At 39.9% G+C, this 72,089-nt stretch overlaps 3 protein-coding genes across 5 annotated transcripts in view; 1 reads left to right on the top strand and 2 right to left on the bottom strand.

The window, feature by feature from the left end:
- Nucleotides 1-36,049: 36,049 nt before the first annotated feature.
- LOC311066530 (uncharacterized protein) lies at nucleotides 36,050-38,950 on the top strand. The gene is made up of 3 exons (XM_084087755.1): nucleotides 36,050-36,368; nucleotides 36,491-36,635; nucleotides 37,036-38,950. The coding sequence occupies exons 1-3, from the start codon at nucleotides 36,194-36,196 to the stop codon at nucleotides 37,790-37,792; spliced, it is 1,077 nt and encodes a 358-aa protein (XP_083943881.1). The 5' UTR covers nucleotides 36,050-36,193; the 3' UTR covers nucleotides 37,793-38,950.
- Nucleotides 37,822-55,244, bottom strand: LOC311066531 (G2/M phase-specific E3 ubiquitin-protein ligase-like). The gene is made up of 8 exons (XM_084087756.1): nucleotides 55,189-55,244; nucleotides 53,206-53,291; nucleotides 42,756-42,905; nucleotides 42,562-42,612; nucleotides 39,789-40,056; nucleotides 39,554-39,708; nucleotides 39,185-39,423; nucleotides 37,822-38,665 (listed from the first exon to the last, which is right to left on the bottom strand). The coding sequence occupies exons 4-8, from the start codon at nucleotides 42,576-42,578 to the stop codon at nucleotides 38,415-38,417; spliced, it is 930 nt and encodes a 309-aa protein (XP_083943882.1). The 5' UTR covers nucleotides 42,579-42,612; nucleotides 42,756-42,905; nucleotides 53,206-53,291; nucleotides 55,189-55,244; the 3' UTR covers nucleotides 37,822-38,414.
- Nucleotides 55,245-64,096: 8,852 nt separating this feature from the next.
- pi4kab (phosphatidylinositol 4-kinase, catalytic, alpha b) overlaps nucleotides 64,097-72,089 on the bottom strand; it is a 66,352-nt gene continuing 58,359 nt past the window's right edge. For all 3 annotated transcript variants that reach the window (XM_084086655.1, XM_084086656.1, XM_084086657.1), the window contains 7 exons: nucleotides 71,988-72,089; nucleotides 70,951-71,076; nucleotides 68,840-68,960; nucleotides 68,587-68,746; nucleotides 68,416-68,505; nucleotides 68,197-68,280; nucleotides 64,097-65,047 (listed from right to left, as the gene is read on the bottom strand). The exon at nucleotides 71,988-72,089 is cut by the window's right edge and continues 3 nt beyond it. In XM_084086655.1, coding sequence (XP_083942781.1) covers nucleotides 64,996-65,047; nucleotides 68,197-68,280; nucleotides 68,416-68,505; nucleotides 68,587-68,746; nucleotides 68,840-68,960; nucleotides 70,951-71,076; nucleotides 71,988-72,089 — 735 coding nt within the window. In that variant the 3' untranslated portion in view covers nucleotides 64,097-64,995. The remainder of the gene's footprint in view (nucleotides 65,048-68,196; nucleotides 68,281-68,415; nucleotides 68,506-68,586; nucleotides 68,747-68,839; nucleotides 68,961-70,950; nucleotides 71,077-71,987) is intronic.

Raw genomic sequence — 72,089 nt, 5'->3', positions numbered from 1 at the left:
CCACAGAATAACAGTAAAGCAAATATCATTGATTTAATTTAGTTACGGATTGATGATCTCCTTCCTGTTTAATGCTCTTCAAGACGTCCTGGTCGTTGTCCATCACAGAAACTTCTAGCGATCCTAGTGTACGTCACTGAAGCAGAAACAAGACACACACATTTCATTTATACATGCTGAGAAACACATTATGTGCACAATATTCATTAAAGTCAACAAAATACTGTTGAAGAAATCAAACAGTGATACTTCCCTGTGATAGTGAAGCACATCTCGGTTTGGTCTGTACTTTCTGTCCCATCAGGATCAGAAATCACCATAAAAGTGAATCATTAATTTTTACAAACCTGTTGAAAGGTGAAGAGTGTTTACAGTAGGTTTACATTGCATTGTGACGGTGTTTAAGTTCTTGGCTTACTTTTGTTGGTTCAGTCTGCCTGCAAGATATAAAAATATACATTATTTTGATCAAGACAAAAATGTAAATCTGTCATCATTTACTTGCCGTCATGTCTTTCCAAATCCCTTCAACTTTTCTGTGCAACCCAAAAGAAGTCCTTTAGATGAATGACAGCCTCAGTCACCATTCACCTTCACTGTGTGGAAAATTATGCAAAGAACGTGAACGATGACTTTTGTGTTCTACAGAAAAAAGTTAAATGGGATTGAAACAAAGTCCTTCCTATGTTCCAGTTTGGAAAATGTTTTGGTTAAACTCTCTCTTTAACCACACATTGCTGGGATTGTCCTTGTAATACTTATTTTGGATAAAACATCTTACCTTCTTCATATATGCTCCTGAAATAACCTCCCTGAGTGTATTCCTTTTTAACTTCTACGAAGCTTTCCATAAACACTCAAGACTTGACACTGGATTAATCACAAAAGAAATGAAGGAGATTTTTCCATCCGAAGTGGATTTAACAACTCAATCTCAAGAGATTTCACACAATAGAACCTTCTGGAAATCCAACTGTAAAACAATCCCATCACGCTCCTCATAGTGTTCGCTCTTGAAGATGATAAACACGGACTATGAAAGAAGACCTTGAATGTTCTTAGAATAAAGATTCTGCTGAACTTCAGTGATATTTAAGTTTGTTCAAACAACGGTAGTTTCTGATGCCAGTTTCCACGAGTCCCATCAGAGTCGCCACTCAAGGGTACGACATACAAACGATTACTTTGGCCCCATTTACACTGCATGGTTCAAGTGACCCAATTCCGATTTTTTCCTCTCATGTGGCACAGATCGGATATGACCGGTGAACGTGTAAGCAGGAAAAAAACACATGGATTCCGATTTTCTCAGATCGGATTCAGGCCTCATTCATATGTGGTAATAAATCGGATATGAATCGGATAAGTGCATTTGCGTGTGCCATGTAAGCAGACAAATCGGATATTCCCCAGTAAATGCGAGTCGTACGTCATTAAAAAAGTGACGTCAACTCAGGTGGACGCCACCAACTGAGAACACATGACTTATTATAGGCGCGATGGAGGTCGAAGGCTCAACACAGTGCAGTAATTTTTTCTACACCTTACAAGAGCAATGTTTTGCTGACCTTTGAAAATAGTTCATTGCATTCATTGCATATCGAGCTGTTTTACTTCATTTTCCGGGCCAGAACGTGTACATTTGGTTGTTTTGGCAATGTATAGTGTAAATGCAAATATCGGATACGGGTCACTTTTAAAAGATGATGTAAGCTGGTCGTCCAAAAAATCCGATATAGTCAGCAAATCGGAATTGGTCATCAAGATCTGCAGTGTAAATGCAGCCTTTTAGACGGACCGAGTCTCATAGAGTCAATACAAACACCCACCATTGTCACCAAACCCTTCAATGTTTATTTTTAGATTTAAAAGCATTACATAAATCATTGTAATACAATGATACCATTGCAGCCGAGTGTGAAGCGGCTGGGATGAGAATCAGCACCTCCAAATCCGAGGCCATGGTTCTCAGTCGGAAAAGGGTGGTTTGCCCACTTCATGTTGGTGGAGAGTTCCTGCCTCAAGTGGAGGAGTTCAAGTATCTCGGGGTCTTGTTCATGAGTGAGGGAAGGATGGAACGGGAGTTTGACAGACGGATCGGTGCAGCTTCTGCAGTAATGCGGTCGCTGTACCGGTCTGTCGTGGTGAAGAAGGAACTGAGCCGTAAGGCGAAGCCGGCATGGCAGATGACTTGGCCGAAGGCGGCAGTGCGAAGCGCTTGGGCGAAGCCGGCATGGCAGATGACTTGGGCGAAGGCGGCAGTGCGAGACGCTTGGGCGAAGCCGGCATGGCAGATGACTTGGGCGAAGGCGGCAGTGCGAGGCGCTTGGGCGAAGCCGGCATGGCAGATGACTTGGGCGAAGGCGGCAGTGCGAGGCGCTTGGGCGAAGCCGACATGGCAGATGACTTGGGCGAAGGCGGCAGTGCGAGACGCTTGGGCGAAGCCGGCATGGCAGATGATTTGGGTGAAGGCGGCAGTGCGAGGCGCCTTTTGGCGAAGCCGGCATGGCAGATGATTTGGGCGAAGGCGGCAGTGCGAGACGCTTGGGCGAAGCCGGCATGGCAGATGATTTGGGCGAAGGCGGCAGTGCGAAGCGCTTGGGCAAAGCCGGCATGGCAGATGACTTGGCCGAAGGCGGCAGTGCGAGACGCTTGGGCGAAGCCGGCATGGCAGATGACTTGGGCGAAGGCGGCAGTGCGAGGCGCTTGGGCGAAGCCGACATGGCAGATGACTTGGGCGAAGGCGGCAGTGCGAGACGCTTGGGCGAAGCCGGCATGGCAGATGATTTGGGTGAAGGCGGCAGTGCGAGGCGCCTTTTGGCGAAGCCGGCATGGCAGATGATTTGGGCGAAGGCGGCAGTGCGAGACGCTTGGGCGAAGCCGGCATGGCAGATGATTTGGGCGAAGGCGGCAGTGCGAAGCGCTTGGGCAAAGCCGGCATGGCAGATGACTTGGCCGAAGGCGGCAGGGCGCACCGCTTGGGTGGAGCCGACAGGGCGAGTCGTTTCCACACTTCTTTTTCCTTGTGCGATTGATCCGAAATTTTAAATGATTGTTTCAACATACATCTTTTTCCTCGTACGATTGACCCACATCTTTTTGATTTTTTTCCTGTCGATTCAGCTAATTAAGCAGAGCATGTGTGCTACACATGTGTTATATCATTGACTCCATGGGTTGTTGAGCGATGGTTTGATTTCATCCAATATCCGTGGAACTTCTCAGCCAAGCTGAATATTTTTGAAACAAAACGATACGCTGTTGACCCCAGTTTTGGCCAGCTAAACTCTGATGAGAACAGTTGAACCAATTCGAATGCACCCGAACCAATTTGATAAGTAACTGAAATAAAATTCCATACTGCTAAAACTCGTTTAAGCCATAGCTTGGTGGTTGATTCAGGTGTTGTGCCAAGAGGTGGCATCCTGACCACGGTGGATTCAGTTACTGCATGATACATGCTTAAATTATTAAAATTAAGCGTACGCTTCTAGAAAAGATAATAAGAGAGCAGATGATCCAACTCCTGTCTTCTTTATTGATGTCCGTCCGAAATAACAGAGCAGATGAAATGAGACTTCAATATATAGGGCCGTAGGGCGGTCGATGGAGGTTGGAACTAAATTCCAGCGGGGAAATATCAAAAGAAAAGGACTTTGGTTTATTGGTGTTGGGTGGGTGTGACCACTGCCTGATAAAGTGTCAAACATTATTGTTGTAAGGGTACAAAATCAAATCAAGTAACGTGGTACATTGAACTTGAAAGTTGTACCAAGAATTCACATGCTTTGAGCAACAATAGACAGATTAAAGTCAATTGATTACAAGCCAAATAAAGTGATCATAAAAAGATGAATTGCAACCATTGAACTGATATTTTAAAAAGCCTCAATCCAATGTGTTCACACTGACAGTGATTATACAGTGTTTCTCGTGCAGCTCAACTGGTGGAGTAAAGCCAACAACACCAAGGCAGTGGGTTTGATTCACTGGGAGCAAATGGATTGACAAAATGTAGACCTAGAAGGCATGTACAAAAGCTTCTGCCAATTCATACATTAAAATGTAAATGTCAGGTGTCCATCTCTAGGAGGTGTTTGTAGATCTGACTGAACTCCCATTGGTAACAACTTCTTATCACTTTATCCCTTCAAACCACTGTCAGCGAGCAGACCTTTAGAAGACACAGATATCAAGTGTAGCGTTAGTTCTGGCAGGTCATGTTAGTCAATCTCACATCAGTGACTCTCAGCTGATCCAGGTCTACCTATACCAATACCTTCAGTATTACCAGTAGCCATCATTTTTCTTAGGAGCTCTTTACCCTCCATCCCCAGCTCCTTTTCTCGTCAGTCATGATTTGGAATTCTGATTCCCCTTTGTTTCAGACTAAATTCTCAAATTATGTTGTACATTAAAATATTAACATTAATGATATCTGCAATACATTAATGTTGGTTATGTTCTGTTTACCCCAAGGTGGTTATTGCTGCTCTACCTGCTCTTATCCATTCTAAGCTGCCCAGAACAGAACCAGACCACCAATCCAAACTGTTTGTCGTATTTGACGATAGTGGTCCTGACAAAAATGGACCCCCCTCCCTGTAAAAGCCAAACCTTATTAGACCGAGGGGGACCCCCCTCCCAGGAAAAATGGGGGACCCCACTCCCCGGAAAAACAAAACCATATTCAACCGAGGGGGACCCCCCTTCCCTGAAAAACAAAAGCTTATTCGACCGAGGGGGACCCCCCCTCCCCGGTAAAACTAAACTTTTTTCGACCAAAGGGGACACCCCCCCCCCCTCAAAAAAATTTGACCAAGATTAAAAATGACCATGCTTTGTTGTGTTTTTATTTACTCAAATGAATGTGTGACACTTCTCTGGTGCAGTACAGTTGACACTGATCGTTCTCTATGTCGTATCACAGAGGATACATGTTTTTAAACAGGCATCAGAAATGGCAGCCGTTTAAACAATTTTCAATATGTCTGAAGAAAAACAGAAGAGAGAAAGTCATTCCGACCGCTGGGGTTCAACAGAAGAACAGAGAGAGTAAAGTTCCAGACAAAAGTGAATCCCTTCTTGAAGGGATCTTCATCTGATCCTTTAGCGAAGAGAACATGCAATGGTCAATTCAAGGAACTATTTTTAATAATTTATGGTCATATATGGGGATGCTGACTTCTCATTGGACTTTGCCCTCTTTGATATTCTGGTTCATCTAACAAGTGTCAGATTTTGATTGGCCAGAAGACATCCAATGAAAAGTCATCAATGATATCATGTGATCTAATGGCAGAAGATGGAAAGTTCCAGTAGGGGGACTCCGACAACACAATTATTTTCACTGAAGAGAGAACATTGACAGGAAACATGTTTCACTCTATTCTTTGTTATTTTTATCAAATATGCAGAATGTTTTATTCATTGCCTTGTCATTTACTTGAACCTTTTACACAAAAAACGTTAAACAAAAATTTAAGTGTAAACCTTTAACACTTAAAAAAACACCCTTAAAAAATACTCAACAATTAGGTCAAATTAATTAACATTAATGCATTAACTTGCATTAAATAACAACAGCAATATATTTGTTACAGTATTTTAATCTGTTAATGTTAAACTGTTCTTAGTTCATGGTCGCTCAGTTCCATATAGCAGATAATTTTAGATTTTTGAATAATAGAAATAGTAAAACTAACTTAGATTAATAAATGTTTTAGAATATTTTTTATTGTTAGTTCGTGTTAACTAATATTGTTAACCAATGAAACCTAATTGTAAAGTATGCCAAAAACAATCTTTTCCTAATGAATATCCTACACGACGATGTTGTTTATTTGTCTTTGTTAATTATTGATCTTATATGATATAAATCCATAGGCCTATGATCAAGATACAAATGTGGTTTAACAAAAGAATGGGGAAGGGCAAAAAGGCAGGATCTGTTATCGGCCTGTGTTCATAACATGACTCATTACAGTATTTTTCCACGTCACCGTCCCACAGGGAGGACGTTTCCCATTATATATTTAAAACAAAAATATCTTTAGGTAAAAAGTAATATTGACAAACTATATATCATTTGAAAGCTTACAATGTCTGTTTTCATTTTTTAATAAATTACAGAGGAGCAGTAATTTATCAATTTGCAACAAGAACATTTCATATTCATTAGGCGTGTTTAGGCCTTTATTTTGAAATAGCAATAAACTTCAAAAATCATGAAAGATTGGAAGAAATCTCAGTTTGTTTTCATGCCACGAGTTCAAAAGATAACACCAATTCAAACCATGAAAAACTAATTTAGCAAAACATGTCAAAGCTACCCAACCCAACTAACATACTGGAAGGGTTTTGAGAGGCTTGTACACATAAATGACACTATTCACGATTAGATTAATTCTATGATTTTCACCCCCGGTTTCACAGACTAAAATGCATGTTTTAACTGAAAGGTATATCTTAAAATATGTCAGTGCCATTGTTTAGTCTCAAGATGCACACCAGTAATGTCTTTTTCCAAGGCATGTTTATAAAAGCTTCTTAAATGTCCTAATTGAACTAAGATCTGATCCTGGCTTAATCTAAACCCTGTCTGTGAAACCAGGCCTCAGATTATTGTGATGATGTGGTGGGAATGATTCACGGTTGGGTGGTTTAAGATGGTTTTAGCTGGTTTAAACTGGTTGGTGGATAATCTTAGATCGGCCTGACTATATGAAGAAGGGCCTAAACTCCTCTGAAACCATAGTCTGCTAAACTAACTGTGATCAGGCTGGAAGACCAGCTCAGATTTGTCTAGTTTTAGCCGTTTTGTTTTCAACAGGAATACATTTTACTGGATGTCTACAACTACTAACCAGAGAACAGGACAGTAAACATGAATGACAGGATTGAAAGGGAGGCTTTGAGCGACTGAACTACAGTGTGGATGTAGTGGATTGTACTGTACAACATGCCAATAGTTTATCTGACAAAAAACTTAAATGTAGACAAAAAATTCATGAAAAAAGTTTTGAAAGTTGTAAAACTGACATGTAATATAGGACCTTTTATTGTATATTGTGTGTCATTGTAAAGACTGTAGGTCTATCCCTCATAGCCTCATTTTCATCTGCATAAAAAATGGAATGGAATGGAAGAAGAAAAAGAAGAGGGCCAGCAATGATCTGAGGGAAACAGGAGAGGCTCGTAGAACACCAGCTACATGAAACAAAAGTTGTGTTTGTCTACTGATGGATTTTGCATATGGAAATAAGCAGGCCTGTATTACAGGTTCTCATAATGAGACACACCATATATTGGGCGTGTCATGGCATTTTGTGCTTGTTACTACTGAAGTGTGTTTTGTAACAATCTTTCTCAGAGGATTGTATCTGTAATATCAGATTCTGTTAGTGGTCTGAATCTTACTGAGGACAGTGAAAAGGGGGAGTAAATGAGGGACTGAAAAGGATGATGGGATACATGAGGGTGGTCTGAGCTGGTTTGTGCACTTGTGCTTTTCTAATATAATGGCAGAGATATTGGTGAGTCAAACTCGTTGTTGGTCGTTGTCCATCACAGAAGCTTCTAGTGTTCCTGATGTACGTCACTGAAACAGAAACAAGACACACACACCTCACTCATAAATGCTGAGATACACATTATGTACCAAATGTTCAATAAAGTCTGATATACTGAAATACTGTTAAAGAAATGAAACGGTTACTTCCCTGTGATATCAAGGGAGACTTGGCAGAAGTTTTTAGCCTCAGGAGTAGAAACCAACAGAACCAGTGAATCTTTCATCTTCACACACCTGTTGAATAGAATCAGAAAACAAGAGCGTTATATTGAGAGTGAGATTGAGAGTGATATTCTAAAGTCATATCAATTTTCATATGTTCAAAACATAAGAGGATCTTTTGCTGAACGAGTCTCAGTCACCATTCACCTTCATTGTGTGGAAAATGATGCAATGAACGTGAATGGTGACTTGTGTTCTACTGAAAAATAAACGCTGTAGTTTCTGATGCCTGCTTCCATGAGTCCCTTCAGAGTCTCCACTGAAGTTTACAACATTCAAATATTTGAGTAAATTAAAACATTCAACTAAAAAAACATATTTTATTTTTGTATAATGCCATTAAATTACAGAAACTGACCGGATTCTGTTGTTTCTAAAACGGTGACCGGTTCTTCAATCAAATGCTCTAGAAGCTCCTCAATGTCAGCTAGAAAACACACACACAAATCTCACAGAGTAAACCAAATATCACTGATTAGCTTTCTCAGGGGTTTAGTTCCCGTCTCTGCCGATCTTCTTCCAGCTTAAAGCTCTTCAAGCTGTTTTGTGACGCGTCTGTCGATGGCTCACAGAAGCTTCCGGAAGTTTCCCATCTTTAATGTGCGTCACTGAAACAGAAACAAGACACACATACCTCACTCATAAATGCTGAGAAACACATAATGTGCCACATATTCATTAAAGTAAACTAAATACCTACCTTTTTGCCTTTTACAAAGTTTTCCATAAATATTCAGACTTAACACTGGATTTATCACAGAAGAAACTGCAGACTGACTGAACGTATCGTTAAGAAGGTAGTCTCAATACGAGACAAGATGTCAGAATAAGAGCCATTGTGAGAGAAGGAAATATTTGCAGTGAAACGCAGTTTCTTTTCCCTTTTACGTCAATCTGAACTGAATTAAATTTCATTCATTTGTGTGTGTGTGAATATCAAAGGGGCAATCCAGATGTTGCTTGGCATCCCTTTAGTAACCATAGATGCTCAAATTTATTAATTTGATGTATAAATTTATTAATTTGCCATCTGATTAGCACATTTTCATTTTCAGACTTGAATTAGGCCCACTGGCCAAACATAATATACAAATAAATATTATTCTTGAGCAATTTCACCTTCTTAGGTCTTGTAAAGACAGCATAAAAACTTCTATAAAATTATTATATTATTATATTAATTCCATCAAAATCTGAGGTTATACATTTTAACGTCTGTTTGAAGTAAATTATGTTACTGAATTATCTAGTAGTTTTTTAATTCATAGTTGAACATTACTATTAATTATTAGACTTTAAAAACAAAACTTTACATATTCTACATACTCTACATATCCCAATAACATTGACATGTCTGGTCCTCTTTCATACCTTGACTTGAGCTGGTCTTTTTGGTTTTTGCCTTCCTTTTGAAGGAAGGCCACTTTCTCTTTTTTGCCACTTTCTCTTTTTTGTGTAAATTCTCCACACAGTCACAAACATTTACACATTTAACACAAGAAAAATTTGAACCCATATTCAAATGCTAAATAACGACGCTTCAAGAAATGCCAGTAGAAAACTGTCAGCAAAGTAATGAATAGAATGTGATATTGACCTGTAAGCGATTGTGACGTCACATTCTATGACGCATTACAATTAGATTAATGCAGGCTTACTGGTGGTCAGCGGGGCTTCAGCGTAGGCGATAGTAGTGGGAAGTTCGATGTTCTGTCGATTTGTCCTACTCTACCTTGTCAGATTTTCCTACCGTGGCGCAAAATTAAAGCCAGATCTATACTCACTCTCCTGACGCAGCGAGCGACTCACTTTCTTTAAACAGCGAGAGACTCATTCATTTACATTTACCTAATATTATAATAAAATTACTACCCTTTAAAAATTCTGTGATGGTGTAATTATGTAACTTTTGAGCTTCCAGCCGTTAAAAAATAAAACTGCACGCGTCTTGCGGAAGAACATTGTGTTGGTTGTGCGTCGGCTCTGCTCCTCTGCGCGGGTGGATCGATTTCTCATTCAAAGAAACTTTTAGTTTCATGCTATCCACAGCCAGAGCTACTTCTTATTCATGTTTATTTTTATTGTATATTATGTATTTATTTATGTTAATATCTGCGCAATTAATGTGTATTTAGCCTGCCTCTGCCATCCAGCACCCCCCATAACCTCAGATATCTTTCTATAAATTACAGGAACGTCTGTGTGTGTGTGTGTCTGTCTGTATGTGTGTCTGTTAACCGCATATCTCTCGAACCGTTAGTCCGATGGATTTCAAACTCGACAGGTGTCTCGCTATTTGCACTGCAGTGCCAAGTTTGACGTTGTTTGGATGAGAAATGCAAAAGATATTGTTAAATAAAAAAGCACTTACAAGGTTGTGGTTTAAAAATCAACATTCTGACATTAGAGGGTTGTATCGGTCAAAGAAGCCCCAAGAAGGTTATGGTTTAAAAATAAACATTATGACAAAAAACACTCTGTCAGCTACACTGTTTACTTCTTAATATTATAGTTTGGTTCCAAAACGTGATAAATCCATTTTGATTCATTAGAGTAAAAATGTGTTTTCTTTACCAAGAAACCAACAATTACTAAAAACACACAAAAACTGATTTTGCACGGGCACTATTGCACTGCTCCCTGAATCGACACGCTTATTTGTGGATGTTAACTGAATCTATAAGTCAGCTATGCTGTTTACTTCTGCATATTATATTTCGTTCTGGTGCGCTTAACGTTATCAATACTGTTTAATAGTAGCCATTCACCAACTAAACATATCCTATTCAATGCGTTCACAGTCTCTTTCACGGGCATCATTTGTAGTTGCCTATTCACAAACTGTTTGCTCAAGCATAGCGTTTTCTCGGAGTTCACTTTGTGCCAAAGTGATTTTGCACTGGCATTTTGCAATGAGGCCAAGTGTGTTCCTGGAGCTCATGTTTCTAGTGACATCAGGGTTTGATTCCCTACAAGGACGAAACCAAAACTTCAAAAGTGTCGGGACAAAAGTTTATGATTTTGGGTGTATAGTGTGGATTAATATTTTGTGATTCTTATGCTTTACAACAAGGATGTGTACATTACCAGTTGTTCATGTAACACGTATTAAACTTTAAAAAGTTATCATGAATTAATATATTTTAAAGATTTAGATTTTGGTTATTATTCATTTCTAAATTACCTTTCTATTTTTTTTATTTACTGCATAAGTAAGTCCTTTTTCTTTTATCTTGACACACTGTATATAATTAGAAATGTAAATTTCTGGCCTCAGTTTAGTTATATCTTTTTGTGACTTATTTCTGCAAAATCAGAGCTCCCAGTGAATGAATGGACTGATCAAATGTAGAGCTAAAAGGCATGTACACTGTCAATGTTTGTTAAATGTCAGATGCTTTTACAATGTTGCAGTTTTATTGGTTTCCAGAAGGTGTTTTCATTGGTAATCTCACATCATACTGTACAGTAAATGAACATAACTTCAAATCACTGTCAGTGAACAACCCCTTGAAAACACAGATACTGACTGTACATTTGAATAATTTTGTACACTAAATAAATAAAAACACTTGCTCCGCTTCATTTGACATCTGGGATTATCACACGCACAGTAAAGAAGCTTTACAAATGCGTACAAGCAATTACTGTAGACATTTATTAAATATCACAGACAATAAATAATCCAAAAGGAATGAGAATATAAAGAGAGGAGAGAGAGAATTATTGCTACCGTACAAACGAGCATACAAAGATTAGTCACTGCACAATCGACTGATCAATAAACAGTCACGTACTGCAAAACAAGCAGTGATTGGTCAGGTCATGTGACCCTAAAATCTGAAATATTAATACACAAATTCAGAGCTGCAAAGAAATAAAGTTTCACAGGATGGCAAACATTCAACTATAAATATAATCAATCAATATAATGTGCAAATCTAAAAACCTCTAAAATTTTACATTTGTCTGTAGTTCAGACTGTCCACATCCGTAAAAACATCTGCTGTTTAATAACGACATGATTTGTCTGGAAACTATTAAAGACCGTAAACAAAAATCACATCAAATAAAACAAAAAATGGCACAAAATTGACTTTAAAATCAAGTATAATTGAAATCATCATGCAGCAGAAAGTTCCTCGTGTGAAGAAGTCTCATAAGTGCTGATTTAAGTGTGTATCAATCCATGCAAACTCATCTCAGGTGTATGAAGTGCACAAACACACCAGACTGTTTCTCTGGCCTTCAGTACGGGATCTGGTTCTGATAGTACTGGATCATGTCATACGTTTTGCTCCTGGAACAAATGAAAACACATATTGGGCCCTATTTTAACGATCTGAAACGCAAGTGTCAAAGCGCAAAACGCAAGTAACTCTGTGGGCGGGTCTTGGCGCTGTTGCTATTTTCCCAGCGGGATAAATGACTCTTGCGCCAGGCGCAAATCTAAAATGGGTTGGTCTGAAGAGCTTCATTATTCATAGGTGTGGTTTGGGCGTAACGTGAAATAAACCAATCAGAGCGTCATCTCACATTCCCTTTAAGAGCAGACGCGCTTTGTTCTAAAGCGGATTCCTATCATAACGGCGGATTTGCCAGGCGCGCGCCAGGAGCGGTTCACAGCCAAGGAGAGCAACGCTCTCGTCAGGGACGTTGGGGATGGAGAAACACACCCAAATTAACTTCGATTAAAAAGGCGTATGATAATTTGGGTAAATGTGTAAGCTAGATATATGCTTTTATAATAAATTGTCTATCTATCTATCTATCTATCTATCTATCTATCTATCTATCTATCTATCTATCTATCTATCGTAATAATGTATGATTTGCAAAAATGAAAACTGCTGATTCTGTGTAGATGAGAGAATCAAAGTGCGCGTTGTGCACACGCTACATTGATTATGGCCAAGCATGCACCCTTAAAATAGCTTATGAATAACATGCGCAACGCGCCACTGACTTTAAACTATTTTTTCCTGGTTAGTGGCGCAATTGTTTTCTAAACCTGCAAAATAGCATGAAGGAACGTTTGCGCCGGAACACGCCTCCTTTTTTGCGCTGAACCGCCCAGGGAGCGCAAGTTCATTCCCTAGTTTAGCAACGTGCTTCTGTGGAGGGAAAAGCGTGCTTTGCGCGGGTGCAAAATAGGAATGATACATGCGTCGGTGTACAAAGTCAATTGCGCTGGGTGCAAGATAGGGCCCACTATGTATTTCATGCATTATCTATTAAAGAGGACTTTTCCATATTCATCTCTCTTTAGTGTGTAATGTTGCTGTTTGTCGCTCCAGTGGGAGTTCTTCTCTATATCAGTGTCTGTTTCTAAACTCCTGAAACGCCTCCATTGTATCTTAAGTTCTTAAGTTTCTTCCGGGAACGTATATATTTCATACTTATATTTCATATATTTTTGTTATATTTCAGAATATATTTCAATGTATTTTTTCTCTATGGGTCCCCAAAAGTGTCAAAAATATATGTGGCATATATTCCAAATACATTGAAATATATTCTGAAATATAACAAAAATATATGAAATATAAGTATGAAATATATTTATTGGGCCAATTTCAAATATTTGCATATATTCCAAAATATATCCTGAAAATATATTTCAAATATATTTCTTTTGTGTATGGGCTCCTATCAAAATAGGCCTATTCCTCGTTTAATGACTCATACTTTGGTGGACATCACCTTCTCATAGAATGCAGTGTGTGTTTGTTATATATAACAACATACCTGCTCGCAAATGAGTTCATCGATCCCAGTGTCCAAAAAGGAGGAGTACTGGGATATTCCGGCTGCCTGGAACATACAGCAGTGATTAGCTAGCTCATCAATGAAGCCAAGAGCAGTGTTGGGCAAGTTACTTAAAAAATGTAATTAGTTACAGTTACTAGTTACTTCTCACAAAAAGTAACTGAGTTAGTAACTGAGTTACATCATTACAAAAGTAACTAATTACCAGGAAAAGTAACTATTGCGTTACTTAAAAAAAAGTTAAATGAAAAATGGACACTAAATATAATAAATTATTATTATAAAATATTGTACACTAATTCACACTATTCTAATGTTAATTTGGTGTGGGACATTGTGAGAGACACCTATTACCTTAAATATTAAAATGTTATCTTTACTATAGAGGAACAACAAAACAATGGAAGGTTTAGAACTTTTAATATTTATTGCACAGTCAACAACTGGCCAAGAAATAAGTCTAAAAATAAATTATGCTTCTTAAGAAATGTACCAAAAATAAATAAACAGTAATAAAAAATATACATACACATACACTCTTTGTAGTGCAAATTAAAATGATAAAACTCACACACCTTTACAACTGTACAACATACTGTATAGCCTACTTGAAATATTGGGGGGGGGGGTATTTCTATAACCTACAGAGAACGTCACCATCAGAGGTTATTTAAGCCAAATTCTAGTCGTGTTTGCCGCACGTGTCGTGTTCACAACCGGTCAGATGTGTTCTGGGAACGTTCTTTGCAGGTTATTTTGGAGTTTTGTTTCATATGTAAACTAATTAAAACGTTGCAGATGATACCAATATGCTACAGATATTCAAATGCTGAAGTGTGTAATTTCTTTAGAAACAAACTATATTATGCTCGAACACATTCGGTCTCTCTCGTGCACTTCCGAGCGCGCTCTCCAACATACACACCGGTCTCTCTCGCGCACTTTCGAGCTCGCTCTCAGACACATCGGTCTCTCTCGCGCACTTCCGAGCGTGCTCTCCAACGGTCTCTCTCGCGCACTTTCGAGCTCGCTCACGGACACATCGGTCTCTCTCGCGCACTCTCCAACGGTCTCTCTCGCGCACTTTCAAGGGCGCTCGCGGCGTTTGACTCGCTTTTGTTCGCCTTGCTCTCGCCTTGACTCGCCATGACTGCCGCACATAATTCATTTTAAAGAGTAACGGACAACGCACCATATGGTAACGGTAACGGAGTTAATTTATTTAAAAAGTAATGCGTTACAGTATTAGTTACTGTCAAAAGTAACTGAGTTACAGTAACGCGTTATTAGTAACGCGTTACTGCCCAACACTGGCCAAGAGTAATAACAACACACTTTCTGTCATTTGGCTGGACCTCGCCAAAGCCTACCCAAGCGTCCCACACCAGCTGATCCGAAAGGTATTGGATCACTATCGAGTTCCACCAGAGGTAGTTGAGCTTGTAATGGCACACATGGATGTGCTGCAGATGAGGTTCGTGGGGAAGCGTCACCACCAAATGGCAAAGGCTCGAGAAGGGCATCATGGCAGGATGCGCGATTTCCGTGGCCTTGTTTATAGCGGCTATGAATCTGTTGTTAAAGGCAGGAGGAGGCCCGAAAGCAGACGACGGCACAAGACATCCCACTTGTCGAGCTTTCAAGGACGACGTGACAGTGATGACTCCATCTATTCAGGGGACACAGTGGATCTTGAGCGGACTGGAAAAGATGGCAACATGGGCACGCCTGCAGTTTAAATCGGAAAAGTCTTGGAGCCTCAGTATCTTGAAGGGGAAGCTAACAGGAAAACATCTTCAACATCCAGGGTTGTGAGATCCCAACAATCCAAGATCAAAGGATCCGTTGCCTCGGAAAGCAGTATGACAACTCCCTAAAGGACAGCGGCAATCTCACTAAAACAAAGGCCCAGCTGAACACCTGGCTTAAAGGGATAGTTCGCCCAAAAATGATATTTAACCCATGATTTACTCACCCTCAAGCCGTTCGAGATGCATATGTCAATCTTTTTTCAGACGAACACATTTTCAGTTATTTTAGAAAATGTCTTAGATCTTTCAGTGGTTATAATGTGAAACTACGGGGTCCACATCGTTCAAGTCCCAAAATGTGCATGCATCCTTCCCAAAAGTAATCCATCCGGCTCCAGGGGGATAAACGAAGGCCTTCTGAGGGTAATCCGTGCGGTTTTATCGTAAAAATATACATATTTAAAACTTTAGAAACGAAAATAACTGGCTTCCGGTGGCGGTTGACGCGCGTTCAATCTGCTAATTGTATGACACACAAAAAGAGCGTGTTTTTGCTCACACACAAATAGTGGGTAATTTGACAAGCTATAATAAATGATATGTGGGGTATTTTGAACTGAAATTTCACAGACATATTCTGGGGACACCTGAGACTTATTATTACATGTTGGGAAAAGGGGCATAATATGTCCCCTTCAAAGGATCTTTTGGGATGCAGGTCATGATCACACAACTGATGAAGCTGTTTTGGTAAGTGACGAAACACCTTTAAACAACGTGAGTCCAGGTGTAACAACATAAATCTCTTAATTCTTCAAAACATCTTTTGGGTCCACAGAATAAATTATACCGGATTGGAATGACATGAAGGTGGGAAAATAATGACATAATTTTCATATTTGGGCGAACTATCCCTATAAGGCAGCATTACTCTACTCTTTTTTTTTTTTTCTGCAATCAGAAAGTAAACTAGTCAAAAGTTCACAGATGATAAAGACAAGACTCCCTCAGAACTGCAGGGAAAGACTTCAAATGTAAATGATGAATGTTAGTCTGTAGATCCTCTGATATGAGACCCAGATCACAAATCTGATGACCAACTGTTTACAGTCTGATATAAAACACTGCAGGAGGAACATATCTTTAAATGCAGTAAATTCATCCAGCCTCAAGAGGGAGCCATCTCACTTCTAGTACTTGAAAAACTAATTTAGCAAAACATGTTACAGCTACCCAAACCAACTAACTTACTGGAAGGGTTTTAAGAACAAAGTATAAGGCTTGTACACAAATATGACACAAGTTTCACAGCCAAGACTCAAACCTAGTCCCAGACTAAAATGCATGCTTGAGTTGTTTTAACTGAAAGCTAAATTGTCAGTGCCATTGTTTAGTCTCAAGATGCACACCAGTAATGTATTTTTCTAAGGCACATTTATAAAAGCTTCTTAAATGTCCTAACCCTTAATCACTGTTTGGGGTCAGAATGGACTTTTCCTTCATTTTTTTAAAAGTGTTACCTTCATCTCAGGGGCATGGAACTCTGTGACTTTTCCTAAATAATCTATCTAAACATGCACAGAAAAAACTGGGCTTGATTTGGTTGTTCTAAAGGTGTGTACATTTTTTTTTACCATTTAAGGTGTTTGGGTTCAAAATGACCCCACATTGAAAATGAATGGGAAAATTAAAAAAATGACTTTTTTAATTTTGTTTGTCAAAAAAATAAAAGTAAATCCATTATAAATCTGAAAATTTTTACAAATAAACCAGGGTCTGGTCCTAGAGCATAAATAAAAAGTAGAACGAACTTTCTATCTCATACACACACACACACACACACACAAATGTATGTGACTGCAACAGAGAGCATTTTTACAGAAATTGGCAAATAAAATAAACAAAACTGGCATAAATCTAAAAAAAATTACATTTAAATCAAGGTCTGGTCCTAGAGCATAAACCCAAAGTGGAACGAACTTTCTATCTCACACACACACACACACACACACACACACACACACACACACACACGTATGTCACTGCAACAGAGAGCATTTTTATAGAAATTGGCAAATAAAATCAACTAAACTGGCATAAATCTGAAAAATGTCACATATGCAACATGGAACAAGCTAATTATAATTTCTAAAGTTTTTCCACAAACCAGCAGATGTCAGTATTCTATCCCTAACACATAGAGCAATGTCCAAAAACTATTTAGATTTAATTAAGATCATCATTTAAGTGATTTTTTTCTTTAAAAAATCTTTTTTCATGAGCCAATTTATGGCCTAGTTATGTAATTGTGCAGTAAATAGTTAAAAAACTGTATAGAAATGTATAGTTGAGAAGTAAATAAAAAAATGATATATAGTTTTCTATAATATTTATATATAGTCATTCTGACCCCAAACACCTTAAGTGTTATTCTTTTTTAACAGTGATTAAGGGCTAATTGAACAAAGGTCTGATCCTGGCTTAATCTAAACCGTGTCTGTGAAACCAGGCCTCAGATTATTGTGCTGATGTGGTGGGAATGACTCATGGTTGGCTGGTCTTAGCTGGTTTCTGCACTGATTTGAGTATTTCTGGTACTTTATAATGGCTGAGATATTGGTGAACTTGAAATCATGCTGGTAGAAATGTCACTCATCACTGAAGAAACAACACTCATCTCATTCATACATTCAAATCAGGGACTGCAGATGATATTTAGCTCTGTACACTGCAAAAAATGGTATTCTTACTTGGTATTTTTGTCTTGTTTCCAGTCAAAATATCAAAAAATTCTTAAATCAAGATGCATTTTCTATATAAGAAAAATGACAAGATATTTAGTCTTGATTCTTGGGAAAACCCATTTAGCCATTTGCAAGAAACTGCTAAAGACACATCTAAGACACCAACATTTGACTCAATACTAACACTTTCTATATATCTATTATAATTATAGGCTGTGCTGGATTTACTGGGATTGGTCACGACATTTGGATACTGTTGCCCTATGGTCGGTTTCACTGCTTCTATTGCTCTCTTCATTTGTAAGTCACTTTGGATGAAAGCGTCTGCTAATGATTAAATGTAAATTTTCTTGTCAACTAACAATATTAATCTTTTCATGAGGAAATATTTCTCATTTAGCCTACCTTTGTTATCATCTGCTTGACAAATGGTGGCGTAAACACAGATCCTGTCAAAACATGAAAACATGCCTCTGGTTCAGGACTCGTACAGTATTTTTCCATGGAATGTTTGTAAAGCCTAAAGCATAAGAACACTAGCAAGATTAAACTTGTGTTTTGTATGAAGTGCTTGTGTTAAAACAGACTGGATTGTCTGTTTACTGATATTAAACATTGGTTAGTGTGAATGGGCTGGAAAGAGGATATTTTTGTACTGGGATCTCAGGGGAGTTCATAAAGAGATCTGTAACGCAAGTTTGTCATAATGGGACACACCTGTGATGAATGAGTCAAATTTGAACTTTTTAATTTACGAATACGAATCACATAAACTAAACAATCCATTCCCTTGTTCCATTAAGATTTATACAAAATGTTGCATTAGCACTAGTTTTTTTATTTTTTTATTTTTTTTAACTCATTTAAATTCATAATATGAATAATATGTAAGGATTATTCAATTCAATTTGATGGAATTTTACAATTAAAATGATAATAAGGTCAATTGTGATTTCAGTGATGGCAGAATTGGAAGAGGTAAATTAATATAAAGAAAGAAGAGGCTAGCATGATCAAACTGCTGATTACAGGAAGTACTCATAAAATATTATCACATTACTTGAGTTTTGTATGAAGTGCTTGTGTTGAAACAGGAGAGAAGCTGTTTTCTGATGGATCAAATGATGGTTCGTGTGACTGGGCTTGAATGGGGATGTTTTTGTACTGATTTTAGGGGAATTCATTTTTTTTAACTCATTTAAAATTCTTAATTCATAATATGAATAATATGTAATTCAATTTGATGGAATTTTACACAGTTAAAATGATATTAGTCTAAGGTCAAATGTGATTTCAGTGATGGCAGAAATGGAAGAGGTAAATTAATATAAATGAAGACGAGGCCAGCAATGTACTAAATATTAGCACATTACTTGAGTTTTGTATGGAGTGCTTGTGTTGAAACAGGAGAGAAGCTGTTTTCTGATGGATCAAATGATGGTTCGCGTGACTGGGCTTGAATGTTTTTTGTACTGATTTTAGGGGAATTCATAAACAGATCTGCGTTACAGGTTCTCCGTGGGACACACCTGTTTGTCATCATGAGTCATGTAGTGCTTGTAGAACTGAACTGTGTTTTGTCACAGTCTTTATATTTGTTTTGTTGGATAATGGTTTGAATCTTATACTGTGGACAGTGAATAGAACTGATTATGAAAGGCATAATCCCATAATCTTATGGTGGTCTTTGTGCACTGATTTCAGTGTTTCAAGTGCTTTATAATGCTGAGATACTGGTGATGTTGAAGTCAAACTCGTGCTAGTAGAAATCTTCCGCTGGACCCGAGAGAGAACTGATGAACTCTTCAATCAAATGCTCCAGAAGCTCGTCAGTGTCAGCTAGAAAACACAGAAAACACACACAAATCCCACAGAGTAAACCAAATATCACTGATTAGCTTTCTCAGGGGTTTAGTTACGGTCTCTGCCGATCTCCTTCCAGCTTAAAGCTCTTCAAGATGTTTTGTGACGTGTCTGTCGATGGCTCACAGAAGCTTCTGGAAGTTTCCCGTCTATAATGTGCTGCGTCATTGAAGCAGAAACAAGACACACACACCTCGTTCATACATGCTGAGAAACACATTGGGCCAAATGTTCATTAAAGTTAATGAAATACTGTTGTTGAAATGAAACATTGTTACCTCTCCGTGATAGAGAGTGATGGATCTGGGTTTGCTGAATGGGGTCTTTTGTTCCACAGAAGAAAGTTGCAAATTGCTTTGGATAAAAGCATCTTACCTTCTTTTTCTACTTACCATCATATCATCTGTTCTCTGAATGCATTTAACCTACCTTTTTGCCTTTTACAAAGTTTTCCATAAATATTCAGACTTAACAATGGATTAATCACAGAAGAAACTGCAGACTGACTGAACGTATCGTATAGGGTTAGGGTATGGGTTAGTCTCAATACGGGATGCATAAGATCTCAAGATGTCAGCATAAGAGCCATTGTGAGGGAAGGAAATATTTGCAGTGAAATGTAGTTTCTTTTCCCTTTTACTTCAATCTGAACGGCCCAAGAAATGACAAGCAAGAGAACTTTCTGGAAAACAGTCCCATCACATTCATCATAGGCCTCGCTCTTGAAGATGATAGATGAAATAATATGTTGCAAACTGAAGGATCTTCTCTCTTTTGTTGAACTTCAGCGATACTGAAGTTTGTCCAAACGGCTGTAGTTTCTGATGCCAGTTTCCATATAGACATCCAGACGACCGCTGACAACTGGACCGCACCAGAGAACTGCCACGTACAGTCATTTGAGTAGCCTACATAAAAACAGTAAACACTAAATAAGTGTAAACAAATATTTTATTTCTTAGTAATTTTTCTTTTCATTCATTGATTATTAATTTTCCTCTTTCATCAGGATCCTCGACTGCCAGGATCTCACAGCATTATGTTGTCATCAACTTGTTGAGCTGCTTCGGTCAAGCGCTGATATTCGCTGATCTCCTGAATCAAAGATGTTACACCGGATCCAATCTGGTACACAGCTGAAGTCAGGTGTCTCAATCTAAACCCAGTTGAGAACATTTCAGCCAAGTCTAGTATACCTGAAGCAATCACGAACACTTTCAACAAAAGTTGTCCGTACAGCCATAGCTTTGGAGAAGACAAGGCTGGCCGGGTTAGTGTGGTGGTTGTAGTGCCTAGTAAAGGCATAGTGAGCTCAGTGTTATCACCGGACAGCCGCGGGGAGATCGCTGGATCAGATTGCGTGCAGTGCGCCGAGTGTCGGAGTGAGTCAAGTCCTCAGCTGAGCTGGTCGCGCTGAATCTGTTTCTTCTGCTACCGACGGTTTCGTCCACGGTGAAAAGGCTTTTCCTCTGAGAGAGTCGGCGAAGAGATGGAGATCGTTGCTGAAGTCGAACGATCTGATTTCCAATGGCAGAACGCCTGCTTAAATAGAGAGCTGGCCCTGCCCACTTCGGCGGGCTTTCATAGCGTTGCGCTGCGCATAAAATAGCTTTCCGAGTGTGTCCGACAGCGCGAGAGAGACCGAGTGCCAGTTTCCATATAGACATACAGACGACCGCTGTCAACTGGACCGCACCAGAGAACTGTCACATTCAGTCATTTGAATACATAAAACACCACACACTAAATAAGTGTAATTTCTGTTTATTTTATTTTTCTTAATAATTTTTCTTTTCATTCTTTATTGATTATTAATTTTCCTTTTTCATCAGGATCCTCGACTGCCAGGATCTCACACAGCATTATGTTGTCATCAACTTGTTGAGCTGCTTCGGTCAAGCGCTGATATTCGCTGATGATCTCCCGAATCAAAGATGTTACATCGGATCCAATCTGGTACACAGCTGAAGTCAGGTGTCTCAATCTAAACCCAGTTGAGAACATTTCAGCCAAGTCTAGTATACCTGAAGCAATCATGAACACTTTCAACAAAAGTTGTCCGTACAGCCATAGCTTTGGAGAAGACAAGGCTGGCCGGGTTAGTGTGGTGGTTGTAGTGCCTAGTAAAGGCATAGTGAGCTCAGTGTTTTCACCGGACAGCCGCGGGGAGATCGCTGGATCAGATTGCGTGCAGTGCGCCGAGTGTTCTCAGCTGAGCTGGTCGCGCTGAATCTGCTTCTTCCGCTGCGATGGTTATGACACACAGACACACTCGGTCTCTCTCTCGTACACTCTGTCTCTCTCGGGCTCTCGGACACACTCGGGCTCTCGGTCACACTCGCGCTCTCGGACACACTCGGTCTCTCTCGCGCGCAGACACACTCGGTCTCTCTCGCGCACTGTCGCTCGCTCGCGCAGACACACTCGGTCTCTCTCGCGCACTGTCGCTCGCTCGTGCAGACACACTCGGTCTCTCTCGCGCACTGTCGCTCGCTCGTGCAGACACACTCGGTCTCTCTCGCGCACTGTCGCTCGCTCGCGCAGGTCGTTTCGCTTTTGTTCAGTCTGGCGCCTCATAGGTTTCGTCCACGGTGAAAAGGCTTCTCGTTGAGGTCTCGGAGAGTCTTGGCGAAGAGATGGAGATCGTTGCTGAGAGCGAACGATCTGATTTACAATGGCAGAATGACCTGCTTATAAAGAGAGCTGGCCCTGCCCACTTGGGCGGGCTTTCAGCTTTGCACTGGTTAGACTTTGTTCCTCGCTGCGGGACGTCCGCTCGCATCAGGCGCCGGTGTTACGGATCAACTGGGGATCATGTTAACTGGGGACGCGCGCGTGCACGCAGATAGTTTTACCTGGATTTCCAGCAGATGTTGAACGGTGACAGATTCGTCACAGCGAATCTTTCACTGAGCAGATTTAAAAGCTTTCAACGTTATTGGTAAATGTTTGTATCATATTAGGACACTGTTGTTTACTCTGTCGCTGCTCCGCTGAATGTTTCAGACGCATTTAAGGGAAGTTTTAATGTGTTTTAATTTCACGACACAGACCACGCCCACATTATTTTGTTACATTCGTTTCAATGAAATTGAATATCTGATGACAACTGTAAGTAGATTAAATAAATTATGCTATAGACATTGTGTCTTTGCAGTGCATGTATATTCGCAGATTATTGTTATTAGCCTATGCCAATTTGTGGCTTAATTTAAATTGAGCAGCAGTACTGCTAAAAGGGATGTCAAGCATTTATTTATTATTTATTTTAATGTTACTGAGGAATGAGTTAAAACATAAAGCATACAGTAGGCTAGACTCCATAAATGTTCCTAAAGAGTGTTGAAAATTGAGAAGCCATAGTTTATGGATCCAGTGAATTACCCACAGCATTTTTTCAGGGGAATGTTCAACAAACATATTCATTAGCTGTATGAAAGTAACAATAAAAAAAGGAAGAAAAAAAAGAGGAAAAAATAATAGGCAAATGTGCATGCATGCAGGACAGCTGTATTTGCCAACAGTGGAAGATCTGACCACACAGTCCCACCTTCCACATTCTGAACATTCAATCTAAAGAAGGGAGAACAAACTATAGACTAAGTTACATGTTAATGAAGAACAGTTACTTGTTTTGCAATGCATATGTATACATTTTTCTTACCCATTGGCCAGTTTGGCCTTCATACCTATGCTGCTCTCCATCTAATGTAATCATGTTATATTAGTAAATAAATGTCACAGTTGTATTATCTTTTTAAGAACAATTTAACACACCATCACCCTTCATTGTGAAATTATTTTATGTAATCACGCTCCTTTCTTGAGCAGCGATCGGGATATTGGTTATCCTGCAAAGTTTTTGATTTGTCTAACTTTAATTGCATCCATTTGCTGTGGCAGTATATGGCCTAACAACAATGACACTTCATTTATAGACCTTTTAATCTGTTCCTAATGGTTAGCAGACAACAATAATGAAAGCACATGATGTGATGGATAACAAGTAAAGAGAATATGTTAATGAGATTCATGGTACCAGTCAAATGAAGAGAACTGGCATAATTTAAATTTATATTACATAAAAAGATTGTGTCATATTTCTTTTGTTAAAGAGGTCAGCAAAAAAGTAAACAATAAAGCATTTCCTATTGTTTTAGAGAGGGTCATGCTATGCATGTGAGGTGACAAATGATTAAGAGGTTAGTGACAGTAGGCCTATGAGAATATTAGCCATAGAGAATATCAGTATATATTTGTAATAATTCATTATATCATATATTTTGCTTATTTCAGTAATACAATTTGTGGTTGCCTTTCAGTGTTTTTCACAGGACTTTAATCACTAAAGACAAAGTGTTTTCTACATGTCCAATACAAGACATTAGATACACAACATTCAAGTTCATGCTCCTACTGAGCATAATGTACATTTACACATTTGGCAGACACTCCTATCCAAAGCGACTTACATTGCGTTTCAAAGTACACCTTTACATTTATCAGGTCTTAGTTTCCCTTGGAATCGAACTCATGAACTTGGTGTTGTAAGTACTAACGCTCTACTGTTTGAGCTACAGGAAAGCTCGACACTATGTACAATTCAATATTACTATATATTTGCTATATAGAATTGTTCTGAAAGAAGAAGAGTCAAAATTCGTTTTTTTTTTTTTTTTTTTTTTATAAATCTGTTGAAAATGTTACAAGTTCATGAGATAATTAACTTCATGACCCTACGTGTATAAGCATAGATGCTTTATGTCCAGGGAAAAGGATACAGAGGCGTCAGAGCTGGTTGTACAGAAAAGAGATCTTAATATAATCAGCAGAGTAAAATAAGCTGATAAGTGTTTTTATATAAAAAATAGTAGATCCATTATAAAATTAGGCTCTATGCAGATCAATAGACCCTTTTACAGTTGGTAAACATGGTGACGTATTTCTGTGGGCGGGGCTTAGCTGGAGGCAGAAAGATCCCTCTGGCCGCTTCACTAACGCTAGTTTGCAAGTTTTGTTAGCTTGTTTTTTTAACAATGACTGGAGAAAATCCGATTTTGTCTTAATGTGCAAGGTCACTCACTGTCCAGGACCGCGATTGTTATTTGCAAAAGTTAATTTTAACGGACGGAACCAGATGACCGTACACGCTCAGTCAATGGACGATCTGACAGGATTAACGTTAACGCTACCTCCGGTTGAGTGGCCTGACTTCTACACCTACCTGATAGAGAAACCGAGGGTAAAGAGAAACTGAGGGCATATACATATATTTAGATGCCTATAACTATGTGCTGAATGGTCATGTAAAGACTCGTGTGGTACGATCCGCAGTTCTGCCTAGCCAGCGCCAAGAAGACGACAATGTAAAGAGTGACACTACGGTGCAATTTTAATGATATGAATATTTTCTAGAAATAAAAATTCCAGATACAGCATACTCATTTTTCATCGATTCTTGCACCCAACAACACAACAAGATGACATTTAATAATAAAAATAATAATTTAAGCTCCTTATTATGTAGTCGAATCTGTGCTGGTTTGTATTGGCCGCCTCCAGTTTTCCGTTTGTTTTGCCTCCAGCTAGCGCCGTGACGTAACTGTGACGTCGGCGCAAAAGGGGTCTATAAATGCAACTTGAAAAAAATGTAAATGACTTTGCAATTTATGTTTCTTTTAGGTAGCCTAGCTATAATTTAATCTACATCTGTTGTTATTTGTGATTAGAACTCATGACAACACACTACAGAAAATATGATACACTGATGTTGAGAAGAAGATTCTTACACGTCTTCTGAAGTGCACTGACAAGTCTGTTCATCCAATGAAACCGAAATGCCCCATGTTAACATAGGCGTGGTTTCTGAGCTTGACACTTAAAGGCAGGGTAGGTAGGACTATATAAAAATAAAAGATCCACATTTGTTAAAACTTTCTATATATATCAATACATAATTAAAATGTAAGTACTCTGAAAAAAAGAGTATAAAAATCAAGTGACTCTAGACCGTTTAATCTGTATTAAACACAGCTCATTATTTCGATTCGGGACGAATCAAAGGATTGGCTTAGGCGACTGTCACTCTCTCTCGCAACCATGGCAACCACCCTTTTGCCACGGGATCTGCCCACTTGCGCGCGCACGTTTGATTTGAGGAATTCGAGAGGCACGGAACCTAGGAATAGCAAAACAATGGCAGAGAAAGAGCAATCAAAATTCACATTACCGGCATGCAGTTAGTGAAGGCAAACAAGGCAAAAAAAGAAGACAGTACAAGAAAAGGTAATGAACAAAAAGTCTTTGGATAAACAAAGAAATAAAACGCGTGTCAATATCGGCGTAGCTTTCCAGCGACCACCCCGTCCTCAGCCTCTACTTCCTCGGACCCTAGTTGCACGCCACGGCCTCTTGCACGACCTCCTCTGCTTCGCCCTAAAATTATTTTTATTTTACAAAAGGACATTTTACAAACCTACATTTTGCGCATGTGCTCCTGCACGCACTTTTCCAGTCACAACACAGCAATCAAAGGAGGACGCGCTGAAAACTGTAATGCTGTTCTCTTCCTTCATACTCGTACTGAGAATGTTTGCGTTGCAGAGGAATTTGTGACTGTTTCAGCTGTTCAACCACATCAAAGTTTCGTAATTAGTAAGTCCGTGCTTTTTCTCTTTTTGTTCTTATGTGCTGAAGGGCTGCTGTGCCTTGGTGAAACGGTGTTTGTACGTGAAGAGCTCTTTTCCAAAACGCCATAAACCTAAAAAGCTGCCTCAAAGAACCAGCAAAAGTAATGATTATGAATGTGTAAAATATTGCAATAAGACATTTTAATTGTTTATTAATTTCTGTGTCGGCTGCAAAGATGAAGTTGACGATATTTGACTCGCGATCTTCGCAGTAGGCTAGTGAACGCATGCACCGGAGAAATGCACATTTAGGCTACATAGTTTTATTTTGTTTTGGATGGTTTTGTTTAGAACCAGATTTCTGTAAATATATTCCACATTTTTTAGGCCTGTGAGGCGAGGCTACGGTTCGGTTCACGATGATATAATCTCCAGTTCAAGCACCTTATGTTGTGATTGATATCCTATATTTACTTTATGTATTTAATCCAGGAATGAAAATATTAATGAATTAATGAAAAAAAAAAATATTAAAATTAAGATACAATTAATACAAAACGAAATTCGTTTTAAAGAAAGGCTTTGTGCTTTCTGTTTTGAGGTCTCTGTTAAAGTTTGAAAGTCTTAGTGCAGCTTTCAGAGCGCTCGCGTCCATAATGGAGAAATGTCAAGTAATATTGTTTTTTCCTCATAAATGCAAACACGAAAAATAAAAGACAAAAACTTTTTTAAAAAGACAAACCATAAATTTAGAAAAAAAAAAGAAAAAAAAAAGGATTTATAGCGTTTTGGGGGAAAAATTAATGGATTTATACCGTTTTGAAAATGTTGATTGATCATCAACAATATTGTTGTTTGATTTAATAATCACTGTTGCAAGAAGTGCCTAGTTAAGTTTTTTTTTTTTTTTTTTTTTTTGTAAGTGGAAAAAGTAGGGGCTGCCACAGATTCTGTTTAGTTAGCTCCTTTATTGTTTTTTTCTATAGCCTAGAATAATACAGGTCAAATGCAGCAAGTCAAAAGACCAACTGGACCTTCTTTGCCAGTTTGCTCACATTTCTTTGAAGGATGGCAAAAATATCGCCTGAATATCGATATCTAGATATTGGAAAAAAATATCGAGATATTCATTTTTGTCAATATCTCCCACCCCTACATGCAGAACACCATATATGTTATGAATCTTACACGAAATTCATCTTCATCACAATATAACTGATGGTAATGTAAAAAAGTGTATCAATGCAACCTGTTTTTAGCTTATATAACTAGCTCGTTAGCGAATCAAAAAATATATATTTTAAATTTACCAATATCAATATGCTAGCTTGATAGTGAGTACTAAAATACATCTTATTTGTTTATTTTCATAAGCAATTAGCGTTAGATTTTTTTATTACATGTGATTCTGACATGATGTCACTACATGCACTGTGCTCCTTCCTCTCTGCTTGTCTCAGGTAAATAATGCGTCTTCAGCTCAGCGGTTGGAGTCGCGCGTTCATGTGTTTTGGGGGCGTGGCTTTGGAAGGAGCCCAGAAGGGAGGGGGTGGAGTGAATGGAAATAATGAACTGTCTTTAAAACAGTCCTGAGAGGTCTACAGACACTCGATTTTTATACTTTCTTTTTCAGAGTACTTACATTTTAATTATGTATTGATATGTACATAAAGTTTAAACAAATTTGAAAAAGAAGTTTTTTAGACCATTCCTACCTACCCTGCCTTTAAGTATGTTAAACTTATTTGAAATTGCGCCAAATACGCAGGAATACACACTTCAAAAACAAATCGCTTTATTATGCATACCAGTGTGTATACAAGTTACAAGTGGTGAAACATACGTTTTTAATCATGGATCCGTGAAAAATGGCTGCGACGAATCTGTAGCCGTCTAACATCTGCTGGAAATCCAGGTAAAACTATCTGCGTGCACGCGCGTTTCCCCAGTTAACATGATCCCCAGTTGATCCGTAACACCGGATTGGACTAAAAATGGCGTTATTTTCCTGTCAAATGTCGAGAGCGCATTATTGTAGCGCGAAAGTACATTAATATAATGCGCGAGCGCGAATCTCTCTACTCGCGCGCGGAATATAATGTGCCGAGCGCGAATCTCTCTGCCCGCGCGCTCTCTCTCGAACGCCGTGAGCGAGCGACAGTGCGCGATTGTGACCGAGTGTGTCGAGAACGCAAGTGTGAGAGACCGAGTGTGAGAGACCGAGTGTGTCCGAGAGCGCGAGTGTGTCCGAGAGCCCGAGAGAGACCGAGCGTGTCCGAGAGCGCGAGTGTGACCAAGAGCCCGAGTGTGTCCGAGAGCCCGAGAGAGACCGAGTGTGTCCGTGAGCGCGCGAGAGACCGAGTATGTCCGACAGCGCGAGAGAAACCGAGTGTGTCCGTGAGCGCAAGAGAGACCGAGTGTGTCAGAGAGGGAGAGAGACCGAGTGTGTCCGACAGTGTGTTAGAGAGGGAGAGAGAGACCGAGTGTGTCCGACAGTGTGTCCGAGAGCGCGCTCATCTCCAGTATCACCTCACTGCAGTACACGAGATCCGAGGGGCGGAGTTGGATCCAGATCCAGGGGGCGGAGCTGGATCTCCTCCCACTGCATTTTGATTCCCAACACGTCATACTTTTACTCGTGTTGTAGCTCTATCGTTTCCGCATTGAGTCTAACTAGAGTTAGTTATTATTTTGACGGAAAAAACAAACTTGCTGAAAACTATTTTTATTTAATAACGTTTTAAATAGTTACAGACACTGTAGTTTGTACATTGTGTTAATGTGCACCTTTAATTACGTATAGTGGTGGGCAATAGCCAAGTATTTTATTAAAAATGTTTCATTTGGAGAAACGTTTGATTTTACTCCAAAACATTATATATATACATACATACACACATACATTTCTTACGTTTCACCTTCCCTGAAAAGCCTGTGGTTCCTTGTTACATGCAAGAATAAATATCTCTTTAAAAAAAAGTGTATTCTTTGATTGGCTGATCCTTTACCCCTCTCAGTAGTCCACATGCACTTTGACTTAAAATACTGAAGTATATTAATAAGTAGGCAGTAGGCACTTCTACTCTACTTGTATTTGAGTAATACTAACAATATTAATCTTTTCATGAGGAAATATTTCTCATTTAGCCTACCTTTGTTATCATCTGCTTGACAAATGGTGGCGTTAACACAGATCCTGTCAAAACATGAAACATGCCTCTGGTTCAGGACTCATACAGTACTTTTCCATGGAATGTTTGTAAAGCCTAAAGCATAAGAACACTAGCAAGATTAAACTTGTGTTTCGTATGAAGTGATTGTGTTAAAACAGACTGGATTGTCTGTTTACTGATATTAAACATTGGGTAGTGTAACTGGGCTGGAAAGTGGATATTTTTGTACTGGGATCTCAGGGGAGTTCATAAAGAGATCTGTAACGCAAGTTTGTCATAATGGGACACACCTGTGATGAATGAGTCAAATTTGAACTTTTTAATTTACGAATACGAATCACATCAACTAAACAGTCCATTCCCTTGTTCCATTAAGATTTATACAAAATGTTGTATTAGCTCGAGTTTTTTTTAACTCATTTAAATTCATAATATGAATAATATGTAAGGACAAGATTCAATTCAATTTGATGGAATTTTACAGTTAAAATGATAATAGTCTAAGGTCAATTGTGATTTCAGTGATGGCAGAAATGGAAGAGGTAAATTTAAAGAAAGTCGAGGCTAGCATGATCAAACTGCTGATTACAGGAAGTACTCATAAAATATTATCACATTACTTGAGTTTTGTATGAAGTGCTTGTGTTGAAACAGGAGAGAAGCTGTTTTCTGATGGATCAAATGATGGTTCGCGTGACTGGGCTTGAATGGGGATGTTTTTGTACTGATTTTAGGGGAATTCATTTTTTTAACTCATTTAAAATTCTTAATTCATAATATGAATAATATGTAATTCAATTTGATGGAATTTTACACAGTTAAAATGATATTAGTCTAAGGTCAAATGTGATTTCAGTGATGGCAGAAATGGAAGAGGTAAATTAATATAAAGGAAGACGAGGCCAGCAATGTACTAAATATTAGCACATTACTTGAGTTTTGTATGGAGTGCTTGTGTTGAAACAGGAGAGAAGCTGTTTTCTGATGGATCAAATGATGGTTCGCGTGACTGGGCTTGAATGTTTTTTGTACTGATTTTAGGGGAATTCATAAACAGATCTGCGTTACAGGTTCTCCGTGGGACACACCTGTTTGTCATCATGAGTCATGTAGTGCTTGTAGAACTGAACTGTGTTTTGTCACAGTCTTTATATTTGTTTTGTTGGATAATGGTTTGAATCTTATACTGTGGACAGTGAATAGAACTGATTATGAAAGGCATAATCCCATAATCTTATGGTGGTCTTTGTGCATTGATTTCAGTGTTTCAGGAACTTTATAATGCTGAGATACTGGTGATGTTGAAGTCAAACTCGTGCTAGTAGAAATCTTTTGCTGGACCCGAGAGAGAACTGATGAACTCTTCAATCAAATGCTCCAGAAGCTCGTCAGTGTCAGCTAGAAAACACAGAAAACACACACAAATCCCACAGAGTAAAGCAAATATCACTGATTAGCTTTCTCAGGGGTTTAGTTACGGTCTCTGCCGATCTTCTTCCAGCTTAAAGCTCTTCAAGATGTTTTGTGACGTGTCTGTCGATGGCTCACAGAAGCTTCTGGAAGTTTCCCGTCTATAATGTGCTGCGTCACTGAAGCAGAAACAAGACACACACACCTCGTTCATAAATGCTGAGAAACACATTATGGGCCAAATGTTCATTAAAGTTAATGAAATACTGTTGTTGAAATGAAACATTGTTACTTCTCCGTGATAGAGAGTGATGGATCTGGGTTTGCTGAATGGGGTCTTTTGTTCCACAGAAGAAAGTTGCAAATTGCTTTGGATAAAAGCATCTTACCTTCTTATTCTACTTACCATCATATCATCTGTTCTCTGAATGCATTTAACCTACCTTTTTGCCTTTTACAAAGTTTTCCATAAATATTCAGACTTAACAATGGATTAATCACAGAAGAAACTGCAGACTGACTGAACGTATCGTATAGGGTTAGGGTATGGGTTAGTCTCAATACGGGATGCATAAGATCTCAAGATGTCAGCATAAGAGCCATTGTGAGGGAAGGAAATATTTGCAGTGAAATGTAGTTTCTTTTCCCTTTTACTTCAATCTGAACGGCCCAAGAAATGACAAGCAAGAGAACTTTCTGGAAAACAGTCCCATCACATTCATCATAGGCCTCGCTCTTGAAGATGATAGATGAAATAATATGTTGCAAACTGAAGGATCTTCTCTCTTCTGTTGAACTTCAGCGATACTGAAGTTTGTCCAAACGGCTGTAGTTTCTGATGCCAGTTTCCATATAGACATCCAGACGACCGCTGACAACTGGACCGCACCAGAGAACTGCCACGTACAGTCATTTGAGTAGCCTACATAAAAACAGTAAACACTAAATAAGTGTAAAAAAATATTTTATTTCTTAGTAATTTTTCTTTTCATTCATTGATTATTAATTTTCCTCTTTCATCAGGATCCTCGACTGCCAGGATCTCACAGCATTATGTTGTCATCAACTTGTTGATCTGCTTCGGTCAAGCGCTGATATTCGCTGATGATCTCCTGAATCAAAGATGTTACACCGGATCCAATCTGGTACACAGCTGAAGTCAGGTGTCTCAATCTAAACCCAGTTGAGAACATTTCAGCCAAGTCTAGTATACCTGAAGCAATCACGAACACTTTCAACAAAAGTTGTCCGTACAGCCATAGCTTTGGAGAAGACAAGGCTGGCCGGGTTAGTGTGGTGGTTGTAGTGCCTAGTAAAGGCATAGTGAGCTCAGTGTTTTCACCGGACAGCCGCGGGGAGATCGCTGGATCAGATTGCGTGCAGTGCGCCGAGTGTCGGAGTGAGTCAAGTCCTCAGCTGAGCTGGTCGCGCTGAATCTGTTTCTTCTGCTACCGACGGTTTCGTCCACGGTGAAAAGGCTTTTCCTCTGAGAGAGTCGGCGAAGAGATGGAGATCGTTGCTGAAGTCGAACGATCTGATTTCCAATGGCAGAACGCCTGCTTAAATAGAGAGCTGGCCCTGCCCACTTCGGCGGGCTTTCATAGCGTTGCGCTGCGCATAAAATAGCTTTCCGAGTGTGTCCGACAGCGCGAGAGAGACCGAGTGCCAGTTTCCATATAGACATACAGACGACCGCTGTCAACTGGACCGCACCAGAGAACTGTCACATTCAGTCATTTGAATACATAAAACACCACACACTAAATAAGTGTAATTTCTGTTTATTTTATTTTTCTTAATAATTTTTCTTTTCATTCTTTATTGATTATTAATTTTCCTTTTTCATCAGGATCCTCGACTGCCAGGATCTCACACAGCATTATGTTGTCATCAACTTGTTGAGCTGCTTCGGTCAAGCGCTGATATTCGCTGATGATCTCCCGAATCAAAGATGTTACATCGGATCCAATCTGGTACACAGCTGAAGTCAGGTGTCTCAATCTAAGCCCAGTTGAGAACATTTCAGCCAAGTCTAGTATACCTGAAGCAATCATGAACACTTTCAACAAAAGTTGTCCGTACAGCCATAGCTTTGGAGAAGACAAGGCTGGCCGGGTTAGTGTGGTGGTTGTAGTGCCTAGTAAAGGCATAGTGAGCTCAGTGTTATCACCGGACAGCCGCGGGGAGATCGCTGGATCAGCTTGCGTGCAGTGCGCCGAGTGTTCTCAGCTGAGCTGGTCGCGCTGAATCTGCTTCTTCCGCTGCGATGGTTATGACACACAGACACACTCGGTCTCTCTCTCGTACACTCTGTCTCTCTCGGGCTCTCGGACACACTCGGGCTCTCGGTCACACTGGCGCTCTCGGACACACTCGGTCTCTCTCGCGCGCAGACACACTCGGTCTCTCTCTCGTACACTCTGTCTCTCTCGGGCTCTCGGACACACTCGGGCTCTCGGTCACACTCGCGCTCTCGGACACACTCGGTCTCTCTCGCGCGCAGACACACTCGGTCTCTCTCGCGCACTGTCGCTCGCTCGTGCAGACACACTCGGTCTCTCTCGCGCACTGTCGCTCGCTCGCGCAGGTCGTTTCGCTTTTGTTCAGTCTGGCGCCTCATAGGTTTCGTCCACGGTGAAAAGGCTTCTCGTTGAGGTCTCGGAGAGTCTTGGCGAAGAGATGGAGATCGTTGCTGAGAGCGAACGATCTGATTTACAATGGCAGAATGACCTGCTTATAAAGAGAGCTGGCCCTGCCCACTTGGGCGGGCTTTCAGCTTTGCACTGGTTAGACTTTGTTCCTCGCTGCGGCCCAGCAAACACATTTACGTTGTGGCAACGTCTCTGGCACGTTGTATTTCTGCTATGGCAACGTCGCTGTCTACGTGCTCGCAACATTGTAACAACGTAGAATTGTAAGACGTGACAGGGCTGTAGCAACGTTGCTGCGCGACATTCAGCAACTGAGAGACGACATTCTGACAATATTTTTATATGGTGTATTTTGTTAGATAATTATACTTTTTATCGTTTATTGTTTATCTATATTATTATTTAATGGGGCTATCAACACCTGCAAGTGTAGCCTACACTTTGAAGAGTAAAAATGACAGAAGGTTTCGTTAATTCAACTTTATTAAAACTGCATATAATCAAATTGCACTTCCAAAAGTCATACATTTGTGAAAAAAAAATAAAAAAAAATAAAGGAATATACAAATTTATTTTAAGTATAATAAATAAAACATAAAAAGAAAAGGCAGATCAGAACATTTAAAGAACAAAACCGGGTCTGTATGGCGGACAGTAGCCGAAAGCAGGTGTCACCGGGGAAACATCCACAAATTCAGAGGAGCAAAGAAACGAATGAGACTAAATAGCGGAAAAATCAAACGAAAAACTAAACAGTGCGAGCGATGCTACATTAATCACATTATAATTAAAGTTGTAGGTTGTGTTTGATAGCTGAGGTAGGCTAAACGCAATACTCACGTATCCTTGCTCGATGATGAATGAGAACACAATGAGCCCAACAACAGGTGGTTGGAATTTAAAAGGCTGATTTTCGCGCTTCAGGGCAGTGACGAGTACATTATGTAGTCCAGTGGTTGTCAAGACAGCGTTGGTACAACCTTAAGCAATGGCCCTGAACGGTGGTTTAATACCAACATTGTGACAACGCTGTAACAACCTTCACCACACAACGTAGTTATAGCAACCTTTTGGCCATGTTGTTAAAACGTTGTTAGAAGGTTGGCTACGTTGTGCCAACGTTCTGTGTTTGCTGGGGGGACGTCCGCTCGCATCAGGCGCCGGATTGGACTAAAAATGGCGTTATTTTCCTGTCAAATGTCGAGAGCGCATTATTGTAGCGCGAAAGTACATTAATATAATGCGCGAGCGCGAATCTCTCTACTCGCGCGCGGAATATAATGTGCCGAGCGCGAATCTCTCTGCTTACAAAAAATTGGTTCTCTGCTGAAGTTTAGGAGTTTTTTTCCTACAGAAGAAAAAGAAGAAGAAAGACAAGATGAAATGGATACATTTCTTATGTTTATTATCTTTAATAGTGGTAAAGAGTAGTGTTGTGCGTCGATACTTTGAAGAACTGCACATATGTATAGAGGCTACGGAAAGAGCTGTACAAAGCAGAAACTTCAATGATTTTCAATATCGTAGTCGTTTTGAGGAGCACGCCAACCTTCTGGTAATTATATCGGACAGTTTACATGTTCAGGTAATGTATTTTATTATTGTAGTAAGTTTTGCATTCAGCCATCATCTTTTTATGTCTGAATTCCATAATTAAAACAATCATTTGTTAATTTTGAATAAAATGTTAAAACTAAAGATCGATTTTATGTTATTGATATTTTGTGATATTGATTTAAAGGGTGAATTCAGTGTGATTTGGACACTTTTTGCCATTGAAATTAACTGGAATAAGTGTCCCTCCCAATCAACCTGAATACACACACACACACACTATATATATATATATATATAATGTTTTAGAATGACCTTGACCTCATCACCACAATCAATGAACTTCAAGAGGCTATACAAGACTTATGTCTTCTGGTGGACCATATTTTTAACCCTCCTGTGAACGCCCCATTTTCACTACCAATTTTACATACCAGGGGACGGCCAAGGTAAGTTTGACACAGCAGTTTTGCAATTATTAATTTTTCAAGGCTTTTTCTTTAGGTTCATGTAAATCAAAATCTGCTGTGCAGTGACACAGGGGAATCTGTCAGTTGATGGGTCCCATTGACTTCCATATTTTTTTTTTTTTGGGAAGTCAATGGGATCCATCAATTTTTTAGTAACTGACATTCTTCTGTGAAATATCTTCTGGGTTCACTGTTCAGCAGAAAAAAATCATACAGGGTTGGAACAACTTAAGGGTGAGTAAATGATGACACAATTTTAATTTTTTTGGGTGAACTATAAAGGTAAAACAAATTTGTTATTGTCTTAAGAATAGTGAAATTTTAATTCTAACTTCCAGATATCACATCACAGCTGAACAACTTTTACAGTTGAGGACAACTGGTATGTCCTGGGTTTCCATAGCAAATGTCCTCGGCATTGGTTTGTCGACCCTTTCTCGAAGGCGAGCTGTCTTTGGACTACTCAACAATTATGATGCCATTCCAAACAGTCAGCTGGATGACATAATTCGAGACATCACTGCACACACTTCAAATGTTGGTGAAAGACTAGTACAAGGTAGGCTGCACATTATTTACTTATACTATTTTAAATAATCTGTTTTCAATATTTTTTTTATAAATTATATTTCAGAAATGTGTTTTATTTTTATGTTTTCATTTTCTTTGTTTAATTTCAAGGAAGCATTAGAGCAAGGGGGTTTAGAGTCCAAAGGCATCGGGTTAGAGAGAGGATCCGTCTTATGGACCCAGCAGGAACTTTGATTCGAAGAAGACGGCTCATAAGAAGAAGAGTGTACAATGTGAGAGGATCAAATCATTTATGGTATGTAAACTGGACAATGAATTATTGTACCACTGACAAATCAATATAAAGAATATATACCGGTATATATTTTTAAATTGTTCATATTGCGGCGTGTAGCCTACCAGTATTTGTCTCAATTTCATTTATAAACAACAATTTTTCAGGCAACTTTTATGATTAACAACCAATAATTGGTTGTTAATCATAAAAGTTGCCTGACAAATGATGCCGTTTACATGTAAGTATTAAGTTGAATTGCAGTTCTGGGCAGCCAAGAGCTTGATTATAAAATCATGTTTTTTATTCACTGTAAAAAGAGGTAACCTGCGATTATTACCTTAAAGAGTTATCTCTACACGGTACCTATGCTTCAATTTCTTCTACTGTCAAATTAATCCTCTTTTTATTTATTTTAAAGGCATATTGACTCTAACCACAAACTGATTTCATGGAGATTTGTTCTTCACGGCTGCATCGATGGATTCAGCAGAACGGTTATTTATTTGAGATGTGCCACAAACAATCGTGCCAACACAGTACTGTCATTTTTTCAACACGGTGTCTCACAGTTTGGTTTGCCTTTAAGAGTAAGGGGAGACAGAGGTATGGAAAATGTACATGTTGCACAGTACATGATAGAAAGAAGAGGCGCAGACCGAGGAAGTTTTATTGTGGGAAGAAGTGTGCACAACCAAAGAATTGAGCGTCTCTGGGGGGATGTAAACAGGGTTGTATCGGACTTTTATAGGCAGCTGTTTCAATACATGGAGCATGTGGACATTCTGCACCCAGAAAATGAGATGCACTTATGGATCTTGCACTATGTCTTCCTTGGGAGAATTCAGCGGTCCTGTGATGAGTTTGTCAGACAATGGAATTATTACAGTCTGAGAACGGAGGGTGCCATGAGTCCACTGGCATTGTGGAATTCTGGTATGATTATTGAGCCAAATCTTGTCCTTAATGCAGCTGACATAGAAGACTATGGCATTGACTTTGTAGGGGAATATGAGACTGACACACGGGCCATCACAGTTCCAGAAAGCACTTTAAGAGTTAGTGTTGCAGATACTGATAACCTTCAAACATTGCTGGATCCCTTATCAGATGATGGAAACTATGGAATACAGCACTACTTATTTGTATTTAACTATATATCATCACGCTACACATAATACAAATTTACACACATGACACAAGAATTCAGATACAAACTTTAATTTTATACTGTAATTTTCAAAATCCATTAGATACATTTTGAACCTTTTAGGTTAGTAAAATGAATCCATAAAACAGTCAATTTAGTCCAAGTATTTTATAGACAAATACAGTTGTGTTCTCAGTACGTCCTCTGTAAATTGTGTAACAAACTATTGAAATGTTTTTGTACTTTCAGGCAAATGTAGTCTTTTTATCAGAACAGTCACTACAACTCATTTTTAAAGTTAAAACTGAATTGAAAAATGTTAGAGGTGAACTATAGCCTTTGGACAAACATGTCTATATTTGTAAAGAATAGTTAACCCCAGAATGAAAATTATCCCATAATTTTCTCACCCTCAAGTCATCCTAGTTGTATAGGACTTTATTTTTATTAAGAATTTGATTTAATATTAATCGAATTGTGTTTGACTGAAAGAAGAAAGTCATATACAACTAGGATGACTTGAGGGTGAATAAATTATGGGATAATTTTCATTTTGAGGTCAACTATTACTATAATATATTGAACATTTGGAAAACCATGGCAGCACGATCAAGAACATGATCAAGAGCAAGATTCAGATTATACCAGATCTAAATTTTTCCAAACCCAACTGAGCCTTTTACTGCATCTATCAGCAGGTTTTCTAACTCTGATTCATCAAGTACCCCTCTTGGAAGGAAAAGCACCATTGAGCAAGTTGATGCATAAGGCAGTCTCCGACATCCATCTTCTTGAGTGTAAAAGTCAATTTCAGCTTTTTTGGGAAAGCCAAGAGGAGGGACAGCATCAGCACCGGTCATGAATGTCAGAAGATCCTCAAACATCAGAGAGGTCTCTTTTTCTGTTAATCACATGATAAAACATAAATTCCCAGTTTCATAGACAAGGTTTAAGCCTAGTCCTGGACTAAATGTTTGAGCGGTTTTAATTGAAAGCAACTCAAACTTACATCTTACGTGTCATTGTTTTGTCTGAAGATGCACAACAGTATTTTTTTTCTAAGGCACATTTATTAAATCTACTTAAAATGCCCTAAAGGAACAAAGGCCTAATCCTGGCTTTATCTAAACCAGGGGTGGGGAACGTTGATCCTGGAGGGCCGTTGTCCTGCAGAGTTTAGCTCCAACCCTAATTAAACACACCTGAAGCTAATCAAGGTCTTGAGGATTGCTAAAGTTACAGGCAGGTGAGTGTTTTTTTTTTCAGGGTTGGAGCTAAACTCTGCAGGACAATAACCATCAAGGATCAACGTTCCCCACCCCTGATCTGAACCCTGTTTATGTATCCAGGCCCAAGTGAAATAACCAAGCTCTTAAACCAACATTATAAATGAAAATACATGAATTATATTACAACCTACCCTGAATGCTGTTGAGTAAACATTCCCAAGCAAAGATGGTGTCCTCTTCAATCTGTCTGTGGTTGCTGCCTTCATCACTCCAATTCACAACAAGAAGGTCTTTGAACTCACTTCTCGTCAGTGGCTTCTGAGTGTTAGTGAACAGAGGCTTGAATGCCATCCAGTTGTTTTCCACTGTCTGCCAAATTGATCCACATGAATTCATTCCTGCCTTAAACTGTGAAATCATGCTAGCAGGCCTGGGGTAACAAACAGATAACAATCAAAATAAAGGTGTTTATGTTTTAACTGCACTGTTATAAAATAGTTTTAGGTTTGATTACTAAATTGCAGTTTGATAATGTCTTAAGATATGTTGGCTTCTTTTACCTAAGATAAATAAAGTGTTTAATGACCAGGCTGTAAACTCTGGGCATTTCAGGAAGGCCAGCATTGTAGATCAAGGGTACCCCACATTCTGCAATCCAGTCTCCAAGAGAGGCCTTCAGTGAAATTAGGTCTCCCACACTTTTGCACTGCTTGATCTAAAAAGACCAATTTTAGACAATATTAGATTACCATTTAATTGTTCATCAGGTTAAACATATAGGTGATAATAGGCTACCTGTTGCAACTTTAACTGCACTTCATCATCTGGCAAGCCATGAAAATCAAACCTATCCAACTGCCCTTCCTGCCCACACATCAACAAATACAAAGCCGGATGAAGGGCTTTAATGCCTGGGCCTCCATGAATCAGTGACCAAGCAATGAGTTTTCCACACGTGTAAAACCGGTTCTGTTCTAAGGCTGACTGGTTGTAGGCAAAAAAAACCTGGCCTTGCTTTCCTTCAAAAATTCCAAGTGCTGACTGTGCCTCGATCATTAAGAGCCTGATGGAAGGAAAATTATATTTGTTATAACATTATATACATCAACTCAAAGTAGTCTATTACTAGTTGTTTCAGTTTATTACTTCAAATAAAGTTACAATTAGTTTAAAATGTATATACCAAGTAAAAATGTTTGTGGACGAACTGTAGTACACAGAATAAGTACATTTATTTTAGTTTGAGCATTTCTGAATATTAGAAAGGAAATTCAATATTTCTGGATCTTTGAGATAAAAGTTAATTGTACTATAAAAATGTACTGTAACTTTCAGAACAGAAAACTTCCCCCCAAGCTGATTATCCCTAGTATCATACCTCACAATATCATGTATGACTTGTACCCATGAGTTTAGCCCAGTGGTTCCCAAACCTTTCCTGAAGGCACCCCAACACTGCACATTTTCTTTGTCTCCCTAATCAAACACACCTGATTCAACTCATCAGCTCATTAACCCATGTGATAATGAGCTGATGAGTTGAATCAGGTGTGTTTGATTAAGGAGACAAAGAAAATGTGCAGTGTTGGGGTCCCTTCAGGACAGGTTTGGGAACCACTGGTTAGCCCTTAATATTTTGTTTCAGTTTTTCAAGCTGCAACATTTGTACCCCCAGTCTAGCAGTACAAGTGTTTATACCAACCTAAAGAACTCTCTTTGTGGCCCACCATGATCTTCAGCAGACTCTCCAACAAACTCAATTCGTGGAGTTCTGTTCCAAGCAAAGTAGGACTTTGACAGAGCTTGACAGGCACTGCAGGGAACTACACTGCGACCAAAATGGTCGCATATGCGACCTTTTGAAATGCCATTGCGACCCTTATTTTTAATGGGTCGCAAATGTATCACTGATTATTTTTGTACCTATGTTTTAGGCAATATGCTATGATTTACTATGAGCATTTATTAAAACAGAAATGTGTATTTTAAGAATACGTTTTATAACGTGCTCCTCTGAGCATTCAACACATCAAGTGACCGCGACCGTTACTTAGATTAAAACGTACCATTGGTATCAGTGCTGCGCGAGCTCTCCCTCTCTCACACAAATACGGACGCGCGCACACAGAGAAGATAATTGTAAAATGAAAATTGACGGGCTATAGTTTAAATTTTGTTCTTGCTTGTTGTTGTTTTTCTGTCAAAATGTCAGAAAGCATTTTGTATGATCCATCCGTGTTTTTAAAATTTGTTAAATGACGGACGTTTTACAACACAGCCCTCGTTATATGTCGGATTCGTCTAACTTAGCCTACTTGATATTATTTTTAGAATAAGTGATTCGTTATGCTATTATTGGACTCCTGTCTATTCATTGTCAACTGTTTTCTATAAATATGTTTGTATTGGCTAACATTTAAAATGTGCAATGTTCAAACGCAAAGACAGCACGTCACAAATAAGCTCTTTTCCCTATGCTATTTAGTATCATATTTGGATATTGGAATAATAAATTAAGTAGCCTATCTTAATTGTACACCTGTTTTTTTTTTTTTGGGGGGGGGGGGGGGGGGGGGGGGTTACTGTTTTCTAGGGGTTTCTTAATTTTAGACAAGTTGACCAGAACACATTATATGCAATGCAATGCAATATAATGCATGTGTGTCCTATGTGTGAAATATTTTGCACACAGGTAAAGGTGCCCAACATAAGTCATTTCTAAAGTAAAAAAATAAAAGAAAAAAGTTTTTTGGAAAATATCTCTTTATTTGATTATCAGTAAATTTGTTTTCCATACAGAGATATCGGTATCGGTATCGGCCATAACAGCAATATTAATATCGGTTATTATCAGTATCGGCCACAATTTTCACATCGGTGCATCACTACTTAAGAGTTCAGGAGTCTGCCCATCTGTGCCAACCATAGCATGTTGAAATCCATTTTGCACTTTATTGTGTAGGCTACTGTATTTTCTATTGCAGTAAATCTATCCCAACCAATGTTAAAGAAAACAAAAACAAGAAGGCATGTGGTTTAAAAGATGGCAAGTAAAATAAAAAGCACATCTGTTTGCAATACAGTTTCATTATTGTTCATTATTATCCAGAGCGGCTTACTATAAATAATTTGTGCGACCAAATCATGTTTTGCGCCAGTAACTGAAAAGTTAACTCCCAAGGTTTTTTTCTTTCTCCATTAGGTCACCTGATGGAGTTTTTCGGTTCCTTGCCACTGTTGCCTTTGGCTTGCTCAGTTGGGGTTACTTAATTTAATTAATCAATCAACAATACTATTGATCAGCATTACCAAACATGGATGTTTTACACTAGAAACAAACACTGATGTACTATTTTATTTAATACTGTGAAGCTGCTTTGATACAATCTGTATTGTGAAAAGCGCTATATAAATAAAGTTGACTTGACTTGACTTGACACTAGAGAGCCAAAAGTTACATAGTGTACCTCTGATTGACAAATTTTTAGTACATTATATTATATCTATACAAAGGACTACAAGGGAACCAGATTTTCATTTGTGCGAAATTAAAATATACAATACTCACATCTGGAGTTCCAGCATTCACCCATTCATAGATCACAGGGCTCTCATTGCCCTAAAAAAATTATGTACTTTCAGAATTTAATAATGAAAATATCATAATTATTTATTAACTTTCAAGAAATATTATAATTGTTGCATATCATTATTAGAAGTATTATTACAAAAAGAACTGCTACAAACTTAACACGCAGTTACCTGGATCGGAAGTGGAGAGGTAGATGTCAGTGGGACCAGTGGTGATTCTGTAGTACTATGAGAGCACTGGGGTGTACTTTGCTCCCATGATGATGTTGTGGCAGTAGAGTGGAACTCTCGTGTGGCAACAGCTGCAGCTTCAGACAGTGGCTGAGGAGAAATAGGTAGAAATTGGTTTTGGTCTCTGTGCTGATGATGGTAGCAGGGCATGTGGTGGACAGGCAGCAGTTGTCTGGGCTAGTAATGGTGCTTCAGCTGAAGTTTGAACCTGTGATAAATTCTAAAGAGAACATTTACATTATTATTAATTTCTTACATTTGTCCAAAGCAACCAGTAGCGGAGTGGCAATCGGGAGGGTCGGGACTTTTCCCGGTGGACCGGTAGTGTTTGGAGGCCGCGAGGGCTGGTCTGATAATAGTTATACAGTGCAAGTTCTTAGCAACACCATCCAGCGGGCAAACATGTAAAGAAAATTTTATTTCATCCAAAACTGCGATCATATTTAATTTATCTAACCATAGATGTGACCAGTAGCAGTGGCTTTCTTAATCTAATTAAAATAATTTTGCAGGGGTTCTATGATGCTTGCTTGTATATGTTTTATATATGTGGCTAAGCTGCTGCCTAGCAGGTAAAACCCGTTATTAAAACACAATGTTCTAGGTAGCTAGAAATAATGCCACATAATGCCATCCTAAGGGCCGGTGGTCTACGACATCTCCAGGTAGATTTTTTGGTCCCACTCCGCCCCTGAAAGCAACTTACAATGCAATCAAGGTTTGACCACATTCATGCATTCCATGAGAATCAAACCTATGATTTTAGCATGGCTAGCGCTATATGCTCTACACATAAGTTTAAAGAATAATGCATGGCTATTAGCAATATTAAAATCTAAAACTGGTTAGATTGCATGGTCTTTTATAGTTAAGCAGCCTGATTTTATATTAAATATTTTCAGATTCCTTTTAAAAAGCCCATTCATTGTCAATTTTTTCATAGTCAAATATAATTTCTGTAATTCATAGATATGCAAACAAATATGATTGTAATACAGCAAAATATATCAAACAAAATTTCACACTTTCTGTGTTTAACAGTCTGTCCTCATAGAATAAATGACCCTGATCAGGCTGAGACAGGTCAACAGAAGGGTGTACATAGATGACTCTGTCTTTAAAAAGCATGCAGAGTATGGTTCCAGTCAGTTCAACTCCAGGTTCCAGCGTAGGTTTGACCAGCTGTGTGTTTAAAGCTCTCAATATCTCCAATCTTAAATGTAAAAAAGAAGGTAAATTACTGGCATAATAAATACTGAATAAGTGGGTTTAGATGTAACATCTTAAAGGAGTCATAACCTGCCATTTTCACTTTTCCACGAGAATCAATGTATGTTATGATTGCATAATGATTATACACTGGCCGGGAAGCCGATATTTAAAAGTGAAGCGTTTGTTTAGCTCAGGGTTTGTAAAATAGCCCACGTGCACGCGCACTAAAAAATGAGATTTTGATTTCTGCCCCGTCTTGACGTCAAGACGGGGGAGGATATACCATATATGGACACCGCAGCAGGAAGCCCGCCCTTCCCCTCTCCCCCTCATATTCAGTCGCGAAAGATGTGAGTTGACTGTCAGAATCAACATGTAAATGTGTTTTCTCTACCAAGAACGGACCTAGCTATCAGGGACCAGTGGATTAAATTCATTTTTAATGACGCGGTTCCTTCAACCCTTCCCACTGGCTTATCGTTAGGTGTTTGTGCTGTGCTAAACATTGTACGCCGGAATCCTTCACAAATTTGGGGCAATATCAGGCGAAGTTGTCATCGAAGTTCGGGAAAAGCGCCATTCCAACAAAATTGCCTGCAATTGAAACGGTAAGACTGTTTTTATTGCTCTACTGTGTGTTACAAACAGCAGCTAGCTATGCTATTGCGTCTGTCACTAGACAAATAAACGAAAGACTCGAGGTGAAGTAATTATTTATGTTCCCTGTAAACGATTTTTGACTGCATTATAATGATTTCTTAATTCAGAATATGATCAAGATTGCGTAGGTTGATGTGTTCGGGGAATTTGCCAGTTAATAGTAACATTTAAAGCCCCTTAAATTAACGAAATGACTCGAAAAAAGATTTGTTCATTTTGATGAACGATATCGAACAAGAGAGTCAATGGACACTGGTGGCTGGTGTTGCCAGATTGGGTGTTTTTCCGCTACATATTAAGGCCTGTTTACGGTGTGTTTAGGTGTGTTTTCGCCTGGAAGGCTTTATAGAAATCCGGCATCCTACTGAACCAAGTTAAACTGAGAGAGCGTGGCGTTCAGACACCAGAATGAATGAGTTCACAGTAACGTTCATCAGGCAGTAATGCGTTCAGTTCACGTTCGCCCAAAATATGAACGAGTTCATGAACTATCGTTCAATGAACGCGTTCAGGCACAACACTGGCGGGAGTATTAGCTTCGAGGTAAACATGGGGAATGGCTGCTAACATACTTTGCAAAAAACAAATGATTGGCTATTATTGATTGCCTAACGCTTATACACTGGCCGGGAAGCCGGTCGCGGCCAGGTCGGGTTCATTCACAAATGCACCATGATGTCATTTTGGAATGATATGCTAAAGCATTACCTGCGGTGTCAACCCCCCTCCTCCCTGCCACCAATCAACGCGCCCCTCATTTGCATTATTAAAATGACCGTCCACGACAGCCAAAATATCGCATCAGATCTCGCGAGACAATAATGCCTTCAGAAATAAGGGTCTGAGGAGCTCTGTGTTTATTTTTTTTTCCACTTTTCTTTTTTAGAAGGGCCTGAAAGACTATAATACAGCAGTAGGTATACAAGGTAATACTAGGTTATGACTCCTTTAAATCACTCACTGGTGCACTGTGGGGTCATAAAGCCTGAGACCACATTGAAAGTTAAATAATTCAAAAAGAAAACATGTGACATTAACTGAGGAAATAATTAAGACTCTGCACAACGTCTAATCAAAGCCTTGCAAATTTGTGACATTGAATCTCTCAAAAGGGCCGGATAATGTGAAAAGTGAATGCTGACTGAGAAGGGTCATGGAAGGATTATGGAAGCACAGGAAATTAAATAAATGACAAGATATCCATTTTGAAGGAAGAAACTCATACAGGTGAGTAAGTGGTTGATGACGACATTATCATTTTTGGGTGATTATCCCTTTAATTTTTAAATGGTTGATTACAAAAATTAACCACGGTTTCACTACAAAAACACATGGTTATTGCAGTTAAACAATGGTAACCACGAAATAACCATGGCTTTTCTACACTAACCATAGTTTAACCATGGTATTTGTAGTAAAACTGTGGTTATACAAATGGTAATCAATCAAAAATGGTTACTACACTTTTACAACAATAAAACGTTTAAAATAAAAAAAAATTACAATAAAATTTGTTATGAAAAATATATTATTAAAATGCAGTATTAAAACATTTAAACAACTAATCTAAGAGTTTTAGTTACTTAGTGTTGAGTTGAAGTTTTGATTCATAAATAGAATGAATATGCTGCAACACCTGCTGAACATCCCAACGCTTTTGGAATTGTACTCCACTAATAATGTAACCATTATTTAGGAGTTGGACTCTAGCCATTCCCTTTGGTACAACTGTGGTTTCCGGGGAGGTCAATAGACACACTTCTCTAATGAAGGGACCACCTGTGTTTCTTTGGCACCTAAAGGAAATAAGAAAATGCAATTGTGCACTTGCATTTTCATTATCTAATTCAGAAATAACATGTCTTACTTCAGGCAGTTAAATACTCAATTATAGGCTAACGTTAAGTATGTCTATGACTAAATGCAAATACTTTGATAGACGAATAGCATTGTTATTCACTATTTTACCTTCTTCTCCTCATGTTTACAGTTGCCCGTGAGGCCTCACCACTGAAGTTACGTGCGAACTGGAATGCTGGAGTGGGTCTGGTTTGTGGCAAACGGTTAAAAAGTCTTCGTCTCTCATTTTCTGAATGAATGTCTCTGTCCCCTAGAGCCTCCTCAATTCTATTCAAAATGTCAGGAGTAGTTAAAATTGTTTCTACAATGCGCCTAGTCAAGTCAAGTCAAGTTTATTTATATAGCGCTTTTCACAACATGGGTTGTATCAAAGCAGCTTCACAGTAATAAATTAGAACAATACATCAATGTTTGTTTCTAGTGGAACGTCTACGTTTGGTAATGCTGATCAATAGTATCGTTGATTGATTAATTAAATTAAATATCCCCAAATATCCCCAACTGAGCAAGCCAAAGGCAACAGTGGCAAGGAACCGAAAAATTCCATCAGGTGACCTAATGGAGAAAAAAAAACCTTGGGAGAACCCGGGCTCAGTCGGGGGCCAGTTCTCCTCTGGCGTTTATGAACTAGAGGTCGGATTTAACTGTAAGATTAAAAGTATTATATGAATGCCTGGCTGAAGAGATGCGTCTTTAATCTAGTTTTAAACTGGGAGAGCGAGTCTGAGCAACGAACAGTATCCGGAAGACTATTCCAGAGTTTTGGTGCTAAATGTGAAAATGCTCTCCCTCCTTTGGTGGATCTGGATATCCTAGGTATGACCAAAAGCCTCGAATTTAGTGACCTTAAAGAGCGCGATGGATTATAGGGCGATAGAAGATCCGTTAAATAGACTGGAGCTAAGCCGTTTAGGGCTTTATAAGTCAGTAGCAATACCTTGTAATTAATACGGAACTTTATAGGTAACCAATGTAGTGATGATAAAATCGGTGTTATATGATCATATTTTCTTGATCTAGTAAGAACTCTAGCGGCTGCATTTTGGACTAACTGTAGCTTGTTTATTGAGGATGCAGGACAACCGGCTAATAAAGCATTACAGTAATCTAGTCTCGAGGTCATGAATGCATGAACTAACTTTTCTGCATCAGAAACTGATAGCATATTACGTAGCTTAGCAATGTTTCTAAGGTGGAAAAAGGCTGTTCTTGTAACATATGAAATATGATTTTCAAAAGACAGGTTGCAGTCTAATATAACACCCAGGTCTTTTACTGTAGAGGATGAAGTAACAGGACATCCTACTATGTTAAAGTTGTATTGTGAGAGGTTCTGTGGGCGGTTTTTTGAACCGATGATTAGTACCTCTGTCTTGTCTGGATTTAATAAAAGAAAATTACGCGTCATCCAATCTTTTATATCTTTAACACACTCTGTCAATTTGGATAATTTAGCGTTTTCATCTGGCCGTGATGAAATATAGATTTGAGTGTCATCAGCATAACAATGGAAACTAATTCCATGTTTCCTTATAATATTTCAAAGTGGCAGCATATATATTGAGAATAATAGAGGGCCTAACACAGATCCCTGCGGCACTCCATAGTTTACTGGAGTTATGATCGATTTTTCTCCATTTAAATAAACAAAATGGTAGCGGTCAGATAAATACGATCTAAACCAGCTAAACACCAGTATAATTATATAATACCAGTATAATAAGGCCTAGCCATTTTACCTCACTCATTTACATTAATAATAGCAAAGGTTTATGGGTAAAATGTAATTGAGTGGCGCCAAATTAACTTGTATCTGTTTAGATTGGTCAGCGCAGCGCTGGTGAGGATTGTTCGCGCCGCGCTGCCCATTGGGTGTCGCTAGGAAACACGTCCGCGCTGCGCTGACGAATCGACCGCGCGGCTCGGACCATTGAACCGCGCAGATGACATGTTCATGATTGCTTCAGGTACACTACACTTGGCTGAAATGTTCTCAGTTGTGTTTACATGGAGACACCTGACTTCAGCTGTGTACCAGATTGGATCCGGTGTAACATCTTTGATTCAGGAGATCAGCGAATATCAGCGCTTTACCGAAGCAGCTCAACAAGTTGATGACAACATAATGCTGTGAGATCCAGGCAGTGGAGGATTCTGATGAAAAAGGAAAATTAATAATCAACGAATGAAAAGAAAAATGTTTAATAAAAAAAATAAGGCAGTGAAGGATTCTGACGAAAAGGGAAATTTAAAATAAATAATGAATGGAAAAAAAACGGACACTTATTTAGTGTTTAGGGTTTTTATGTACTCAAATGACTGTACGTGACACTTCTCTGGTGCGCTCCAGTTGACCGGTCGTCTGGATGTCTAAATGGAAACTGGCATCAGAAACTACAGTCGTTTGAACAAACTTAAGTATCGCTGAAGTTCAACAGAAGAGAGAAGATCCTTCAGTTTGCATCTATCATCTTCTAGAGCGAGGACTGTGATGGGACTGTTTTCCAGAAAGTTCCATTGCCTGTCAGTTCTTGGGCCGTTCAGATTGACGTAAAAGGGAAAAGAAACTGCATTTCACTGCAAATATTTCCTTCCCTCACAATGGCTCTTAGCTGACATATTGTCTCGTATTGAGACTACCTTCTTAACGATACGTTCAGTCAGTCTGCAGTTTCTTCTGTGATTAATCCAGTGTTAAGTCTGAATATTTATGGAAAACTTTGTAAAAGGCAAAAAGGTAGGTTTAATGCATTCAGAGAACAGATGATTTGATGGTAAGTAGAATAAGAATGTAAGATGCTTTTATCCAAAGCAATTTGCAACTTTCTTCTGTGGAACATTCACGGAAGACCCCATTCAGCAAACCCTGATCCATCACTCGCTATCATGGGGTTTCATTTCAACAACAGTATTTCATTGACTTTAATGAACATTTGGCACATGATGTGTTTCTCAGCATTTATGAGTGAGGTGTGTGTGTCTTGCTTCTGTTTCAGTGACGTACATCAGGAACACTAGAAGCTTCTGTGATGGACAACGACCAACAACGAGTTTGACTCAACAATATCTCAGCCATTATATTAGAAAAGCACAAGTGCACAAACCAGCTCAGACCACCCTCATGTATCCCATCATCCTTTTCAGTCCCTCATTTACCTCCCCCTTTTCACTGTCCTCAGATTCAGTCCTCTATCCAACAGAATCTGACATTACCGATACAATCCTCCAAGAAAGATTGTTACAAAACACACTTCAGTAGTGACAAGCACAAAATGCCATGACACGCTCAATATATGGTGTGTCTCATCATGAGAAGCTGTAATACAGGCCTGTTTATTTACATAAATCCTCATGCAAAATCCATCAGTAGACATACACTCCCGCCTGTTTCAACACAAGCACTACACAACTTTTGCTTCATTTATCTCGTGTTCTACGAGCCTCTCCTGTTTCCCTCAGATCATTGCTGGCCCTCTTCTTTTTATTCATTTCTTCTTTTTCCTCTTCCATTCCTGCCATCACTGAAGCACCATCGACTGTATACGACTGTAGTCGAGTTGATGTCGTATTGTTTTTTATGCAGATGAAAATGAGGCTATGAGGGATAGACCTACAGTCTTTACAATGGCACACAATGTATAATATAAGATCTTATATATTACGTGTCATTTTTACAACTTTCAAAGAAAAATTTATGATTTTTTGGGGGTTTACATTTAGTTTTTTTTTGTTTTTTTGTCAGATAAACTATTGGCATGTTGTTCAGTACAATCCACTACATCCACAATGTAGTTCAGTCGCTCAAAGCCTCACTTTCAATCCTGTCATTCATGTTGACTGCAGGGATGGGCAGTATTTCAGATACATGCATTTAAAATAAGTATTAGAAATACAAAATACTATTTTGCATTTTGTATTTTAAAGCCTTTGGAAAAATCAAAAATTTCAAAATACATAAAATACTTTTGCCAGTCAACCTCTTTATCAGGGTACTGATTTAGTGCATCAACTAGTTCAGACATGCACTAGCTCAGCATTGAATCAGAGATTTTTCTCTTGGAATAAAGTGAGAATGTCATGATCAATTCTACATGTTGATTAAAGTTAAAATAGTGCAATATTCACTTCAGTCTAATGAAAGAATAAAAGAGCACAGACAAGTGGGAAAATAGCGTTAGCCAATCAGTCTTGACCGGTTGTTGATTTTTATCAACTAGCTTGTCAAATGTGTAAAGCATTACTGCATGTCAGGGCTGGGTGATATGACACTATCATAGCGATGATATAAAGTGTGAATTGATGGAACTTTTTCTAAATCGTTTACATAGATGGGCCTATTTGTGGGGTAAGCAAATTTATCCGTGCAGCTTTTAGTGGGCAGGAATTACTGGAACGTTGGCGTGGAAAAAACAAACACTGATGAATGATACACCACAAACATCTTCAGCTTTTAGTTTTATTGTACATAAAAAATAATAATAAAAAAGGGGTAAATAGTGTCAAATGAATCTAAATTAATTCTAATTTTAAATTTTAGATACACTTTCTAATTTTAATAAACTTATAGAAACAAATAAACTTTACATAAAATAAACATAAAATTACTTAAAAATCATTGGACTACCTGTAACAACAACAAAACAGCAAAACCTCAAAAGAGTTTGAAATTCAGTTTATGCTGTGGAATCAAAACTGATATTGAGAATAGTGAAATAATGATATTTTACATATGAGATTTTGGTCATATCGCCCCATCCATATTCTTTGCTAGATAGCAGAAAAGGTTCCCACACTTTTACATACAGTATGATTTTTTTAATAGTCTTCACTAATAGACTACATTGTAACCAGAAATAAGTATATAAATGGCTGCTATTTTGCATAGCCTAAGTTTATTTGTAATTGCCAGAAAGAAAGAAAGAAAGAAAGAAAGAAAGAGAGGGAAGAGATGAGGTTAGGAATGATAAGTCAGTAGGCCTCTGTAGTTTCTTCATTCACTGTGACTTATCCCTGCACTGGATGGCCAATTTCACATGTATTTTGTGTAATTTGCAAAATACAAAATACTGTATTTGTATTTAAATACATTTTTTCACACAGTATTTTGTATTTGTATTTTAAATACTTTCCATGTATTTATGCCCATCTCTGGTTGACTGTCCTGTTCTCTGGTTAGTAGTTGTAGACATCCAGTAAAATGTATTCCTGTTGAAAACAAAACGGCTAAAACTAGCCAACCATGAATCATTCCCACATCATCACAATAATCTGAGGCCTGGTTTCACAGACAGGGTTTAGATTAAGCCAGGATCAGACCTTAGTTCAATTAGGACATTTAAGAAGCTTTTATAAACATGCCTTTTGTGTCATATTTGTAAACAAGCCGTATACTTTATTCTTTAAACCCTTCCAATAAGTTACTAGTAACATGTTTTGCTACATGAGTTTTCCAAGCACTAGAGGTGAGATGGCCCCCTCTTGAGGTTGGATGAATTTACTGCATTTCAAAATGTGTTTTATGTCAGACTGTAAACAGCTGGTCATTAGAGTTGTGATCTGGGTCTCATATCAGAGGATCTACAGACTAACATTAATCATTTACATCTGAAGTCTTTCCCTGCAGTTCTGAGGGAGTCTGTCTTTATTAGATCTGTGAACTCGACTAGTTTACTTCCTGATTATAGAAAAAAGGAGTAATGTTGCATTAAAGGGATAGTTTGCCCAAATTCTTTCATTATTTTCCCACCTTCATGTCATTCCAATCCGCTATGATTTCTTCTGTGGACCCAAAAGAAGATTTGCTGGTTGCTAAGCTGTTCTGGGTGGTTGCTAGGGTGGTCTGGGTGGTTGCTAGGGTGTTCTTGGTGGTTGCTAAAGTGTTTATATGTGGTTTCTAAGGTGTTTAACTGCTGTTGCTAAGGTGTTGTGAGTGGTTGCTAGGGTGTTCCGGGTGGTTGGTTAGGGTTAGGGTTAGTGAGTCAACTGCTGTATCTTTGAAAAAGACAAGGCTGGCCGGGTTAGTGTGGTGGTTGTAGTGCCGAGTAAAGGCATATTGAGGCCAGTGTTATCACCGGACAGCTGCGGGGAGATCGCTGGATCAGCTTGCGTGCAGTGCGCCGAGTGTCGGAGTGAGTCAAGTCCTCAGCTGAGCTGGTCGCGCTGAATCTGTTTCTTCCACTGCGATGGTTTTGTTTGTTTGTTTTTTTGCACACAAAAAGTATTCTTGTCGCTTGATAAACTTAAGGTTAAGCCACTGTAGTCACTTGGACTATTTTAACAATGTTTGTACTAACTTTTCTGGACCGGCAGAATGAAATTGCCTAGAAGCCTATGGAGGAGTGAGAGCTCACATATTTAATCAAAAATATCTTAATTTGTGTTCTGAAGATGAACGGGGTTGGAACAACATGAGGGTGAATAATTACAGAATTATTTTACAAGAAATTATTAAATGCATGATAGAATTTTCATTTTTGGGTGAACTAACCCTTTAATATTCTCAAACATGCATCACTGAAACATGCAGTGTCAATCACATTTCCAATATTAATAAAAACAGTCACATTTAAAAGTACAGATATAAGTTACTTATTTTACCCCATCAATTTAAATTGATAGTTAATTTTAAGAATTCCCAAAGATTGCAGTGAAAACTCACCTGTATCTGGTGCTCTGCAACTGAGATGTAGTGACTGAGGTAAAAAATCTGGTTGGTGAACAAGCTTTTAGTCAACTTGACGGAACCTGTGAGGAAACACAGTTGAAAAAAATGGAGTCAATTTAACTCAACAGCAACTACATGAATGTATCCATTAACCATTCAGAAGCGTTTCAGTTGCATTCTAAGAGTTGTAACTTCTTCCCGAGTCTCTTCATCAGTGTCCGACTCCAGTTCGAACATGTAAAGCCGAACACCGCTACTGTCAGTTTCTGACATTTTGGATGCGTGAGATTCTCCAGTTTTGTTGTTGCCAGAGCATCCAAAGCAGGAGCTGTAAATACTCTGCCCTCTTCTGGAAAGGGGGCAGGGTGAAGCAGCTCATTTGCATTTAAAGGGAGACATAAAAACAGCATGTTTTTTCTCACACCTATATAGGGGCAAATTTGACAAGCTATAATAAATGATCTGTGGGGTATTTTGAGCTGAAACTTCACAGACATATTCTGGGGACACAAGAGACTTACAGTATATTACATCTTGTAAAACATCTAGTTATTTTACTTTATAAAGTTTTAAATATGGATATTTTTCTTACACAAATGCATGGCTTCGCTTCAGAAGGCCTTTATAATCCCCCCGGAGCCGTGTGGAGCACTTTATCATGGATAGATGCACTTTTATGATGGATAGATGCACTTTTATGATGGATAGATGCACTTTTATGATGGATAGATGCACTTTTATCATGGATAGATGCACTTTTATCATGGATAGATGCACTTTTATCATGGATAGATGCACTTTTATGATGGATAGATGCACTTTTATCATGGATAGATACACTTTTATGATGGATAGATGCACTTTTATCATGGATAGATGCACTTTTATCATGGATAGATGCACTTTTATCATGGATAGATGCACTTTTCAATTCATCCAGCCTCAAGAGGGAGCCATCTCACTCATACTTGAAAAACTCATGTAGCATAATTACACATTACATCTGTTATATATTCATTTATATCTGAAGCTAATTCTGGTGCAGTCCATTGTCCCTGTTAAATAAAATTTTGACTAAATTAAACATGCTGATAAACAGTCTCATGTCTCAAATATTATTTAAGTGTAATGAAATGGTCCTACTGTTATTGTTACTGTTAAAATTCAACATTGTTACTTCCTTTGGATCTGGTTTTGGTTTGTAAATTGTTCTGCTGCCTCAGGCACCAGAACCAGTGAATCTACAGTCTTCACAAACCTGTTGGAAGGTATTACACAACAAGAGCATTTGGACATTTGAGATATTGTGAGTGTTAAATATCTTGGTAACACCTGTTTTATTTTACTTAAAGATAGATGTTGACTATCTTTTATTCTTTTGATTCCCATTTTGCTTCTGTTGTAAAACTCTTATCATTACATATCTCCATTTCTCTATCACTCTGGCTGATGCAGAAACCATGGTACATTCATTACTATACGTCTGGATTATTGTAATTCTTTGTTAATTGGCTCACCAAAAAAGCATAGAAGATTTCAGTATGTACAAAATGCTGCTGCAAAAGTGCTGTACTCACATAACTCCCTTTCCTGCATGATCTACACAGGTAACAAACGCATCATACTTTCAAAAAGAAAAGGATCTTGCACACTTCTCAGTCCACATTTAACATGATTCCAAGATATAATTAAATCCTTCCAAAAAGAGTGAAAAACTCAATACTTTAAATTCATTAGCTGCATATACAATGATTTTTTTTTTAAAATAAAATGCCGATATACTAGCAATCTACCTGCTACATCAGGAACTACCTGTTGCATCATACATTCATTTTTAGATACCCCTGCTAACATTTCATTTCAGGCTTTAAATGGTCTTGTGCCTCTATATCTGTTAAAAGCATCCCAGAATAGACTTTCCGAAATACTAACAGAAATGAAAGATTTTGCCTTTAGATTAACTTAATATTTTCTTACCTGGCTGATACTTCTAGCTCTTATGCCACCTTCTTTGCACGCCGTCTTCATCCAATACGTTGGAAATCGTCACATCTTTTTTTGACACGTTTTTTTGAATCGCTAAATTAAACCCTTTACATTAGTTTAACGATTGATAATTAAGTGTAGTAGAAAATTATACAGGTTAAGTTAATTAAACGCAATACAATAGTGTTTTGGTGGTAAAAGAAATATATGTGTTACTTTAACAAAAAATATTTGAGTAAAAAGACAATTTTTTTAAGTGTACTTCACTTCTTGATTAGCAGTTTAAATGTGATATTATATACGCATACTGAATGGTTAAGTTGACCAAAATGCAGCAATAAAAACTCTGTCAGAACGGCAGCTCATTATTGGCCAGCTCCAGCGTCAGCACACGCATGTGTCGTGGTGATGGGGTGATCAATACTGAGCCAGCATTCTGAAGTAGAACCTGGAAGCGCTGAACTGTTTACTACGTCAACAACATACAGTAGGAGTCTAACTCAGACTAGAAGAAATTGTTGAATAAAGTCGTTATTTTTTGCGCACAAAAAAGTATTCTCGTCGCTTCATAACATTAAGGTTGAGCCATTGGAGTCACATGGACAATTTTAACGATGTCTTTACTACCTTTCTTACTACCTTTCTGGGCCTCGAAAGTTGTAAAGACATTGCTGCCTACGGATGGTTCAGAAACCACTCAGATTTCATCAAAAATATCTACATTTGTGTTACAAAGATGAACAAAGGTCTTACGGGATTGGAATGTCATGAACTTGAGTAATTAATGACAGAACTTTAATTTTTGGGTTAACTAACCCTTTAAATTTACACTGTGTAGGATTTTTTCCCATCTAGCGATGAAATTGTATATGACTACCAACTGAGTATTACTTTCTAGCCCCTCTCATTCCGAGGGCGTTTTAACTCCTACGGTGGCCGTATTATTTCAAATCTGCCGGCAGTCGCGAGTAATCTCCCTCTCGCATTCGTCACGGTGTCACTGAGTGTAAAAGCGCGAAAGGCAAAGCTTGAATTTCCAGGTATGTCCCTCTTTGGCTAATGTATTTTCAAGATGGAGGCGCAACATGGCTGCCGCCATCCGAGCGACTCACTCGTCTGTATTCTGAATGGCAGATTCTACGCTTACGAGAATACTTGATTAGTTGGTGGAAGTAATTACACATGAATGAGCACATATAATTTTGAAAGAACAAAGTGTTTTTTGCTAAGAATCAACTTAAACAATTACACAGTGTAGCTTTAAAGGTGCAATAGGTGATCTGGGAAATGCTACATATATAGGCCTACTGTTATTTTTTTTTTATATTGTTATATTTATATATGAATTCATATAGGTCAGTAATAGCTTCACATCAATGCAGCAATAGTTGTGCCATCTTTTGTCTGAATTTATGTCTGATTATATTTTGGTTATCCTGCTCAGTAAATTTGAGCATCCATATATTCCACTTTGGGCATTCGTGCAGTAGAGCACTGCAGAAAAACTACTTGTGTAAACAATAAGGGAACGTGTTGAATTGCCCAAAGGAAGGAAGGTTGTGGGATTAGATCTGTTATTCAGTTCAGTGTTACTGTGTGTAAAATGCTCAGCAGACCCTCAATAAGTTATAAAACTCTGAGCCTCCTTTTTATATTTTAAGAGACCTGTTTAAGCTAAAACTCTTCAGAATTAGTGCAGAATATTTCACTCTTGCAGAAATGTTGATTGTTTCGCACACTTCACATAAGTCACTTCTTGGTCTCTTAATGCAATAAAATCACAGTGTTCCCTCATCTGTGCCTTTTGAAAAGAACCACGAAATGAGAATCAAACTCGGGTCAGCTAAATGCTATCAGATCACTGCCCACAAGACACTTGGGTCTGACCGTGATGTGTTACTCTTCTAAGTTGATTAAAAAGTTGGTTTGTGTTTCACATTACAGTAGCCTCCAAGTAGGAGGAGTTGATTTTAATTACACACAAAAACAACAAAAACATACCATAAAATGCACAGATTAAGCTGTGCTTGATACCTTCGAATCATGTCACTGAATATTCTTAATATTGCAAAAACAAGTTAATAATGCCTTAATGAACTGAATGGAATTAACGCCTGGAATTAGAGCTGCCTTATAGCGGAATGATTGAATCCTGAGTAATTTTGTGACATTGTTTTCCTGTTTATTACTGTTAAGCTGCTTTGAACCAAATTGTATTGTATAAAGCACTGTATATATAAACTTGATATATAAAGTTTCAAGTTTTAGTTACAAATAAATTTTAGTTTTAGTTACAAATAATAAATAAAATAAAAAGAATAAAAAATAAAAAGAATAATTTCATGTCACCTTACACTAACAATTTTTTCATGAGGAATTTTTTTTTATATTAATAAGGTTTAACAAAAGAACAGGGAAGGTAAAGTACAGTGCGTTAACATAGAAATGAAACATGCAGCTGGTACTTATTACTGTTGGAATGTTTGTAAAGCCTAAAGCACAAGGAAACTTGCAAGATTAAACTTGAATTTTGAATGAAGTGCTTGTGCTGTCATCTTAGGGGAATTCATGAACAGACTTGTATTAGAGGTTTATAACAGTGGGATGGACACACCTGTGATGAATGAGTCATATTGAGCTTATGTACTGAAGTGTGTTTTGTAACAATTTTTCTTAGAGGACTGTATCAGTTATGTCAGATTCTGTTGGATAGAGGACTGAATCTTACTGAGGACAGTGAAAAAGGAGAGTAAATTGGGGACTGAAAAGGATGATGGGATACATGAGGGTGGTCTGAGCTGGTTTGTGCACTTGTGCTTTTCTAGTACTTTATAATGGCGAGTCAAACTCGTGCTGGTAGAAACTTTAGCAGGACCAGCAAGAGACTGATATTCTCTTCAAACACCTGCTCCAGAAGATTCCCAATATCAGCTAGAAAACATACAAATCAAAATATCAAAGCAAATATCTCTGATTAAATTTAGAAATGGTTTGATGATCTCCTTCCTGTTTAATGCTCTTCAAGACGCCCTGGTCGTTGTCCGTCACAGAAACTTCTAGTGTACGTCACTGAAGCAGAAACAAGACACACACCTCACTTATATGCTGAGAAACACATTATGTGCACAATATTCATTAAAGTCAATGAAATACTGTCGAAGAAATCAAACAGTGATACTTCCCTGTGATAATGAAGCACATATCGGTTTGGTCTGAACTTTGTTCTGTCCCATCAGGATCAGAAATCACCAGAACAGTGAATCATCCATTTTTACAAACCTGATGGAAGGTACTGGTAAGCAAGAGCGTTTAGGTATTCAATGCATTGTGACGGTGTTAAAGTTCTTGGCTGGCTTTTGTTGGCTCAATCTGCCCGCATGAAACTAATTTGATCAAGACAAAAACATACACTACTGTTTGGAACAACATGAGGGTGAGAACATTTTTGGATAAACTCTCTCTTTAAACACAAATTGCTGGGATTGTCCTTGTAATACTTACTTTGGATAAAACATCTTACCTTCTTCATATCTGTTCTCCAATAACCTACCTGAATGTCATGATTTATGGCACAGAATGACATCAACTGCCATTAAAAGGTGTTTTCCAATCTGAAGTGGATTCAGTGGAAATCCATCTGTAAAACAAGCCCATTACGCTCATCATAGGCTTCACTCTTGATGATAAATGCAGACTATGGAAGAAGACTTTGCAAGCTGAAGAATATTTCTTCTGTTGAAGTTCAGCAAAACTGTTTTGTCCAAATGTTGTCCAAAAGTTTGTCCAAATGGCTGTCTGTTTGCTTCCACACCCGAGAAGTGTCAAGTAAACACATTTAAGTAAATAAAAACACACAAAAAATGGTTACCATATTTATTTCAAAGTAATCAGAAATTATAGACAGCAGTTACAGCCATATACAGCAAAAATAGCCCTGCGGCATTGCTTTCGAACATGCGATCCGCGCATTCGGTCCGATGCCAAAAGACATGTCTGACTGCCATCCGCGCTTGTGCTTCGATGCTGAATACACGACTGTACGCCTTCGGTGCATTGGGTCCGATGCCAAAGACATGTCTGACTGCCATCCGCGCTTGTGCTTCGATGCTGAATACACGACTGTACGCCTTCGGTGCATTGGGTCCGATGCCAAAGACATGTCTGACCGCCATCAGTGCATGTGCTTCGATGCCGAATACGCGACTGCATGCCGGCGGTGCATTGGGTCCGATGCCAAAGACATGTCTGACTGCCATCCGCGCTTGTGCTTCGATGCTGAATACACGACTGTACGCCTTCGGTGCATTGGGTCCGATGCCAAAGACATGTCTGACCACCATCAGTGCATGTGCTTCGATGCCGAATACGCGACTGCATGCCGGCGGTGCATTGGGTCCGATGCCAAAGACATGTCTGACCGCCATCAGTGCATGTGCTTCGATACCGACTACGCGACTGCATGCCGGCGGTGCATTGGGTCCGATGCCAAAGACATGTCTGACCGCCATCAGTGCATGTGCTTCGATGCCGAATACGCAAATGTATGCCGGCGGTGCACTGGGTCCGATGCCAAAGACATGTCTGAACCCCATCCGCGCGCGTGCTTCGATGCCGAATACGCAACTCTATGCCGACGGTGCATTGGGTCCGATGCCAAAGACATGTCTGAACCCCATCCGCGCGCGTGCTTCAATGCCGAATACGCAACTCTATGCCGGCGGTGCATTGGGTCCGATGCCAAAGACATGTCTGAACCCCATCCGTGCGCGTGCTTCAATGCCGACTGTATGCCGGCGGTGCATTGGGTCCGATGCCAAAGACATGTCTGAACCCCATCCGCGCGCGTGCTTCAATGGCGAATACGCGACTGCATGCCGGCGGTGCATTGGGTCCGATGCCAAAGACATGTCTGAACCCCATCCGCGCTCGTGCTTCGATGCCGAATACGCAACTCTATGCCGGCGGTGCATTGGGTCCGATGCCAAAGACATGTCTGAACCCCATCCGCGCGCGTGCTTCAATGCCGAATACGCAACTCTATGCCGGCGGTGCATTGGGTCCGATGCCAAAGACATGTCTGAACCCCATCCGCGCGCGTGCTTCAATGCCGAATACGCAACTCTATGCCGGCGGTGCACTGGGTCCGATGCCAAAGACATGTCTGAACCCCATCCGCGCGCGTGCTTCGATGCCGAATACGCAACTCTATGCCGGCGGTGCATTGGGTCCGATGCCAAAGACATGTCTGAACCCCATCCGCGCGCGTGCTTCAATGCCGACTGTATGCCGGCGGTGCATTGGGTCCGATGCCAAAGACATGTCTGAACCCCATCCGCGCGCGTGCTTCAATGGCGAATACGCGACTGCATGCCGGCGGTGCATTGGGACCGATGCCAAAGACATGTCTGAACCCCATCCGCGCTCGTGCTTCGATGCCGAATACGCGACTGCATGCCGGCGGTGCATTGGGTCCGATGCCAAAGACATGTCTGAACCCCATCCGCACGCGTGCTTCGATGCCAAATACGCGACTGCATGCCGGCGGTGCATTGGGTCCGATGCCAAAGACATGTCTGAACCCCATCCGCACGCGTGCTTCGATGCCGAATACGCGACTGCATGCCGGCGGTGCATTGGGTCCGATGCCAAAGACATGTCTGAACCCCATCCGCACGCGTGCTTCGATGCCGAATACGCGACTGTATGCCGGCGGTGCATTGGGTCCGATGCCAAAGACATGTCTGAACCCCATCCGCACTCGTGCTTCGATGCCGAATACGCGACTACATGCCGGCGGTGCATTGGGTCCGATGCCAAAGACATGTCTGAACCCCATCCGCACGCGTGCTTCGATGCCGAATACGCGACTGTATGCCGGCGGTGCATTGGGTCCGATGCCAAAGACATGTCTGAACCCCATCCGCACTCGTGCTTCGATGCCGAATACGCGACTGTATGCCGGCGGTGCATTGGGTCCGATGCCAAAGACATGTCTGAACCCCATCCGCACTCGTGCTTCGATGCCGAATACGCGACTACATGCCGGCGGTGCATTGGGTCCGATGCCAAAGACATGTCTGAACCCCATCCGCATGCGTGCTTCAATGCCGAATACGCGACTGTATGCCGGCGGTGCATTGGGTCCGATGCCAAAGACATGTCTGAACCCCATCCGCCCGCGTGCTTCAATGCCGAATACGCGACTACATGCCGGCGGTGCATTGGGTCCGATGCCAAAGACATGTCTGAACCCCATCCGCATGCGTGCTTCAATGCCGAATACGCGACTGTATGCCGGCGGTGCATTGGGTCCGATGCCAAAGACATGTCTGAACCCCATCCGCCCGCGTGCTTCGATGCCGAATACGCGACTGTATGCCGGCGGTGCATTGGGTCCGATGCCAAAGACATGTCTGAACCCCATCCGCCCGCGTGCTTCAATGCCGAATACGCAACTCTATGCCGGCGGTGCACTGGGTCCGATGCCAAAGACATGTCTGAACCCCATCCGCACGCGTGCTTCAATGCCGACTGTATGCCGGCGGTGCATTGGGTCCGATGCCAAAGACATGTCTGAACCCCATCCGCGCGCGTGCTTCAATGCCGAATACGCAACTCTATGCCGGCGGTGCACTGGGTCCGATGCCAAAGACATGTCTGAACCCCATCCGCCCGCGTGCTTCGATGCCGACTGTATGCCGGCGGTGCATTGGGTCCGATGCCAAAGACATGTCTGAACCCCATCCGCGCGCGTGCTTCGATGCCGAATACGCAACTCTATGCCGGCGGTGCATTGGGTCCGATGCCAAAGACATGTCTGAACCCCATCTGCACGCGTGCTTCAATGCCGACTGTATGCCGGCGGTGCATTGGGTCCGATGCCAAAGACATGTCTGAACCCCATCCGCGCGCGTGCTTCGATGCCGAATACGCAACTCTATGCCGGCGGTGCATTGGGTCCGATGCCAAAGACATGTCTGAACCCCATCCGCACGCGTGCTTCAATGCCGACTGTATGCCGGCGGTGCATTGGGTCCGATGCCAAAGACATGTCTGAACCCCATCCGCGCGCGTGCTTCAATGCCGAATACGCAACTCTATGCCGGCGGTGCACTGGGTCCGATGCCAAAGACATGTCTGAACCCCATCCGCCCGCGTGCTTCGATGCCGAATACGCGACTGCATGCCGGCGGTGCATTGGGTCCGATGCCAAAGACATGTCTGAACCCCATCCGCGCTCGTGCTTCGATGCCGAATACGCGACTGTATGCCGGCAGTGCATTGGGTCCGATGCCAAAGACATGTCTGAACCCCATCCGCGCTCGTGCTTCGATGCCGAATACGCGACTGTATGCCGGCAGTGCATTGGGTCCGATGCCAAAGACATGTCTGAACCCCATCCGCGCGCGTGCTTCAATGGCGAATACGCGACTGCATGCCGGCGGTGCATTGGGTCCGATGCCAAAGACATGTCTGAACCCCATCCACGCGCGTGCTTCAATGCCGACTGTATGCCGGCGGTGCATTGGGTCCGATGCCAAAGACATGTCTGAACCCCATCCGCGCGCGTGCTTCAATGGCGAATACGCGACTGTATGCCGGCGGTGCATTGGGTCCGATGCCAAAGACATGTCTGAACCCCATCCGCGCTCGTGCTTCGATGCCGAATACGCGACTGTATGCCGGCAGTGCATTGGGTCCGATGCCAAAGACATGTCTGAACCCCATCCGCGCGCGTGCTTCAATGGCGAATACGCGACTGCATGCCGGCGGTGCATTGGGTCCGATGCCAAAGACATGTCTGAACCCCATCCGCGCGCGTGCTTCAATGGCGAATACGCGACTGCATGCCGGCGGTGCATTGGGTCCGATGCCAAAGACATGTCTGAACCCCATCCGCGCGTGTGCTTTTTAGCTGCAACTCGAGCTCTGAAAGGGACTACTAGTGCTGGGAAGATAAGTTTAGATGGGTGCGTGTCGAGTTTTAAAAAAATTATTATTAGTCTATGAAAACTGAAAACTGTTCAACTTTGGGTAAAACGCAGCGCTCATCAGTTGCTTTTTTCCCAGCTGTCCAATCACAGTGAAGGATGGGTGGGACAAATACCACACCAACCAATCATCCTCCGTGTACAACGCCTGAACAACAATGGAGAAGTTAATATTGAGGATATTATAATATTATTGCATCTTTATATTCAGTAATTGTTAATAAAACAAACTATCTGCAAAATCAAATCAATTATAAATAACGGATTATTGTTTGGCATATACTGCTATAATGATAGCAACTAGAGCGTGAAAAACGCTGCGCCTCCAAAGTGCCACCATCTGGCCGCTTTCAGAAGAGCAACTGGCATTTGTTTAGCAGGTCTTTTTTACACGCCGGTTACTCCGAATTTACTCATATATTTGCGAAAGTTTCATGAATGAGGCCCAGTGTGTTCCTGGAGCTCATGGTTCTAGTAACATCAGGGTTTGATTCCCTACAAGGGCAAAACCAAAACTTCAAAAGTGACGGGGCAAAAGTTTATGATTTGGGGTGTATAGTGTGGATTAATATTTTGTGATTCTTATGCTTTACAACAAGGATGTGTACATTACCAGTTGTTCATGTAACACATATTACACTTTAAAAGATATCATGAATTAATTTATTTTAAAGCATTAGTTTTTGGTTAATGTTCATTTCTAAATTACCTTTCTATTTTTTTATTTATTTACTGCACAAGTAATAAGTCATTTTTTATATTGACAATGTAAATTTCTGACCTCTGTTTAGTTATATCTTTTTGTGACTTATTTCTGCAAAATTAGAGCTCCCAGTGAATGAATGGACTGATCAAATGTAGAGCTAAACGGCATGTATACTGTAAAATCATTTGACATTTAACAAACATTGACAATGTTGCAGTTTTATTGGTTTCTAGAAGGTGTTTTCATTGGTAATCTCACATCATACTGTTACAGTAAATGAACGACTTTTGGTAACGTCAAATCACTGTCAGTGAACAACCCCTTGAAAACACAGATATAGACTGTACATTTGAAGCATTTTGTACACTAAATAAATAAAAACACTTGCTCCGCTTCATTTGACATCTGGGATTATCACGTGCACAGTAAAGAAGCTTTACAAATGCGTACAAGCAATTACTGTAGACATGTATTAAATATCACCGACAATAAATAATCCAAAAGGAATGCGAATATAAAGAGAGGAGAGAGAATTAATGCGACCGTACAAACGAGCGTACAAAGATTAGTCACTTAAACAGTCACGTACTGCAAAACAAGCAGTGATTGATCAGGTCATGTGACCCTAAAATCAGAAATATTAATACACAAATTCAGAGCTGCAAAGAAATAAAGATTCACAGGATGGCAAACATTCAACTATAAATATAATCAATCAATATAATGTGCAAATCTAAAAACCTCTAAAATTTTACATTTGTCTGTAGTTCAGACCGTCCACATCCGTAAAAACATCTGCTGTTTAATAACGACATGATTTATCTGGAAACTATTAAAAGGCTGTAAACAAAATCACATCAAATAAAACTAAAAATGCCACAAAATTTACTTCAAGTATAACACAAAATCAAGTATAACTGAAATCATCATGCAGCAGAAAGTTTATCATGTGAAGAAAAGTCTCATAAGTGCTTATCTAAGTGTGTATCAATCCATGCAAACTCATCTCAGGTGTATGAAGTGCACAAACACACCAGTGACAGCAGTGTGATATAGCATCAGTGAGACACACACACACACACACACACGTTTCTCTGGCCTTCAGTACGGGATCTGGTTCTGATAGTACTGGATCATGTCATACGTTTTGCTCCTGGAACAAATGAAAACATATCATGTAATTCATGTATTATTTATTATTTATTAAAGTGGATTTTTACATATTCATCTCTCTTTAGTGTGTAATGTTGCTGTTTTTCGCTCCAGCGGGAGTTCTTCTCTATATCAGTGTCAGTGTTTCTGAACTCCTGAAACGCCTCCATTAGTCTTGAGTTTCTTCCAGGAACGAACACGTCACAATATTCCTCATTATAATAATTAATACGCAGATTAAAGGGGCAGGGCCTGGTTGAGTTAGTTAGTAGTGTCAGAGCCCATCTACGGAGAGCTTGGCCACTTGCTATCAAGCCCTATTGTACCGAATTGTGGTTGTAGTTCCACCAGAGGCGATCGCCCATGAGTGCAGACTGAATGGGAGTCTATGGGGCTAGACGGCTAAATTTGTCTCTTTCACCCGATTGCCGTTGAGAAATCTCAGATTTGATTGTAGGTTTTGCAAGTTCAACATGGGTTATAGGTCGAAAGTTGAATGAACGAGTACTTAAGTCCTTTCGATTTCTTACAGGTTGAGTTGTTGTTGCCCATAACACGCTAGCATTCTGCTAATGAACGCTGATTGGTCAGTGAAGGACTGATTACGACCAGAGATACCGCTTGATGGCATCGTGGCATCCGAAGCAGGACCAGAAACAAACAAAACAAAAACTCTTCTAGCACGTGTGTTTACCTGTGTCAGCCGTGTTGTGTGTTTCCCTGTGTCAGCCGTGTTGTGTGTTTCCCTGTGTCAGCCGTGTTGTGTGTTTGCCTGTGTCAGCCGTGTTGTGTGTTTCCCTGTGTCAGCCGTGTTGTGTGTTTCCCTGTGTCAGCCGTGTTGTGTGTTTCCCTGTGTCAGCCGTGTTGTGTGTTTGCCTGTGTCAGCCGTGTTGTGTGTTTACCTGTGTCAGCCGTGTTGTGTGTTTGCCTGTGTCAGCCGTGTTGTGTGTTTACCTGTGTCAGCTGTGTTGTGTGTTTGCCTGTGTCAGCTGTGTTGTGTGTTTGCCTGTGTCAGTTGTTGTGTGTTTGCCTGTGTCGGCTGTGTTGTGTGTTTGCCTGTGTCGGCTGTGTTGTGTGTTTGCCTGTGTCGGCTGTGTTGTGTGTTTGCCTGTGTCGGCTGTGTTGTGTGTTTGCCTGTGTCGGCTGTGTTGTGTTTACCTGTGTCGTGTGTTTACCTGTGTCAGCTGTGTTGTGTGTTTGCCTGTGTCGGCTGTGTTGTGTGTTTACCTGTGTTGTGTGTTTGCCTGTGTCGGCTGTGTCGTGTGTTTACCTGTGTTGTGTGTTTGCCTGTGTCGGCTGTGTTGTGTGTTTACCTGTGTTGTGTGTTTGCCTGTGTCGGCTGTGTCGTGTGTTTACCTGTGTTGTGTGTTTGCCTGTGTCGGCTGTGTTGTGTGTTTGCCTGTGTCGGCTGTGTTGTGTGTTTGCCTGTGTCGGCTGTGTTGTGTTTACCTGTGTCGTGTGTTTACCTGTGTCAGCTGTGTTGTGTGTTTGCCTGTGTCAGCTGTGTTGTGTGTTTGCCTGTGTCAGCTGTGTTGTGTGTTTGCCTGTGTCAGCCGTGTTGTGTGTTTACCTGTGTCAGCTGTGTTGTGTGTTTGCCTGTGTCAGCTGTGTTGTGTGTTTCCCTGTGTCAGCTGTGTTGTGTGTTTGCCTGTGTCAGCCGTGTTGTGTGTTTACCTGTGTCAGCTGTGTTGTGTGTTTGCCTGTGTCAGCTGTGTTGTGTGTTTCCCTGTGTCAGCTGTGTTGTGTGTTTGCCTGTGTCGGCTGTGTTGTGCGTTTGCCTGTGTCAGCTGTGTTGTCGATGCCTCGAGAGAAAAGAAAGTGCAGAGCGCGAAAGCACCAGAGTGACTGAAGGATTGCCGTAAAGCAGTGTCTCTGGTCGTACGATGTGTATGACGTCATTGACACTTTAAAAGACTTTTTAAAGCAAATAAGTGACTCTAAAAAATCTAACACCCAGCAATGTGTCATTTCTTTGCATCTCCTTTCGGATACAACATTCAAATTACTAGACAAAAAATTATATCCTGAGAAAAGTGGATTTTGAGGAGTATAGCGCCATAGACCTCCATTCATTCTGCACTCGTCCTGTGAGCGCCCTCATGTGGAGCCAGAGTGGAACTACACTCGTCCTGTGAGCGCCCTCATGTGGAGCCAGAGTGGAACTACACTCGTCCTGTGAGCGCCCTCATGTGGAGCCAGAGTGGAACTACACTCGTCCTGTGAGCGCCCTCATGTGGAGCCAGAGTGGAACTGCAACCAGTTCAGAAGCCGGAAGTGTACTGAGAGTGAAACTTCTCCCCTTATTAGACATTCTCTGGTAGTGTGTTAAACTGGTGGTTATGGTAAGGGGCGGGACATTTCCCAAACACACTCAAAGTACTCGACCAATCACAACACACTGCTCCAGCCGACCAATCAGAGCAAAGTGTGCTTTTCAGAAGGAGGGGCTTCATAGAGACAGGAAGTAAACAGAGCTTTACTGGCAGACTGGGAAGAGAGGAGCCGCAACAATGGAGAATATGAGGAGAATAATGCATGAAACCTGTTCTAGTAAAGACCAAAACAACATCAAGACTTTGTTAAAGGCCATTATTATTATTATTTCCTTTTTAAAGTGCTCATATTATGCTCATTTACTAGCTCATAATTTTGGGGGTTTGCTAGAATACATTTACATGATTTTAAGTTAAAAACACATTTTTCCTCATTCGGTTCATTGTTGATGCACATGTTTTCTACACTGTTGTAATTCCTGTCTTTATGGTGTCACTATTGGAAGGCCGTGCAATGTTTTCTTTGCCTTCGCAGTCTCGGCATAGCGAATCACTTACCCATAATGAGTAGACGGGGTTTACGTAAATGTGTGTCATGTTGACATGGCTAAGTCACAGACATAATGGCAGGACGACAAACGAGGAATATCAGGAGTGTGTTTTCTGTTGGAGAGATTCACTACCTTTGACAGAATGTGTTTACCTGCACAAACAGCTGATATTACACACTAAAGGAAAGGTCAAATCAAAAAAAGCATTATAGGTTCCCTTTGAGCATCATGTTTAATGTCCATATAAAATATGATGAGCACAGATTGTGTTGTTTTACATCTGTGCACTCCTGGTAAATCAGACACACAGACACACACACACTGACCTGCTGCTCAGGAAGCAGTTCTGGATGACTTTGATGATGAACGCCGCTGCTTCCTTCTCACTCACTCCAGGGTTAAAACGCTGCCTACAACACAAGATTCACTTCAAATCTGTATAATCTTTTATAATGCATAATAACCGATCGCATTAAACTTTTCTTCCAGTGCTTGATGTTTCTGTGCATGCAGACGTGTCTGAAAACATCGGTCCCTCGACTCACTTGAGCAGTTTGATGGTCTGACCACGGAAGCACGGCAACCCTGTGTCCAACATCAGCGTTACCAAGGCAACCACAGCATCCATGTACGGCCTACAGGAGAAATACATTCAGGATATCGACTCCATCCATTTTTAATAGACACACTCACACAGGTTCACACACACATCTCACCTGACGGCCAGGTATCCGCGCACACACATCTCCATGAACCACTTAAAGGGCGTGGCCTCCATCTTCCCGCCCATGATCATCACCATCTCATCCGTCAGTTTGATGTCCGGCTCCCAGCCCAGATTCCCACCCGGAGAACTCTCAAACATGAAGCCGAAATCTGAGGAGCACACACACACACATTAGAAACAAACACATGATAAACACTCATGATAGACCCAGAACAGAGCGTTATGATGGTGTGAGGTCTCACCGATGTGGATGAGGTGTCCGTGTCTGTCCAGCATGATGTTCCCGTTGTGTCTGTCCTTGATCTGGAGCAGGAACAGCAGAAGACTGTACGCAGCCATACTCCTGATGAAGTTATACCTCGCCTGCAGAGAGAGAGAGAGAGAGGGAGGGAGAGAGAGAGGGAGGGAGAGGGGGAGAGAGAGAGAGAGAGAGAGAGAGAGAGAGAGAGAGAGAGAGAGAGAGAGAGAGAGAGAGAGAGAGAGATTTTGCTTTGGATAAAAGCAACTGGGTAAAATGCATAAATGTAAATGTACAACCATATTTGAAGGCCGTCTAGCCCTAAGTTTTAAAAAATAAAAAAATAAAAAAAATAAATTAAATAAATTAAAAATAAAGTTTCAGAATTCCAAAACTTTTGATAGCTGTTTTTTAGGGTTCTTACTCTTTTTTAACCAATTAATCTACATGAATTGTACAGGATATAAGGATTTTTCCCTAATTTCTACTGTACCTGATAAATATAGTAGAGCTTGGAACAAATTTAACGAATTTTAGGCTTCCTAATATATTATTAGGGTTTTCCAAGACTGGGAATTATAAATAAATAAAATGTTTAAAAAAATTGGAAATACATTGTTTTTTAATTTAGTTAACTTTTAATTTCAGCCTATTTTAAAGTTTGTTTTTTATGACTTAATTCTAGAAGTCTAGAAAACACTTTTAAAATTAGGCTTCCCCATATTTTCCAGGTTTTCCAAGAACTGTGGGAATCCTGGATTTCCAAAAAACTAACAAATAAAATAATAATATACATGAAAAATAAATAGAAAAAATATATATTAATTAATTAAAATAAGAAATAATTAATTCAATTAAGAAACAAATTAAAATAGGAAATAAACAGATTTTTAGTTGTTCAAGCTGATTTTACAGTGTGTTTGTATGATATTAAAGGGACACTCCACCCATTTGCATTAAGCTTTGCATTGTTAGAAACCCAGTCATACTATTGAATGGTCGTGCAACACTCTCTCATTTTCCCCTGAGACGGGAGAAATCTGTTATTTACCTCTTACACTTCCTCCTACAATGACGCAAAAATCGTCATTTTGCGTCATTGTAGGAGGAAGTGTCAGAGGGGGGGATTTCTGTTGAGACTACAGACACTCGTTCCTCATCTTTCCCAGGGGGCGGGACCCGCTCACGCTACAGACCTATTACAGATCAGTGGGTGGGACTTTACTCTCTGAAATTGAAAGCAATATCCTCCATCTTGTTTGAAGCTAAGCTAACAGGCGCTGTGGAGACAGATGTAAAGTTATGACAATAGCGGAGGAGAGTGCTCAATATGATATAGAAGAAGAGGATTTCGGAAGTCTGATGCTTGAATCAGGTGTTTGTGGCTACCTTTACAAGCCGCATTATAGCGAAGAGCAGCCGAGGCAGAAGACGAGGAGCCCGGACTGGCTCGAGTTAGGGCGGACTGGTGGCGCCGGTGATCTCACTATGCAACTACGAACACAGAGATAGAGTCCGTCTGCGGCAAAGAATTTCAACGATGACAATTTCTCCTGGACGAAATCTCTGAATCAGACGAGGACACGGACGTTTGTGTTGTGAACTATCCTAGTTTCGCACCGCATATGTTCTGACTGAACATCCAGGTACCATGCAATAATTCACCTTTTCGAAAGAAATAAAAACGAGGAGTAATGCACTAATGAGTTCACCAACTAACCAGACATTTTGTGTGAAATGAATTTCAAGCTCTGGTGGTAGCTAGCCTTGTAGACGGAAGAGTGATTTCTCTTATAGGCAGATATGCGCTGTTCTGGATTAGTGGGAGTGGCTTGCGGAGCTGTGCAATGTGGTGCATTGTGGGAGTTGTTGTCTTTCATACAAATGCGTCCTGAAGTTATTTTTTGTCTTTCCTCGGTCACGAAGGCACCAAATTCAAAATTAATTTTACATTTCGACTACATATATGACCCACTTTCAATAAAAAACAATGTTCAAATGGGTGGAATGCCCCTTTAACTCCTCATGTGGAAGTTTGCTGATGCCCTCTAGTGGACGCCGGACTCCTGAGTGAGAAACAGAGTTCAGGAACAAGAGATATGAGGCTTTTCTCACCTTCTGGAAGGCCAGAGTGGATTCGTCTCCGTACTGGTTTCGGAAATAATCGTACATCCCGAAATCCGTCTGTCGTCCCAGCTGATCTCTGGACTTACAGTCTGGGATGCACTCGATTACGCCACACTGCGGGACAAACACAGGACTGTTACGCTAAAAACACACAGCCACAAGAGAACGTCTTCAGTGTGGAAAATCATAAGCTGCTGGTGTCACACTAGCCAACTCGAAACAAGAGCTTGGGGATCGACCTTTGGTGAAGGTCATTTCTCTGCACAATTTGCAAATCGGATCAGGAGCAGCAGACAAACAAACGATCGTAATAAAGGGATTAATATACAATACAGGGAGTGAGATGTGTGTGTTTGTCCCTTCAGGTAATGATCATGAGATTTAGACTGTTCGGATGTCTTATTTTATTAGTTGTGTAAGTGTAGCCATATAAAAATGGTCAGTTACTCAATCACCACGGATGACAGATTGTGTGTGGCTGTGTGTTTGCAGAGGGACTGGTTTAGACCAGAACAGACCAGGACTACAGCGGTTCAGTCCTTCACTATTGTATGAATCTGAAGTATTACCAATGTAATAAACCTGATTAAAACATCACGACTGCAACTGAAAATCATAGGGAAAAAACACTGGTGTGATGGCAGCCGCAAAACTCATTCTCATTCACAATTTTTCAAAAAATAATTTATTAATTTTAATACTAAAGATTAAAATTACATTTTTAAAATAAAAAATACATTATTTAAATTAATCAAAATAAACATTTAAAGAAAGTTTTGGCTTCTCTTGTTTTGATTTATGTTTTCTGTAAAAAGACACATTTGTACATTGTACATTTTATTTAACTTGCAGCGCTTGGGGTTTGCTTGTCTGTCTTTGTTTTTCTTTGTTTGTATTATTTGAAAATCCTTAATAAAAAACAAAAACAAAAAACAAAACATTAAAATGAAACTTTATTTTATATTTAAATAAATAAAAATAACAATGAATCAAATAAAATCAAATAAAATAATAAAATAACTCACCCCAGGTGCCGTCGCTACCACCCTATAAGGAAAAACAAACAGGTCGAGTCCCACCAGCTGGAAGATGTTCTTGAACAGGCCGATGATCTGCAAAGCCAACAT

This window comes from Abramis brama (assembly GCF_963993115.1).
Source record: "Abramis brama genome assembly, chromosome: 16".
Classification (NCBI taxonomy): domain Eukaryota; kingdom Metazoa; phylum Chordata; class Actinopteri; order Cypriniformes; family Leuciscidae; genus Abramis; species Abramis brama.
Note: the sequence above shows the minus strand (reverse complement) of the source record. Positions and strands in the feature narration are given on the sequence as shown.

Excerpts from the sequence above, each read along its gene's own strand:
- LOC311066531 (XM_084087756.1), bottom strand. Across the intron at positions 39,709-39,788 it reads TGCAGTTAAAGTTGCAACAG|ATCAAGCAGTGCAAAAGTGT; the intron begins GTAGCCTATTAT and ends TGGTCTTTTTAG. Across the intron at positions 38,666-39,184 it reads TTTACTCAACAGCATTCAGG|AAAAAGAGACCTCTCTGATG; the intron begins GTAGGTTGTAAT and ends TGTGATTAACAG.
- LOC311066530 (XM_084087755.1), top strand. The coding sequence starts at position 36,194 with ATGTCCTGGGTTTCCATAGCAAATGTCCTCGGCATTGGTTTGTCGACC. Across the intron at positions 36,369-36,490 it reads TGGTGAAAGACTAGTACAAG|GAAGCATTAGAGCAAGGGGG; the intron begins GTAGGCTGCACA and ends TTTAATTTCAAG. Across the intron at positions 36,636-37,035 it reads AGAGGATCAAATCATTTATG|GCATATTGACTCTAACCACA; the intron begins GTATGTAAACTG and ends TTTATTTTAAAG.